Source organism: Lipotes vexillifer, unplaced genomic scaffold, assembly GCF_000442215.2.
Source record: "Lipotes vexillifer unplaced genomic scaffold, Lipotes_vexillifer_v1.1 scaffold560, whole genome shotgun sequence".
Classification (NCBI taxonomy): Eukaryota; Metazoa; Chordata; class Mammalia; order Artiodactyla; family Lipotidae; genus Lipotes; species Lipotes vexillifer.
In genome coordinates, this window is record NW_006792210.1 from 611538 (window position 1) to 683399 (window position 71862).

General features: G+C 46.4%; 1 protein-coding gene across 3 annotated transcripts; it reads right to left on the reverse strand.

Moving 5' to 3' along the window:
* Positions 1-21598: 21598 nt before the first annotated feature.
* On the reverse strand, positions 21599-54685 carry LONRF3 (LON peptidase N-terminal domain and ring finger 3). Of its 3 annotated transcripts, none has more exons than XM_007465453.1 (11): positions 53869-54685; positions 50876-50994; positions 47636-47758; positions 41357-41609; positions 40567-40657; positions 32508-32622; positions 30203-30324; positions 27892-28050; positions 27121-27283; positions 25954-26103; positions 21599-22599 (listed from the first exon to the last, which is right to left on the reverse strand). In XM_007465453.1, the coding sequence occupies exons 1-11, from the start codon at positions 54683-54685 to the stop codon at positions 22444-22446; spliced, it is 2268 nt and encodes a 755-aa protein (XP_007465515.1). In that variant the 3' UTR covers positions 21599-22443. The 3 variants fall into 3 exon arrangements, with proteins under 3 accessions (XP_007465515.1, XP_007465517.1, XP_007465516.1); XM_007465455.1 differs by lacking the exon at positions 53869-54685 and adding an exon at positions 43609-43764 and having other exon boundaries at positions 22444-22599; positions 50876-50887; XM_007465454.1 differs by lacking the exon at positions 47636-47758 and having other exon boundaries at positions 22444-22599.
* Positions 54686-71862: the final 17177 nt, after the last annotated feature.

The window sequence follows — 71862 nt, forward strand, 5'->3', positions numbered from 1 at the left end:
AAAGTCTAAAATAAGTCAGTAAAGAAAATCAATCTGTATAAGAGCAAGTTAATACATAAAAAAGTGCAAACTGTTTTAATTGTGGTGATGTCCAATTTATCTATTTTTTCTTTGGCTGCTTGTGCATTTGGTGTCATACCTAGGAAACCATTGTCTAACCAAGGTCACAAAGATTTACATCTATATTTTCTTCTAAGAGTTTTAGCTCTTACATTTAGGTCTTGGATCTCTTTGGAGCCAAGTTTTAGGTATAGTACATGGTAAGGATCTAACTTCGTTTTTCTGCATGTGGATATCTAGTTGTCCCAGCACCATTTATTGAAGAGAGTATTCTTTCTACATTGAATTGTCTTGGTACCTTTGTGGAAAATCAATTAACCATTGATGTATGGGCTCCTTTCTGGACTCTCAATTCTATTCCTTTGGCCTATATGTCTATCCTTATGCTAGAACCACATTGTCTAGATTACTGTAGCTTTGTAGTAAGCTTTGAAATTGGAAGTGAAAAGTCCTTCAACTTTGTTCTTTTAAAAGATTGCCTTGGCTATTCAGGGTCCCTTGCATTTCCATATGAATTTTAGAATCAGATTGTCCATTTTGTCTAAAAAAAATACAGCTGTGATTTTGAGAGGGATTGCCTCGAATCTGTAGATCAATTTGGGAAGTATGCCACTGAACAACAGTAAGTCTTCCAATCCATGAATATAGGATGTCTTTCCATTTATTTGAATCTACTTTAATTTCCTTCAACAGTGTTTTGCAGTTTTCAATGTACAAGTCTTAACTTCCTTGGTTAAATGTACTCCTAAGTATTTTATGATTTTTATGCTATTGTAATTAGAATTGTTTACTTAATTTCATTTTTGGAATGTTCATTGCTAGTATAGATAAATACAACTGATTTTTGTATATTAATTTTATTTCTGCTATGGAAAGCTTTTGCCCAGGGGAATGACTTCTTAATGCTTAATTCGGGAAGCATTATATCAGAGCTTAGTTTGGATAATCCCTGGGTTTTTCTAAACCCTGTGCTTTTAGGGCTAATGAGGTCTTGAAATAGGAACAGTTGAAATGGAGAGAAGGAAGTGGTTATGAGAGAACTTTGTTTTATTTTTAAGAGATTTTCCTTGTCTATCTCCTCCTCTTCTCCCTCAATACCACTACCTCAATCCAGGCCCTTATGGTCTTTCTCTTGAAATTTCAGTAACAGTGATTTTCTAACTGGAATCTCCCGGTTTCCAATCTTGCCACCATCTCCCATCCACTCAAATGCCTTCTCCATGCTGACACTAGAGTGATCTTTTACACCGTAAATCTGATCTATTGCCAAACCTAGCGGTCATTTCTTCTCCCCTCTTCCATTACCTTTTGGCAACACTTAACACATTTGCTCACGCTTTCCTTCATGAAACACTCTCCTTTCTTCACTTCTGGGAAAGTGCTCTTCTGATTTTCTTCATACCTCACCAACTCCTTATTTTATATTTCCTTTTTTGGATCCTACTGGTCTGCTAAATCTCTAAGTGTTGGGCCCTGTGCTGGGACTCTTGTTTCCCATACACTCTCTCTAGCAATCTCAGCCGGTCCCATGGTTTTAAATACTGTCAATACTGATGACTCTCAAAAGTTTACCTCCAGGACTGACTTTTTCCATGAACCCCAGACATGTGTGTCCAGCTTCCCACTTGCACGGCATCTCAGACTTAATATGTCCAAAACTGTACTCTTGATTTCCCCCCACCTCCAGTTACAGTGTTTCCCACTTTGGTACCAAGTTGCTCAAGCCCAACACCTAAAAGTCATCTTTGATTCCTTCCATTCTTTTACCTCTCACCTGAAATCTCTTATCAAGTCCTATTTCCTCTACCTTCAAAACATATTCCAAATCCATCCACTTATCTCCATCTCAACGACCACCACGTTAAGCTAAGCCACTATTATTTCGTTCCCAGATGACTACAATGGCCTCCAACCTGGTCCATCTGCTTTAATTCTTCACACACACACACACACACACACACACACACACACACACACACTCCGGTCTCCATACCAGAGTTATCATCTTTTAAAAACATAAATCAGATCATGGTCTCAGGGCAGCCAATAGTGTAATTGCAGTCTGAAGGCCAAAGGCCTGAGACCCAGGAAGAGCTAATGTTTCAATTGAATCTAAAAGCAGGAAAAAGCTGATGTCTATGCTTGCAGGCAGTCAGGCAAGAGAAATTCTCTCTTACTTAGGGAAGGGTCAGCCTTTTTGGTCTACTCAGGCCTTCAACTGATTGGATGAGGCCCACCCACACTGGGTGGAGCAATCTGCTTTCCTCAGTCTACCGATTCAAATGTTAATCTCATCCAGAAACACTTTCACGGACACACTCAGAATAATGTTTGTCCAAATATCTGGGCACCATATGGCCTGGTCAAGTTGACACATAAAAGTAACCGTCACAAGTGATAATTTGCATTTGCACAACCTGTAACTTTTCAAGAACATTCACATATTTCTTCTCGTTGTCTTAATAGCCACTCTGTATGTCGGAAAGGTAGGTATTAAATAGCCTAGGGGAAACTGAGCCTCTGAAAGGATAACTGAGACTAGAGTCCAACTCTCCAGATTACCAACTCCATCTACCAGCTCAAACTCTACTTCCAAGGAACAGTAAAATGTTTAGACAATGTCATGGAAATAATAGGGACCCAAGTGATTTGAACGGAAACTGAAGGAGGTATTCACTAAATAATCAGATAGGTCCTCATAACCTGTACATCCTAGCACGGTTTCTCTTGTGGGTTTTTTGCTCATATGAGGGATTAAATGAGTTGCTTCGAAGTGTTGCTTTATGGTTTATCTGGGTGCTGTAGAGGGTACCTAGTGCTCAGTTGCAGAGGAGAAGGAAGGTGGGAAGTGTGTATGAAGACATTTTGTGGGGGAGAAAACCAAATAGGTACAAACACAGAGGATAGATCCATTGCCTCAAGTGGCTTTTATTCAAGTGGCTTTATTCTACCAAAATTCAGTGGGAGGAGATTTATGAATAATTGGAAAAGACAAATAGAATAAACGGATTTATCCTTTCCAAACATCCCAGGATACCTATTCAATCAATATTTTAATTCTTCAATTTTTGCCTTCCCCCTCTTAATTCCAACCTGTGCACATTTGCAAGGGCTTATCACAGTGGTGAATGTCAATGAGAGCATTCAGAAGGGAAGAGAACCTCCTAGAAATAGCTTTGTAAGTGTTAATGCAGGAAATCGTCTTCCCAGGATACAAATTAACAAATGTACAAATCAATTCTGACATTCTGCCTTATAGAGTCTGGTCAACATAAATATCCCCTCTAGTCTGAGTACTCTTCTTGGATTCGATTAGTTAGTTTAGTAAATTAAATATTAAGAGAGTTGTATGGTGTGATGTGTAACCTTGGCTCAGTTACCTGACCTTTCTAAGCCTCCACCTCTTTGTCTATAAAAGTGGGGAAAATATAAGTCCCTACTTCTTAGAGTTGTTTTGTGGATTGAAAACGATAATGTGCTTAACACAATTCCTGGCACATAGAGAGTGGTCAAAAAATATTAGCTGTTATTATCTAAGGTAAAACAAATGCCAATACAGTGGAAAGTACATGTTGTCCCGGAAAGAGCACTGAACTGGATTCTAGCTCTGATTCTGCTACTAAATTACCATAATGGCCTTGGGTAAATGACAAAAATCTCTCTGGACTTCATTCACTTGTAAAAAATGAAGACCTTGGACTAGATGGTTTCTAAGGACCTGCCCAATTTTAAATATCATTCCACAATAATTCCATAAGTCCCCTATGACAGAAAAGTCCACTCTCTCTGCTCCCTACTAGCCCAAAGGTAAGAAAAACTAAAATGCGTAAATTACTGGATTTAAGAATATATCCATGAGATGATCAGAGGCAAAGTTGCACAGGCTCCTCAGCAGCACTGCAGAACTTTTCTGCCCATGGCTGTAGTCTGTCGTGAGGGGTGGATGACAGCGGGAGCCCTGCAGGAACCTGCAGGAGAAGGTTGGCCCAGTCCAGGGGTGCGTCATGAGCACACCAAACGAGGCTGAGGACCCCGCGCCTTATCATCGACATTTATGTGCCTCTACCCTTCGCATGTGGAACACATGGGGGTGCTTCAGGGGCACCCCCATAATAGTTCTTTGATGACTGTGTCTGGAACAATTAGAACATCGCACTGATCTAGCCTTTGGCTTTGTGTGTATGAACCATTACCGAAAATTTGTTCCTGAAAAAAGAAAGAGCTCTCTCCAGAGCCCGGAAGCCTGTCGATTTCTCATGACTACAATCCGGAATTGGAAGGCTGTGTGGAAAATTGGTCCTTATTGATTTGGGGGGAGGATATTAAAAGCACACCCAGTCCTGAAATTGTCTCTCTGCACCTGTTGTAGAAAAGACTAAGCGACATTTGACAGAAGCTCACTTGCAGACTCTTCCCTTTCTCTGGAGGAAAAAAATAAAGAAAAAAAAAGGTAAATGTACAAGTTTAGAGGGAAACATCTCGATTACTGTAATGTGCTGTTTCCAGAGAAAGAAACTAGCAAAATAGCCTTCAGTTTGAGGGTTGGTCAGTTCCATTGGTTGAGTGTGATGTCAGGGCACCCAAGGGATACCTATAAGGGATGTCAAGTGTGCAGGGAACCCAGGGGTTACCCAGGTGGCCAAAGGACAGGTTCTACTGACAGTGAGGAAAAGCATCATGTTTCTATGTGGCTTGGACAAACCATTCCATTAGCATAAACATGGAGAAACCTGGGATACCACTTGCCCTCGCAGAAGTGTAACAAGCGGGAGGTGGTTACTGCATAATCCACTCCTTATCGTGTACAAGAGAGGTACAGGGAGAAGCCCATGTGATGTTTCATGCACAACTTTGTGGGGTATGTGCCCTTTGCTGTGGTCAACACATGCTTAGGGTCAGCCCTTCGCTTGAGAAGTTAGATTGGATCACTGCCTCTTCCTCCAGGGTGATGAGGTTTTGAGGAAATGATTCTCAATAACCAAGCTCATAATAGAGAAACTTCCAAAAATATTTCCAAAATAATTTGGGGGAATGACTTAATAATGACTCACACTCATTCAGTACTTAAGTGTGACAGGGACTCTGAAAATTTCTTTATATGATTGATCTTGTTTAAACTTCACAATAATCCTCTGATATACACCATGAGGTACTATTTTCCCCCCATATTGTAGCCAAGGAAATTAAGCGTCAGACAGAGGAAGTCATCTATAGGCAGTAAATGACAGATCTCTGTGACTCCAAAGCCATCATGACTTCTGTCATAATAGTAATAGAAGACACAGCCCCTTCCTCAAAGAAGAACTAGGAAGAATATGGGGCGGGGATAAGGAAAAAGGCTTATAAGAAGCAAGCACACCCTCTCTCCTTGTGCCTATGACTCAGCTGCAGCTGTGACTCACAGAAGACTGAAGGTCACTCAGCAACTTGGAAATGACTTGGACTTCAGTATTACAGCCAACACATGAGTGCTGTGGCCCTGGTTGTTATCCCAAACTGACCTCCCTCACCACCACTCCCACGGAATTAAACATTCTTCCGTCTCCCACGCCTGCCTTCTCTCAGACAAATGTGATCAAAGACACAAATAAGGTGCCTGATTGTGCTGTTTCGGGGGTGGGGAGGGCAGAGGTGGGTTCTGAGACACGAGGGAGGTTGACACAGAAGCAATTTCCAGGGTCCAAGAATTGGGCAGCCCCCTAGACCGGTCTCTCAACATTCACGTAGCTGGTGAGAATGGGGACTTTGGCCCCTCTGGTGGGGCTGGTGTTGATCAGGTGACAGACTTTCCTCCCACAGGATGCTGAGAAAATAGAATGCATCTCCTTCTCTCTCTCCTTCTTCGTATTACCCAGACTGGGAACAAATTTCTCTAAGTCAAACACCATTCTCATCCACAGGTGCAAAATAAAGTAGCTGCCTTATATGAGGCTCTGCAATTCCCCACATTTAGCCAAAGTGGGTTGATTCATCTATTTACATCTGGTTTGCAGAGGTGTGGCTGAGATAAAAGAAACTAATGGCAGGTATCCATTTCCAGCAGTCTCTATACTTATCATCAATTTTCTACCTGAGCATAAATGGGAATTTCCGGTTGTTGTCATAGGTTTGGGATGGGGGAGACTGAGGGCTGCAGGGGACGTGTCTACTGGGCAGTTTAGCCCTTTTAGCCTTGGTAAATCCTCAGGTTCCCAGGCCTAGGTATTTTGTTGTTTTTTATTTGTTTTTTTGGTACCCGCCAGCATGCAATCCTGGTCTTCGTGTGTTTTCTTGCCCACACATCACTTTACTCTCAAGTACATCTGGCTTGTACTCATCTCCACCCACCCTTCCCCCCCAAAAAGGAGGCCTGCCCCTTCTTGCCAGGGAACCGGACCAGCAGGGATTACCTACCTAGTCTGAGTAGCACCAAGCTTTTCAGAATGAAGCCTTAGGCTTTCTGTTTTCTCAGGTTCTGTCCTCCCACTCTTTAGGGCACTCCCCACCCCCCCATTCCTGAAGACATGTACACAACATATATATTCCCAACCCCCAATCCCCACCCCAGGTTGAAGGCCTTCCTGACAATAGGGGCATATTACACAGCCTCAGGCTCCTCCTTGATAAGTGGGCTGGAACCGTCACTCATTCCAGTTATATAACCATTGGTCGGCCAATTCCCACAAGGCCCGTCTCAGACTTAGTTGCACCTCGTAATTTAATGATTTCATAGGTTACAAGAGGTGTGGCTGCCAGGTTGCTCTAGAAACTTTTGCTCCACTGACCTTTTCTTCCCCCCCCCCCCAATAAAATGTTAAAACAAAGTTAAATCAACTATCCAATAAGGGATTGGGTATATTTTAAGAATAGTGTGCTCTTCCATACCGGTGAACGCTTGAAAGCCTTTTACCTCAGACAAATTCGATTTGTCTCCTGGGTTTTTTGTTTTGTTTTGTGTTTTTACATTTTCAATCAAATAATCCTACTGAGTTCCCCAAAAGGAGACATAATAACCTGAAAATTACCCTTGATTGTGTATGCTCTTACCAAAGGACTGTCTTCAAGGTCATGCCTAGACTCCACAGGCTGGAATGAAGAAGGAAACACCAGGGCATTTATAAGATGTGGCAAAGAAGAGTTGGAGGCGTCGAAGTCTGGCAAGCCTGAGGTCGCGCCGCAAAACGATCAGCTAAAACTATGTTCTAGGCCCGAGGGATTAGGCCACAAAAGCCCTGAGTCCCGTGCCTGGGAGACCAATGAGCAGAGGTAGGGACCCAGGCAACAAGAAGTCAGGCCCCAGGCAGGTGGCTGAGGAACAGTGTAAGTCCCTAAGAGCAAAATTGAACTCGGGGCTGAATAACTGCCTTCTGATATAATGTTGGGGACCATAGATGCCTCCTGTCCAGGAGTGGTGGCACCAACTAGTAGCTTGGGAGAGCTATATAGACCCCCTCATGTCCGTCTCCCAAAGTTACCCTCAAATAAAAATATTAAAAGACTTCTTTGATGAGGACAACCTATATTTTAAAATATTGGGTAAAAGTTCCAAAGGACCATATTTGGAGACTTCTGGTTTTCATACTCCTCCACTATGTACCACCTAAATAGAAATAGTGTGCTAGTTACATAAACTCAGCTTCAGGACAGCCCCCGGCCACACGGAGTGCCCCTGCTTCTTGGCCCAACTCCCCACCTCCCACTAGTAACTATTTCTTGCCCTTCGTAGATATATAGATATTCTTTCTTTATAGATATTTTAGAGCTGCCGCTTGGTCTCAGGATGACCCTTGGTTTCCAAGTAATAGAGAATCAAAGGTTACACAAAAATAATGTCGCATTTTCCTTACTTACCAGTCTTCATGGCTGAGTCCAAGAAGGGCTGGGATAGGGCAGAGGGGGACACATTCTAAGGCAGCTTTCATTCCCAAGACGGCCCAGACTAAGCAGGGCTCACAGCTTCCTTCTCCCAAGGGCCCCACTTAGGGCTGAACAACGTCTGTGGGCTAGCCAAAGCATTAGCTAAGGATGAGGAATGAAAAGGAAGGAACAAAAGGAAGTGGGAAAGAGAAAAGAAAGGAGCACCTCAGGTCAGGTGTTCCTCTTGAGAGCACCTCCGACGGCTGGAGCACTGCTCAAAATTACCTCAATCCTGGGAACTCTGAGGCCATCACCCATCCAACTTCGAATGTGCCTGACACCTAGAAACTTCTCAGTTGAATTACTCTCAGGTTACAGATGCAGACCTGAATCATAGCGGTCAGTGGTCTTAATCATAAGCCACAGAAGCCATCTCTAACTGATATAGGGAGAAAATGTATTTATTTAAAGGTTCTTGGTAGCTCACAGAATCCCTGGGAGAGCTAGGGAGCAAGCTAGCTGTAGAGCTAGCCCGCCCAGGACATTCCTACAGTTGCCTTCAATGGGCACTAGACATGGCAGCCTGACCTATTAACGCTCTCAACGTTGAACTCCATCTTGATGCAACCATTGCTGCTGCTAGAGAGGCTCTGCCTCCCCCAGTATTCATCAGTGGGGACTTCCTCAAATATTGGAAGGGGGTTTAGAGTCTGGGAAGTTCAAAAGAAAGGGGGTGGAATTCATTCACTAAGGCTGCCATAACAAAATAACACAGATTGGTGGCTTAGACAACAGAAATTTATTCTCTCACAGTTCTGGAGGCTAGAAGTCCAAGATCAAGTGCCGACAGGTCTGGTTCTCCTGAGGCTTCTGTCCTTGGCTTGCAGATGGCCACCTTCTCACTGTATTCTCACGTGCCCCTTCCTTTACTTATAAGGACACTGGTCAGATGGGACTGGGACCCATCCTAATGGCCTAATTTTAACTTAATTAACTCTTTAAAGGCAGTATTTCCAAATACAGTCACATTCTGAGGTACTGGGCGTGGGTGGGGTGGGGTTAGGGCTTCAACATATGAATTTTGCAGGCGACACAGTTCAGCCCACAACAGGGACAAATGTTTATTTCCCCAAGTTTGCCATCCTGCACTATCAGTTTGGGAGGACTCACTACTCCATCCCCTTGACCCTTCTGGGGGCAAACCAGGTTGTCTTCCCCTCCCGCAATCTTACCTAATACCAGCTACTTTTCCTTCTCTACCGGTCCTCTATTGAGGTCCCAGCAAGTTTTGTGGCTGCACTTACCCAAATTAATACATCTGGAGTTCTTAAATCTCCTGATCTGATATTCTTCTAGATGAACCATTGAACTTCAAACTCCTTCCTCTAACAGCAGTTGGTTCCTGTATAAGGTATCAACTCACGTCCCAAGGACCAGATGGGTGGGGATATCCAGGAAGATATGACTATCATGTTCCTCAAGATAAGCTCTGAAGAAAATGATTTAGAATGTGGTCCCACTGCCCTTAGAGGGATCACAGTGTATGTGCACCACTGTTAACCTAAAAAAGGTTAGGTACAGGGGCAATGTTTTCATTATCAGAAATACACTGTCTTCTTTTTGCAATGCACTTCTAGGTCAACGAGGAGTGTTAACCCAAGAGTTTGTCTATCTAGTGCTCATTTTGAAAAATTCCATAATCCCATTTTGTAAATTGGTAGTCATTCATTTTCCCCAATGGGTGGCTATTATTAGAAGTGACCTAGCTAAAATTCTGTTTGAAAAGAGTAAAATGAGCTGGTTTTATTTGTGAGCCCCACATATACATCTCTGGACTCAATGTGATGACCACTTTTCTTTAGCCATATAGACAGAATGTTCTACCATTTAGCTCCACAGCTAAGGGATGGGAGAGGTGGGGAGAGGTGTAAGGCTACTCCTGGAAGAGGAGGGCTTTTGAATGGTGGAAGCCAGTAGAGGATAGAAGGAGAGTCAGAATGAGACTTTTAAAAAATATATAACATGGCTTCCTGAGGTGTGGGTTTTGTTTCTCTTTTGGCAAAGCCAAAATCTATGGGGACCATAATCAAAATGCAAATGTATATTGGGAAGCCATAAGGAAGCTCTTCAGGAGAATAAGGCAAAGCCTGTTTGTGGGAGATGCTGGGAACCATGAGCTGGGCCAGGCAGAGGATGACGAGGCACGCGGTGTTCAGAGGCTAACGGGGAAAAAGGGACGCTGAGACCAAAAGACCAGAATGGTGTAATGCGAGCCTCAGAAAATAAGGGCTAAAGCTGTAAAGGAGGGAAACCAGGTGGAAATATAACTATGGATCCAAGATGGGAGCGCTCAGGTGTGGTGGGGCAAGGACAGAGACTACCAGACGAATGAAACAGGGGGGAAACCAGGAGGTGAACGTCCAATTGGCTTTAGCTTAGACCCTAGAGTCAGAGAAAGACTATTTCAAGAAGGGCCCAGGTCAGAAGGCAGAGAGTAAATAGAGCTGCCTATGGTCCTCTAGGCAGGATGGTCCATAACTGCATGTCAGGGGGCTCTAAGAGCCCCCAGATATATATGTACCTATGTATATGGCTTTTAGCAGATTCTCAAAGGCAGAACGACTTATATACATTTTCTATTTACACAGAATGGCCCCAGAGAGATTCAGTGAGTATTTACATTTGCTTGTTTTCTGGGTCACTTCTAGGCTGTAGCCAAATAGTCAGCATGCTGGGGAGACCAAGTCAGAGGGAGGTGTGGGGGGCAGTCCTCAAACTGGTCAAGACTGGGAAAGTTGGGAGTTTGGGTCCTCATACTGGTCAGACTGGGAAAGTTGGGAGTTTGGGGTCAAGTTCAAATTTAGCATGTGGTCCTGATATGCTGAACCACCACCAAATCACTGGTATATTATGGGGCTCTTATGTTAACCTCGGTGACCTCAAACAATTATGGCTTAGAACTTCCTATTAAAGAGTGTGGACTTTACATTCACACTCATAGTGAAAGCCAGGCCTATCCCTAAATCTTCAGGGTCCAGAGCAAGCGTACCAACAGAAGTATGTGCATCATGTTTATACATATTGCAAAGTTGCAGATAAAGCTAACAAAACGTTAAATAAAATAATATTCTCCTACCTTGACAACTATTCCTTTATATTGATAAAATCAAAACATTATAACTATGGTTTTCACATGCGAAAAATTAGTAAAATGCCAAAAACTAAAAAAAAAAAAGAAAAAAGAGTGTGGACTTTAGTGTGTAGAAAGTTCTTAGACAGAGAGCACATGAATGGGCTTCATTGATTCCGAGGAGGTCTGTAAACTGTATATATGCAAAGTGTATTCAAAATAGTGTGTATGCCTTTTTCTAGAGAGCAGATACATAAAGTTCTGCATTCGTGTGTGACACAATAAAGGTGATAACTAGTGAGATACAGTAATATAAAGAATGATGAAACGACAAGGTCCTACTGTATAGCACAGGAAACTATATTCAACATCTTGTCGTAAACTACAATGGAAAAGTATCTGAAAAAGAAAAAGAAAATATATATAGCTGAATCACTTTGCTGTACACCAGAAACTAACACAATACTGTAAATCAACTATACGTCAATTTTTAAAAGTTACAACAAAAGAATGACAAAATAAGGTTAAACTATCTGCTTGAATGACCAAAAAAGTCGGGACAAGGTTGTTTCCGCCTGGAAGGGTTTTCAAGCTTGTGCAGTCCCTCTGGAAACTACAGTGCGGGCCAGAGCTGTGAAACCGAAGATGAAATTGACAGTACTTGTGAGAGGCCCTCTGCTGCCAGAAGCCTTATTTCAGGTCAGGGCAAAACATGGCCGGGGCAGCTAGGAAAGTCATTTGATCAAGGCCTTACATTCACGACCGACTTCAGGGTTTGAGGTTATCTCACAACGAGGCTATTTTTCATACATTCACAGAGTTTCACTGAGAGGTCTGGACAAAGACACCATTCATCATACAACTTAAAGCTTGTGTCCCATTTTCAGACGACACTGCATATAGTGCAACACAAATTAATTTTTACATAAATACTGGATTTATCTTGTGAATAGTAAAGTCATGCTGTATTAAACTGCTCTTGTAATTAAATATGTGAAAGTGTTACCACAAATTTTGTAACCTTATCTTTGGGGTTTCCTTGGTTTTTTTTTTTTTCTGTATACTCACTATAAAAATTTTTTTCAAATTGTGGTAAAAAGCACATAACATAAAATATACCATCTTAATCAACTTTTAGTGTAAAGTTCAGGTGTGCTCACTATATTCATATTGTCGTGCAACAGATTCTTAGAACTTTTTAATCTTGCAAAATAAACTCTATCCTCATTGAACAAACTCCCCACTTCGCTTGTGAATAGCAAAATTATATTGCATTAAGCTCTGTGTTAAATGTGTGAATGTGTTACCACAAATTTTGTAACCTTATCTTTGGCATTTCCTCATATTTTTGTTTGTTTTAATACATTGGAAGGATCATAAAATGGAAGTGGTCTGGGACTTTCTCAGCTTCTGTGATTTTCTCACGTAATGGTCAAGTTCAGCCATACATCTAAGCCCCTAGGTGTGCCAGCCTGTAATGGGCAGGGAGAGAGAATAAGCTGGTCAGAGACAGGAGGGGATGAGTCCCAGCCAAGCCAGGGGAAGAGCCATGAGGACACCTTTGATGGGAGAAAGCTCCCTGCCATGGTGAGAAAGCAGCACTCTGGAAGCAGACTGCCTGGATTCCCATCTCCCTCCACAGCTTGATTGCTCTGTGCCTTTGAGCAGGTTCCTTAACCTCTCTGAGCCTCAGTTTCCTCTTCTATAAAATGGGGATGGTAATGGTATTTGCATTCCAGAACTCTTGTGAGCACTAAAGTGCACTGCCTGGTACATAGTAAGCACTCAATATATATTACCTGCTTCTGCTATTATTATTATTATTATTATTATTATTTACCCTTGTGTAGTGGTGGTAAAAGTGAATCTCTCTAGCTGGGATCTCCTGGGCTGAGGACCTGTCAGTCCATTTTGTCATGACCTTAGTGGGATGAATGATGAGGATTCAGCTGCTTAATTCCACAGAAATCCTAGGCCGGGGGAATAGTTTCAGGCTTGTGGTTTGAAGGGGGTGAGTGTGGAGGGATGACCTCAAACAAAAGCATAGAGGGGATTGTTGTCTATTACGTCCATTTCAACAGCCGCTGAAAAGGTTGGTCTGAAAATGTCTTGTCAATCACACCATCTTGGCGTCCCCAGAAGACTCTGTTAAAGCACAAATAAATTATCTAAGAGCCCAAACCAGAAATCTGGACTCCAAGAACTTTGCATGTCCACATGAATTAGTTTTCAGGATTGCATTTTCCTGAAAACAGCTATTGGCATTGGGGGTAAGCTGAGAGCTGGAGAAAGGAAAAAGACTCAGAGCCAGTGCTGTGCTGGTAAAAATGTGGCAAACGGCTCCCTGGGAGAGGACCCCTAATTTCCAGTGTGCTGTACAGCACACACCATGGCTGGTTTTGGCTACCAACCTGACGTCACTGGTGAGAATGAAAAGTAGTACAACAATTAGGAAGTGATAAACTTTGAGTATCCATTACTTTGTTTTTAACGTAATGTATTTAATTGTAAGTTTATATAACTCGTTTTAAAATAATGGCCGTGTTTAACAACCGCCTTGTAAAATTTCTGAAATCTTAACAGTTGGCTTTTGTGAGCCAGGATGAGCCAGCTCCAGCGCCCCTCAGCCGGGGCCCTGGCTTATGTTTGGTTGATCAAGGTGAAGAGATTCATCTGGGCCCATTGTCCCAAAGCCTTCAGGTCTTATAAATCACAACCCTCCACTCCAGCCCTGCCAACTCCTTTCTTTCCCCACTCCACCCTGGCCTCCCCACTTCTGAAGGTTCCAATCACTCCGCAAAGCATGTCCAGCCCACAAACCCTCACTTCTCTTTCTCTCGTCCAAACCCTAATGGGGCTCCTGGGCTCAGCAGCAGGAGTCAGGCTGTGCCGAGAGGACTCCCGTGGCGGTTACCCCACGAGCCCTGACTTGGCTGGCAGGCTGGGCTCTCACACGCTAGCCCTGCAAGAGAGCAGCTGGTGGTTTCAATCAGGATAAAACAAAAGTGTGAGACACTGGGCCCTGCTTCCCTGTCAGGAACCACCGTGCCCTGAACCCTGTGCTCTGCCAGGCTGAACTGCTCACAATATTCCACACGATTGGCTGATGGACCACTAGATTTTTTCATGTGTTTCTTCTGCCTGGAATGTTCTTCAACCCCTCCACTCTTTCATCTGGAAAATTTCTCGTCCTTCAGGATTCAGCTTCTGCACCACCTCCTCCAGGAAGCCTTCCCTGAATACCTCCCCAAGCAAGATTAGGTGATTTTCCTTTGAGGAAAGTAATGCTCTGTATGATGCTCTGTGTTTTCTTCCCTAGGCTGTGAGCCTCTCAAGGAAACAGACATGTTGTGTTCTTCTCTGTAGCCCAGTGCCTAGCATATAATGTGTCCTGTAAATACTTGTTCCATTAATAAGTGAATGAGTCGGAGGTGCTACTGCCCTTGCAGGACCTGGACTAAGAATTACCACTGTCGCTGAGCCTCTATTTTGCTGCCAGTTCCTATAGGCAGAAAGGCCTCTGGTGAACACCCTCCCATCTGAACTTTGAAGTAAAGGTGAGCATCAGAAGACCCCCTTTTCCACTTATTTTCGAACACACGTCAAAGATTTTAGTTAATTCATAATTAATGAGGGAACCAGTAAGATGTCACAACCTGTTCTAGGGAGAATTCAAAGTACCTTATTCTACTTAAAAAAATCCCTTCATCTGTGGATTTATAGCCCTGTATTGCTGATGGCCAACAAACCCCCCCGCCCTGCTTCAGGCATCTGGCCCCCAGCGGGAAGGACTAGGTAGACAGCCTTCTTTTCTTTGTGAAGCTGTTTCGTTAATAATGAGGCTTTAAAAACATTCAGGAAAGATGGAAGTGGACCGGGCACTTGATGGGATTATTGGACCTATGAACCAACCTTGAAATCTCTTGCTTCTGGTCTTCCTGTTAAGGTAGATAAATGTCTGTTGGTGGGGGTGGGGAGGCAGTGGTGGGAATACAGCAAACCCAAGGCCCGAGAAGTGAGAGCGTCGGGCTTCATGAGAGGCAGTCTAACGACTGTGGACTGAGACAGCCTGGGTCCCAAGCCCAGCCTCCCTGCCTCCCAGCTGCGTGGCCTTCAACAAGTTGCTTTATTTTTCCGAACCGCAGCATCCTCCTTTGTAAATGATGGGTGATAACAGCACCTACCTCAGGACCAAACAAGATAATGTGAAGCACAGCACCCGGCACATTGTTCACATTCGGTAAACGGGAACTGCTCTTTTGCTGTCCCCCTTACTGCAGGTTCCCCAACCGAGTATCCACCAGCTGAGTTGTTCTGGGTCCGTAGCACCGCATGGTGGGCAGCTCATAATACTGGTTAAGGGTGTGGGCTCTGGAATCACATTGCCCAGGTTTTAGTCTGTATGACCCTAGGTAAGTCATGTAACCACCCTGTGCTGCAGTTTACTCCCCTATAACATGGGACTAGAGACCTACTTCCTAGAGCATAGGGAGGATCCCACAAGAAGCTAAATATTTAAAAACCTAGAAAAGAGCCTGGCATGCAGGGGACACTCAGTGCATGTTAGCAGGGTCTTTGAATGCCTAAGGGTTTAAGAACATGACACTCATTGCTTCCTGAAGACATGACTGCAGTCTTGGTTTGGACATAAGTGGCATCCCCAATCAGGATGGAAGATCAAATCCAGTCACCATGAGAAGAGGATGCCTGAAATTCTGTCTAGAAGGCGGTGAAAAGGAAGTCACTTCATTGGTCATGATTAACCATTTCCACACCCTTCTTTCCCTCCCTCCTTCCCTCCCACCAGTTGGAACTCATCCCTGTAGACTGCCGGAACTGAAGAGCTTAACTCCATTTGTGGACTTCATCCTTCCCTATCCCTCCTCCCTGGTCCTCTTACGAAAGTGCTCACTGGGGCTTGCAGGAGGAGTACGTGGTCCTGAGAATGCAGTTGCACGCCAGTTGTGGCAATGGGCATCCTGATGGGCCAAAGGGGGCAGTGATCTCCTCTGTTCCCGAGACTGTGCTGAGTATTTCCATAATGCACCTCTAAAATCCAAGAGAAGCAAGATTTTTATAGCGAAACTGGACTTCTGTTAAGTAAGCTATTTTGGGACTTAATTTCATTGCACTTGTGGTATCCAGAAATTGTTGATATTGACTTACGGGGAGGTAGGTGGTGTTCTGCAGGAGGGCTAGAGGGCAACACTTCAATAAGCAGAGGAAAGGGTTTTTCAGGGCTTTCTAATGCAACAATGACACTGGCTAATACATGTGTATAAGTGGACAGTAAACATGGGTGGCCAGTCAATGGGAGGATCAGTTGAAATGGGGAAATCGGCAGAAAACTAGAAAGGGTGGGAGAGGTGGGCTCCGAGATCCAGAAGCAGGGCTCCTTGGGGCCTCCACTCTTCTGCCTTGACCAAGGCATGGCTCTGCACTGGGCTGACCATGGACAAGTCTGGCTGGGAAGCTTCTGCATTGCCTGGAAGAAGCCAATATGGAAAGTATTGACACCAGCCCCTTCCCATCCCACCTCAGCCCCTCCTGGAGTTAAGAACTCATAAAACATAAGAGGGGAAGGAAATGTTTAAACATCTGAGAGCCTGTGGATTTAGGGCATTTGTCCTTCCCTTCTCTTGCTCCTATCTTTTTTTTGAGACTGGGAGTTCCTTCTAGGGAGGCATCTTCGGCCCTGGAGAACTCAAAGGGTGGATCCCAGAGGAGAGGGAGCAGAAAGTGTTGGCTTTGGCTTTGCTCAAACAAGACCTTCTTTTTCGATGATCCAATCCAGTTCTCCAGAAAGGATTAGGCAGGCATTCTGGGCAGAAGAACTGCCTCGGAGGGAAGATTGTGCCTTTGGCCAGCGTGTGCTCTATCTCATGAGAACCAGACAGTAGCAGACGAGGCACAGAAGGGTGAAGTCCAACAGAGCCAAGCATTCCCTCTGGGCCCTGGTTGGCAGGAGTTCTGATTTTTCTCAACTACCCGAAAGATCCTGTTACAAAGAACAAGGTCAGGCCCAAGTGGAGTGTTCTATCATTTTGGTATTTTTTTTAATTGTTCTACTCCTATGTCTTTTTTTCTTCAGTGGTAAAATAGAACCTGTGTAAAGTCCTCAATGGCACGAGACTAACACCTGTACTGTAAAGGAGGTGAGATGTTGCTGAAGCTCTCGTGCCAGAGTCAGCTCAGTCAACATTGCTCATTGCCCTAGTCAGTTTTACCAATTTTCCTGTCAAAGGGTTCATGCTGTGGGCCTTAGCTTTAGCCTATTGTTGAGAAACCATTTAATCGAAATAAAATATGTAATTTGCTTTCATGAACATTTTATCATGCCAAAGAAAACAGAGTAGGTAGCGCGCTCTGCTTTAAGCAAACTCATTTTATGAATGGACTGACAAATAAAGTAGGGGCAGATTATGAGCAAAAAGGTTCAATATAATTAGTAACAACAAGCTTTTCTGGTGCATTTTTAAACAATTAGTTTAATCAGTTCACACCTGCCTCACTGTCACATACATAAGAGCTTGCTTTCTGAGTGCAGGTCTATTTCCTTGGAAGATCTTCTGATCAAATGTATTACAACCAATAGGAACAAGAACAAAATAGATGTTCCGATCCCTTTCCTTTCTATTCAGCTTCCATCAAAAAGATACTGGGCTTCCCTGATGGCGCAGTGGTTGAGAGTCCGCCTGCCGATGCAGGGGACACGGGTTCGTGCCCCGGTCCGGGAGGATCCCACATGCCGCGGAGCAGCGGGTCGCGTGAGCCATGGCCGCTGAGCCTGCCCGCCCGGAGCCTGTGCTCCACAACGGGAGAGGCCACAGCAGTGAGAGGCCCGCGCAAAAAAAACAAAAATAAACAAAACTGAAGTTATTTGGGCAATTCTTGCCCTAAAGTATGGGTAGAGTTGTGTTAGATACAAAGTGAGACAATAGGAAACATTTTTTAATGAACAACAAGCTTTCACAGAGACTGTCTATACCACATTGTTATTACAACATAGATGAGCTGAAACTTCTTTTGTACAGATTTAGAGGAAAGAAGACCCTAAAGAGACATCAAGCATATAGAGGTAGTTGAATAGCAATATGGGAAGAAAAAAAAAGCATTATCTTATTTCCCCTTTCAGCTCATTACAGTGCAAGGGTAAAATGGCTGCTTAACAAACAACTGGAATTACAAACACAAAGACACATTTGCCACTGTTTAAATGGCTTGCTGGATATTTTAATCCGGGCATTACTGAGAACTGCATAAAATGATGAAACTAGTTTATCTAATAAGCTTACGATGCCACATTGAACTATTTTCTCTCCTTTGATTTTGTTGTTATTATTTTTGCTTTGACTATAGATAAATGTCAAGCAAGTTTTAAAATGATGCATAAGCTACAGCGTTGCTTTGTAAACTTTAAATGGCTACACAGTCACGAAGCAAAAGCTTTAAAATGACACCAGGAACAGAGATTACAGGCACTTCTCTCTCAAGGTTAATTTAGCTCATTTGAAAATACCCATTTGTAAAGGAAAATGTCTTCATTTCACCTCTGAAATGATGGGGATGTGCATAATCCAGATTATTAAATAGTCGAACAGTGGGAGCTATCATTCTAAGAGGAACCAAATGTGTACATTTTACTTGGCTCCTTTTCCTTCTTTCTGCACTCAGGAAAGGCCACAAATTGCAGCCCATGCAGCTGGCTGCTTCTCAGAACTGTCTTCTATCAAATCAAAACCTCATTCCTCAAGCCCAAGAATGGGCTGAAAATCTGTTCTTTTCCCTTATTTGGGCTGCCTTCTATTTGCATCTCGATTACACATCTCTGCTATGATTCTGCCTTAGGAAACAGAAATGGATGCAAAGTCAACATGTTGGGAACTCAAGGAATGAGTCCCTGAATAAAACTCCCATCTTGGAAATGGAGTTGGTGAGGGGAAACACAGCCCCCAGCGGGTTCCAGTCTATCAACAGTATGCGATCTATCGACAGTAAGAGACTTCTGAGCGCTGTGAACCAGCCTCAGAGCTCCACTGCTCCAACAGCCAGTCACAGGGGACTATCTGAGCCCAGTCCGGCTCCACAGGCAGAACTGGAAGTGCCACATGTGCAGTGATTCCATGAGTCCCAGCATGCTGCGGCAGCAAGGGGCTAGAAGCAGTCGGCCTTCAGAAAAGGCAAATTGTTGACACAGTCAGTTCTCTACCCCACTGAGTAAGGAGCAAGCACTCCTTTCTCCAAGTTGTCTACAGAAAATTAGTTTTATCATCTTTCATTTTCTACATTTTGCTGGTTATTAGCTAGCAGCAATAGTACAGTACAAAGCAGAAAGGCATAATGTCTGCTTGGTACCTAATATATATACACACATGTACATATATACACATACACACTCATATATATACACACACACACACACACACACACACACATCTATATACATCCACACACACACACACACACACACACACACACACACATACACACACACAGAAAATAACGTACTAGGAAAAGACTAGGTAAATCACAATAAACAGGAAAATTAGCTGAATAAATGGCACTAACTACCAAGGGGGAAGTCTTGCCCTTCTGGCCTAGATTTAACTTTATGTTTTTCCTGTATATACTCTTTATTCCCAAGTTTTGCAGCAAAATCAATTTACAAGCAGTGAAATAGTCATGTCCAATTGATTACCCCATTCAAGTACATATCAAAGAAAGCCAAGGCTTAGCCTTGCACTTTGCCTCCCACCACTACTGAAACAAAAGCTTGCTGTAAAACATGTAAAACAGTCCAAATGTGTATCCAGGCTACTGAGAGAAAAGTGCAATTCTGCCTAGCCAAGCTACATTTGCTGGAGTTAGGTCCTCTCTTATCAACGTGAAATATTCTATGATGTGGAATTTTATACATTTTGGAGAGCAGGAAGTGATGAGATGGTTATTCTAACGGAGCTAGAACTTAAGGCTTTCATTATATCAGAAATTCTAGACCTCCAAACAACACTAATTTTCAGCCCTCTTGAAAGAGGAAAAATTTGCTGGCATGGGATTCTCCCTTATCTCTGACCCTAATTTGTTTTCCAGTCTTTTCATTTTCCCAAACAGACTTGACCCCCAAAGGCATTACATGTAAATATTTCATCAAGTTATGGTCTGAAAATCAGAGGTGTGGATTCCCCCAACCAAGTTTAAAGGAATTGGAAATGGGTATTGTGTGTAAAGGCAGGGTTTTACGCCAATGTAGTCCCCTGATGATATTCTGTAACTACGAAGAATCTAATCATAGCTATTATTTGTTGAATGACTCCTATGTGCTAGGCACTATGCTAAGTGATGTATATATATTATCTCATGTAATGTTATAAGAACCCTACCTACAGTATTTATCCCCACCACTTGCTAGTTGACAAACTGGTGCTCAGAAAAAGTGAAATCACAAAAGTAACACATCTAGCAATCCAAGACACTTATGTCCCTTTTCTTTGTTGCATTTACACTAGACGGTAGGAAATTACTGTCCTAGGACAGTAATTATGACCACATGGTTGGGCACCAGGTGGGAGAGGGAGCCTTTCATTTCCTCCTACCTGAGCCTTGTGGAGTTTGCTTAGGCAGTAACCACGCCTATGCCTCCATTCTTTACCAGCCCAGTTGGGCTCCAAACATCAAACCTGGTAACATAATGCTCTGACAACACGGTGTTCATTAAGAAAGTGCAGAAAAGGTTATTTGGTTTCTGCTTACATGAATCTCTTTTTTGTTGCCTGGATCATCTCATTCTCCCCTGTCTGTTTCTGGCCACAGGTGGTGATGAAAGAAGTCAGACTGATTACATGAGGCATTAACCTCTAGCGGGAACAGAGTGGATGGGCTGTGTGTGAGTCTCGCACTGCAGCTGTCCAGAGTCACATGGGGGGGGGGGAGGATAATTGGCGTGAAGGTAGGAACAACACGATTTACTTCTTCGCTGTCCTAATCTTTTCACTCTGTCATCATAACACTCCTGTTTTCAGGCTGTCCTGGCACTAAAGAAATCAAACTGGCACTAAGCAAGCTAAACAAGACCTCACTCTTACCCCCTTACCACTATTCTTCCCCTGTATTGAAATCTTTGGCCCATCTCAGTGAGGAGGAAAGACCGTGTTTAGGTAAAATCATGGATTAATTGCTTCTTTTGAAAAGATTTTAAAACCAAAAAGATAGTTTGAGGGTTTCTTAAAGGGTTCTACCCTCTTTCCTGGCTTCTTTACACTTTTAATAATGAACCGTCCTTCATCAAGTGTTTGCACACATGCTAGCCAGGCCCTGATCCCCAGAACCCTGAGAAGAGGTGAGGTATGGAGGCTAGCTGGGCATGGCTGTGACACGCCAGACTGAAAACCATTACCTCTGAAGGGTTAAATATTATCCTGCCTGAAAGTCCCATTACTAACTGCCCTGGGGAGAAATTAAGATATAATTAGATTGCTGAAACAAATGCCTATAAGAGATTGCAACAGAAGACACTCCTCTAATTCATCTCTTGATTCCAGGAAAATAATTCCTTCATCCTGGCTCTGTATGACACATAGAAAATGGATTACTTTTATTGTACCCTGGCTTATTCCACAACCTATGCCAAATCCCTTAAGTATTTTATATTGTTGGATTCAAACTGAAAGCAAAATAGAATCTGTAAGGATAGATGATCTTGGCATGATTCTGAACTTCCTCTAAGCATCCAATTGCATAGATACAAAAATGGTTCAAGAACTGGGATCAAATGTAGCAAAAACTGTTAAAGCAAAAATTGCACATTTCTAGTATTGTTACTTCCCCCTAGGTACATGGTAAACCACATCAATAAATAAAGCAGTATTTTTCAGTAATGCACACTTAACTAGTTACAAACATACATGTAGAAAAAAAGGATATGGTAGTGCAGAAAATAAATTATTAAAACAGAAGGAAATATGAACATTATTTTACACAATGCTATATAAAATATGAACCATTTGGAATGACACCTCAAAAGTCAGTGAAATAATGCAGCAACGTGATTAGTAACTGGGCATCACATTTCAACCACACAGTCATTCGTCTATGAAAGACAGAAAATTAAAGCAAAATCACTTTAAACTTTGAGAAAATTTTATGTCAAAATCAAAAAAATTTTTTTTTCTTCTGGGCTCTTAAACAACCTCTGCTGTGCATGTAGTTGTGCAGCATGTCAAGAAGCATCTTAAGAAAGAAAGTTTCAAACAGATCACATTCTTTTGGTCTTTCTACTTAATTTCTTTCTGATCAATAGCAGGATAAAGCCTCTGTTTGATATTTCCTTCTAAGATGTTATTGCAATTAGGTATATTTACAAGACGACTCCCCCACGGTGGTGAGGGGAGCATGGGAGCTCCTTTTCAGCAATCCACTCACTAGTTTTGGTTTCGGGATATAAAGGCCAGGACTCGCCGAATACCGTTCAGTCTATCCTTTAGGGACCTCATGGCTAGGAACGGGAGCTGAGCTCGGCTTTCCAATGGAAGAACTGCTAATGTCCACCAGCACCAGGCCGGGCCATTGGGGTTGATCTGCAAGAGAAATGCAATGGGTTTGTCTTATTCCTGCGGAAGTGATCCGAGCCTGTAGGTCCCCAAAGTTGCCAGGAAACATCCCAGGTGGAACTGCTTCTGTGTGTGGCAGGGACTGCTAATTACCCCCCATCTCTATTTCCCTTTATCTTAGCTGGGCATACAGCCACCCAGGGGGTGGGGGTGGGAAGGCTACGTTTCTCAGCCTCCCTTGCAGCTAGGTGAGGCCATAAGACAAAGTCCTGGCTAAGGAGATGTAAAGGGCAGTGATAAGTGTAACTTCTGCGTCATGCTCTGGGAAAGGGGCATGCGCCCTCACTTTCCTCTTTCTCTCCCCTTCCCCTAGCTAGAACACAGACATGCTGATGATCAGACTTCTTCAATCAGGAGGATGAGGGCAACACTCAAAGGGCTTTGTCAGGGGCTTCCCTGGTGGCGCGGTGCTTGAGGGTCCGCCTGCCGATGCAGGAGACGCGGGTTCGTGCCCCGTTTCGGGAGGATCCCACATGCCGCGGAGCGGCTGGGCCCGTGAGCCATGGCCGCTGAGCCTGCGCGTCCGGAGCCTGTGCTCCGCAAATGGGAGAGGCCACAACAGTGAGAGGCCCGCATAACGCAAGAAAAAAAAAAAAAAAAAAAAAAAAAAAAAAAGGGCTTTGTCAGGAAGGAGCCCGGGTCTGAATGAGCTCACGGAACAGGGATGCCCTAGCCCTCCATCTCTATGACTTACACTCTCTATCTAGTTTAAGCTACAGTTATTTTTGGTAGTGGTTAAAGCAAACACATCAATTTCCTAACAAATACACCATACCTTCTAGCCAGGGTGCTTTTACAAGCTGAACTATCTACTACAGTCAGCCCTCCATATCCATGGATTCAACCAACTGTGGATCAGAATCGGTTGGTTGAATCTGTAGATGCGAAACCTGTAGATGCAGAGGGCTGATTGTACTCGTTGCACTACATAATTTTATAGAAGGGATTTTGGTATCCATGGGGCCTCCTAGAACCAAACCTCCATGGATACCGAGAGACAGCTACTCAGCCTCTTCCACCTCTTAGATTCTGTTTAGGCCCTTTGGCCTGATGCATAGAGCATATGGGTCTTCAGTTCTTATGACCCCTTAGGCTTTGCATGTCTCTTACCTCCATTTCCCTGTTTCTGGCTGAAGGCAACAGAGTCCACATATGCCAGCTCACTAAACGGGGCCACGGCTAGCCTCTCCCCTAAAACCAGAGCCTATGATTCACAGCCCCAAAGCACAGCAATCCCACTTTGCAAAAATTCCAATTGGAAAACACAGTCACATAGAAATATATCCCATCCCAGGTTTCCTCTAATAAAGAGCTTTCCTATCCTACAGTGATCCTGCACCCAAATTCTGTTTGTCAGCAACGCCCCAGGTACACATTGCAGACATTGGTGACTTAATTTCCTACTAAGCCCCAAATGAGCTTTCTGCCCACACCCTTCAGAAGGTTGGCTTTAGGACTGCAGAGAACCACATTCTACACGCGGGATTGTTTGCTTCCAAACTGGTCACCTGATTCTCCCACAACCTTCACTGCCTCTTTGCTTCTCTGTGCCTCTAGCTCCATTTGGATTCTTTTCGTCCCTCACTGCAGTCTGTAACGTGTTATCCCTCCTATGATGAGTTCTGAATGTTAGATTGCCATATCCTGGACCGTATTTCCCAGGATCATTAACAAAGATGTTTAAGCTGATGTGAATACATGTGGTGGTTCCTAAGAAACCTCCTGCGGAGGCTTAGAACATTCTTATTAATGGGACCACTGGGGCTACAGCATTGACTGGATCAAACTGGATGGGTTTTATTTTTTCTGCTGCTGCTGCTGCCAAAGCCAACAGTCCTAATAAGAAGTGAAATGAAACCCAAGATTTCGGCTTTCTGTGTCACTGAGCCCTTATGAATCACACAGTGGCACCTGTGTTTTGTCTTGTGGAAGATGCTGTTACCACTGCTGATCGCTATCTTCCGCCTGGCTAGGGGAGAATGCTTTCCAGAAGGTGAAGGGGAACATTCAACTTGATCATGAGCTTTCTCAGAGCTCTGCCGTAGTCCTGAGTCACGGTGGCCCAGAGCCAGGAGCTGGATCATCTGGAAGCAATGGCCTTTCTCCCTCCAACATTCACGATGCCTTTGAATGGGGGCGGGAAAAGGAGCCACCTTTGTGGCCGGGAGAAAACAAGACACTGCAGCGCATTAGGGAACAAGACTGGTGTTTTACAGCCTCAGAACGCAAGAGGAAGAAGGGACTTTAGAGACCTCCTCGTCTACCTCCCTCATATCAGAGATGGGCGAAAAAGTCAGAAAGGGGAAAGGACTTAGCCGAGGTCACACGGCTCGAGAGCTAAGTAGGGCCAGTTTTTTGGCACGGAAGTCAGAATATACATATTCTATTTTACTATTGTGATAAAGTCAGGAATGAGTACAGGGAAAGAATCAAGGGAGTTATGGAGGCGATTATGTAGGAACCAGGTCAGAATGTGGAAAGGTGATGGTGGGAAACTATTTGACTAGGGTATCTCCAGCCTTGTCCTAGACAGAGTATTCCCTGATGTACACCAGGCAAACAAAGCTTGGCGAAACTTAACTATCTCCACTTTCCTGGAGAGCTTCAGATCTGCAGCTTGATCTCTCAAATGGACCTGTCCCTCCAGGAAATAGACTGATCCAGTAGAATCTAATGAACTCTTTTCTAGTATAACTCAGCCAAGGGTAAATTTAAGGATTGGGTCAGTTGTCCCAGGAAAACTTGTGCATCCCTGATGAGGACAATGGCAGGGGTCTGGACCTGCAGGGCTAAGCGTGGAGGGACCTAGGGGTGAAAGGTTTCTGTGATCCTGCAGTTGGAACCCTGTAAGGCGGCTGGCCTTAGCTCCTCACTCCTTGCTCCTGAAGCAATCAGGGAGAGAGTTATGAAGCCTCCAGGAAGTGGCAGCCTTTGGTCTCAGCTCCCTAGGTACCCTTCTCTTAAGCCTGGCCTTTTGTGAATCTTGTCACCCTAACACATCATCATGGTGGGAATCTGGACTCACATTAAAGGTTCTCCTGTTGATGGTGCCTGTGTTCCCGTCCTCTCACTTAACTAATCTCTTAAAACCTATCTTGGATCCAAGTTCCTACTGCTTTACTTTAGTTCCTCCAATTCTGATTTGGGGTCCTTCTGTTCTTACCCATGATGCCTACTGCCCAGCCAAACAAGACCGATTTGGATCCATCTTCCCCTCCACACTAAATTTGCTGGGTGGAAACCACACACGCATCTAATCACAAACCCTAGGCTCTCTCATCTGGTGGGGGTGACTGATTACAAAGAGACATTTTTATATACCTGGGGATCAGCATCTTTCTCTGGCATTGGACCAAAATGACTGAGTATCCGATTCTTCAGAGATGATTTGAGTGAATGAAACCATGATGACGCTTGCTCGTAGACACAGTTATGTAATCCCATGAGCTCAGCACAATCCTCTCCTTGAACCTGAAAGTATCAAAGTGGAAGTGAAGCATTCTGTACCTTCTCCCTCATGCCTAGAGCCCCTTTTGACACCTGCCTACTTGAGCATCCATCCTGTCATCCTACGGGAAGACTCGCCCTTCTGGCTTTCTCCTGTGTAGCGTGTGAAAGGCTCCTCAGCCAGAGGATGGACTGTGTGTAAACACTGCTGAGGGTGGAGGACAGAGAAAGGTTCAGCTGGGTAAATGAGCTGAAACAGCCAGACATATAGAAAACCAGTGACGCCAACTGGCCTGAGTGGAGGCGTGCTGTTAAACTAGGTTGTGCTTGTTCACGCCTCTCTCCTTTTCATTTTTTAAATATCTGCTTTCCCGCTGCTCCCTGGGAAGAGAGGGAGCAGTGTCTGTGTCTCCGTATGCAACTTTATCTTCCAAGTCAAATACATTTATTAGTTGAGCAAATGTTTATTAGTCTTGTACTATGTAGTGAATGGAAATATAAACGCTGATGGGATTATTTACCTCTTCTTCTACCCGTTAGTTCAGAAAACCAAGGGTTAACTGGCCATGTCACCTTTCTGCCTTATGGGATATGATGGATTATTGGGAAGGGCTCTTGGCCAGGTTGCACATTTAAAAATAGACATGTGCATGTGAATCTACAATTATTTCAAAAGAAACAGGTTTAAAATATAAATAAAGCAAAAAATAAAATACATATGTATAGATCCAGCTCCAGATCTTGGTATCCCTGGCAGAGACATAACTCCTATGCTGAATGGGCCCCAGGGTTGGCCTGGCTTGGCATCTCTTATGCATGAATATAAATCAGCAACTAAGCAGGGAAAGCCCAGACAAGGGGCGCAATCACTGCCATTCCACAATCGAACAGCAAACCTGGCAGCATTCAGTGTGGCAGCAGCAAATCGGTGAGAAATCCCAAGGCCCCCATCCATGCCCAGAAATCCTTTTGCGATCATCTTGGTCTGCCAAGCTACAGGGCTAGCTTGGCTTCAGGATTCGTGGCACTGGCCGCCCTCACCTTTTGGTCTTCAATGTATTCGATGTCAGCTGTGTTGTAACCATCCCGCTGGCCCTGATGGAGGACCTTGAAGCGCCTCTTGCCTATGCTGTCGACCACTGAGCGGCCATCAGCAAAGAACTGAACATTTCTGATCTCTAGGATGCAGCCATATTCCGCAAACCTGTTTATGGGGAATGGACTCAAGAAAGTAAATTCTTGATGAGCTGTTTCCCTGGCCTGCGCACCTCCCCCCATCTTTATAACCCCATGTTGGGCCTTGAGGGACTTCTGCCTTCTTGCCTGTCCCAGGGTCTAAAGCTGCAATAACACCACAGGCAGTGCCTGTGTGAGAAAAAATTTTAATGTGTAACTGCTACCATTTATTGTACTGTGCTCAGTACTTTATGTGCATTATTAACTCACCAATCCTCCCAACAAACCCAACGAGGTAGGCACTATTATTGTACCCACTTTACAGATAAGGAAACTGAGTCACCGAAGGTTCAGTAACTTGCCCGAAGTCAAACTTGCTCCAAGGATGGAGCCAGAATACGAACCCAGGCAGTTTGACTCCAGGGACCACACTCTTATAAAACACGTTTTAGACTATACACCACCTGTTTAACAAAAGGTTGATCCTGGGGTTCCTTTAAACAGGTAGCCTCTCACACGGTAAACTAGGGGCCAGAGGGACCCTGATCCTTACAAATGCTCCTGGGAGGGCCCCCAAGTAAAACAAAAAAACCCTTTCCACCCAACCTCCCTTTACTTGCATAGCTCCTCACTTACCTTTTGACAGGATCTCCAAGGCACATGCCAAACTGTCGTGTGCCTGTCTCAATGCATCTACGAATCATCAGACGGTAACAAGGCTCAAAGATGTGCAGGGGACAAGGAACCGTGGGATATGCCATGGTACACACGAAAATAGGCACGTTCTTATTTAAGCTGTCAGGAAGAGCAAAGGACATGCATCTCACAGCATTGAAGCAGAACACAGAAAGGCTGGTCAAATTTCACCATGTGGTTCCCCCGCAGGAAGGCAAGGAGACATCAAGTTGAGGCTGATAAAAAATACTAAAATGCATCTGGTGCTGTGGGCTGAATCCCATTATCTGGTGCACAGGTTAGCCTAAGGGCTACGATTAAAATTGACATTCTACACATGCTAATTTGGGTAATGAAGTTCTCTAGTACCTTAACATTGTCGGTGATAGTTATACCTCATATTTTTCTCTCTTTCTTTCATGCTCTCCACTCCAAACAATCTCTCCAGGTGTCTTGCTGGCAGTATGGGGAAGGGTGGTAAAAGTGGACCCAGCTCTCCAGAGGAATGGTGGGAAAATCTCTGCAAGACCCCCGTGAACATCTCACATATTTGCAAGGCCCCCAGAGGATCTGCGTGGCAGGCCCAGCTGGGAGGAGGAGGGAGCAGTGGAGAGGCAAGAGTAATCTAGCCCAGTGATGTTCAAACGCTCCTGTGCATCAGAATCACCGGAGGCCCTTAAACGCAGACAACAGGCCACTGCACTACCCCCCCCCCCCGGGGACACTGGTGCAGTAGCTCTGAAATCGACACCTACGAGTCTGCCTCTCAACATGTGCCCACGAAGACTCAGACACACGACCTGTTGGGGAACCACCAACCGGGCCAGCTCCTCCTGGATCACTGTTCTCTTATTTGTCTAGTAAATCCAATACAGGGACATCTGAACATAAACTTACCGATAGATATATAAGATCATTTGCCCAAATCTCAAAAGGATTAAATTTAGGATTCCTTTTAAGAGAAATCCACCTAGTATGTTCCAGTGTTTGTCAATCAGACGTTAAATGGTATTTGAGAAGAGGGCCCAGAGAGACTCAAAGTGAACTTAAGAATCAGAAATAAAGATAAAGATGCCTTGAGTAGATCTAATATGTTAATGAGCAAAGAACGATTTCATTTCTGGCTCCCCAGCACAGCGTGTTATTCAAAGTGAGAGGTACAAACAAACTGGTGGCAGTTTAGAAATGTTCTCTACAGGGTGAGCATAAAACCAGAACAGCTTTTGCCATCGGGAACTTTGCCCCCAGAATGCTGTGAGAATTCCAGCAGGGATGGGGAGATGGGGGGTCAGCAGTATGAGAGACAGAAATTAGTGATTTCCTTCCTGCTTTTTCTGCTAGGTGAGTTGTTCTTCCGGCCAGGCAGAGAGCTTGGAGCCTTACTTCTTTCTCCACCCCTACTCTCTACCTCTCACAATACCTGTGATGGAAGAGGAAGCATAATAACAAGCAGCATTCTTACTATTGCTTTTATTAAGTGCTTACTATGCACTAGCTCATTTGATCTTTGTAACAAGTCCAAGTCTATTATTAACCCCAAGCTACAGATGAGGAGACTGAGGCCCAGAGACGTTAAGTGACTTGCCTAGGGTCATGAAGTATACTCCTTTTGTGGCAAAACTGCATCATAAGCCCAGGTCCGGCTGATATCAAAGTTCTTAACCTCATAGAACCTCCTTATGTACCTGAAAACCGTCTTCTGGATACAGCTGACCCTTGAACAACACGGGGGTTAGGGGTGCCAACCCTCTGCCCAGTTGAAAATCAGCATATAATTTAAGAGTCGCCCTCGGTATCCAAAGTTCCTCTGTATCCGCGGTTCTGCATTCGTGGATTCAACCAACCACGGATCGGATAGTGTAGGACTATAATATTTACTACAGAAAAAAATCCACGTATAAGTGGAACCGCGCAGTTCAAATCCATGTTGTTTAAGGGTCAACTGCACTTCATTAAGCCCCCCTGATTAAATTATTCCAATAATTTGGTATCCGTGATACCCAGTTACTAGTGCCAATATGTGACCTGGTCAGTGGTTCGGCTTAGGTTTCTTCAGTGGGTGCTGGTAAACGAACACCTGGCTTTCTGGGGATGGAGCGGGTAAGCCCTTGTTACAGCATTTGCCAATTTCTGTGGTGTAAATACTCTCACTGTGGCCAATTTCAAGCTACCAACATGGTATCACTAAATGAGGAGTTAGGAGGGAATGTACACTTTCAGTTCTATGACGTGGTATGAGTGAAACTGAAAACAGCAATGTGCATATGCATACTTAGAAAGTTCTTCCATTTCCTCTTCATAAAGCCTTCTTCGTTCCTTGAGTTCTTCTGGAAGGAATTTAGCTATTAGCTCTTCCATTATGACATTTTTACTGTATTTTCTTGATGCCAAGCACTATACGGGGAACAAGGCAATTAGATATTATGCAGTCATCAGGAAAACACAAAGCACTTCTGATGTAATCAGTAGAACAGTTAAATGTCCCACATACTGGCGTAATTCAGACCCACACATTGGCAGCTGATACCATCATAATGTATATATTCTCTGGAGGTTAGAGTTTAGCTTAAAAAAAACCCACATGCAATGAATTACTTTTATAATTAGAAAAATTATTTTAAAAAGGGGAAAAGACCAGCAATGGAGTTTTAAAAATGTCATAGCTTTCCTAAAACGCTGAAATTGATTGAGACCATGTTCTTGTCAAAAAAGGGAGAAAATCCTTTCCTTTCCTTTTTCTGATTATTGTGTTTATAAGCTCCCAGAAATGGTCTCCATCTCGGATATGCTGAAAGTCCGTGGTCAAAAGGTTCAGGGAACTAAAAAGCAATTTTCAATTATTGATCCTTTCCTGCTGTGCCCCACTCCCAACCCCACCCCAATGCTTGGGCTCCGGGATATTTCAAGTCTATATATTATACATAGTTTTTTCTCCTCTAACTTTAGTTTTAAAACGAAAAGCTATACTGGTGATTTCATTTGCTTATTTTTTTTTATTATACCGTCTAGGTATTACTGGATTTATGTTATAAACCCTGATTTCATAACCTAACTCGGGCTCAGTTGTCAATTGTCACTACTATTCTCCCCCCAAACACCCCTAGTCCGTGCATATCCAGGGATCTGTAAGGAGTGGGTGTTTGTGTGAACCAGACAATGGGAACGAAAACATCTGCAGAGAACTGCTGGCTATGGAAACTACCCACACAGGCCCAGCAGGGGGAGCTCCTGAGCATAAAACGGCAGGCTTCAGACATTTTTTCCTTTCCCAGTACGGGCTACGTCTGCCTATTCCGCAGTGAACATGATCGGAATAAGATATTTCTCTCTCTGGAAAATGGTGCAAGTGTGACCCTGTGCGAAGACACAGAGATAGATGGGAATATCTTCTAGCCCCTAAGTCCAGGGCCTCACAGCCTCTGCCTCCACGATGCCTTCTCAGCCACTGCCATGGCCTGGCTGCAGGAAAACCGGCTGCTTTGACCAGTCCCAGTCTTTGGGGAAAAGCAATGACTCAGGAGGTAGCCTCTCCAAGAAGGAGGTGACTCCTCCGCTGATGCTGAAACAAAAACCCAGTAAAGGTACATACTAAAATTTTAACGGTAGATTTTCCTTCTTTCTGTTAATCTGAATGTTGTAGTGTTACCACACCACCAATGTATTATTGAAGTATAAGGACCATGGGCTTCTCACCTACAATCAGGACAGCAAATACCACCTCTTCACCTAGGCCAGATATGACATTGGCCCTGCCCCGCAGCCCAATACACAGCCTCAGGGCTATCCTGGATGATTATTTCACTCCCTTCCCTTAATTTAAATGTTGAGGTGTTGGGAAAGCTTGACACATGACTCCTCTGGATCTACATTCACCTAGAGACAGTCTTGCATCATCTCCAACCTCTCCTCAGGGATGACAGGGGTCAAGGAACATTTATACTGATTGTAAAATATGGCACACAAGTCCCTGGGGTGGGGGGACAAGATGGATTCCCAGATAGAAAATTACAGCAAGTCCATTTGAAAGACAAAGGTGGCAGTTTGTGTGATTCATTTTAGAGAATCTGGAAGCCCCAGAGATTTTCCAGCAGACAAATGTCTGCTAATAAGTACAGTGGCAGCTGAGGCGTGGGGCAAGGACCACAATGAAGGTCTGTGAGGTTTTCCTGGGGACCTGGGAGTGATCTCTTCAAACCACAGAATAAACATTGATGATAAGGGGACATCGGAGCTCATCTAGTCCAAGCCCAGGGAGGACAAAAGATTCACCCAACGTGACAGTGAATCAGATGCCATGATGGGATTAGAACAAGAATCCATGTTTATCATCATTCTGATACTTTTGTTTCCAACACAAATTAATTTCACTACTGACAGTTCATAAAAAGCTAGATGTTGCCTCATTTCCCTGGAGGACTTTGTGGAGAGGGGAGGGGTGGCTCTAAGACAGGAGAAATAAATGGTCTGAGGGGGTGTTTTGCTCTAGCACAGTGCAGTGGCTTGGGATCCAATAGGATGCTGTCTTTGTACCCAATTCCCAATAAGCTAGCCCAATCAAGAAAGAAAGAACGTTTTACCTGTGAAAGACCATCTTTGCACAGCGGACACTTCGCATTGTGATCTAGGCATCTTTCAAGGCATTTTAAGCAAAAGGTGTGTCCACAAGGTGTTGTGACTGGCTCATAGAATAATCTGAAATTTAGGAATCAGAATGCAAGAAAACTGCAATCAGACCAAACATGAAAGACAGAGCTATTCAATGTTCAGGTGTTATAGTATTATTTGGGAAATTCTATGTGCAGGGGTGGGAGGGGGTTCTTTTTCCTTTTTTTAAAAAAAAAAAAAAACCCTGCTGTTGTTGCAGTTCAGAAAAGCATTTGCTTTTTATTTCTGAGCTGGATTTAAATGTATTAAATTATGCATTTATTAAAATTTAGGACATAGCTAGATCATTTTGTAACATTAGTTCTAGTCAGTCTCTTCCAGGGCATCCACATTTTTTTCCCTGTCAAGTCCTAGAGAAATGAAGATGAATGCCCAGTGTCTTGAATGGATTCCATTCTAAAATACTTAGCCAACCTGTTCACTTGAATATATGTTAACACATAGATAAACAAACACACACTCCCATATTTAAGTACTTTATATCATATTACACTGGAAAAAGACTAGGCTTATTTGCTAACCTTGATTCCATTTTTCACCTAAGCAATGTTTACAGCCTGAAAGATCTCAAAATTGCACCTGTAACAAACATAACTGCCTTTTACATGGATGGATCATTTTCCTAGGGACCACAGAGTAATATTATTAATGTGCTTACTGATGGATAGACAGACACATACATACATACATGTGTATGTATACACATACTTTAATTAGATCCTATTTTAATTGTTTTGCAGGAGCTGTCTATTTTTTCAAAGCAATCTGAGGATCTCTTAAAAAGCTGTTCTGTACATTCAGAGATTCATGGATTTATTTTGCTTAAAGAAAGGCTCACCTGCAGCAGGACCACTGGATGGGGGCAGCTGAAGATGATGCTTCAGAAGCGGAGCTCGCACTCACCAAGAGGACAGAAAGAAGGGAAAGACGCCTGACCAGCCTATTCTGACCTCACAAGAGTGTTCAGTTGAGAGGAAGAGGCTGCAGGCTGCACAGCCCCCTCGTGTGGCCAGGAGGTGCACCAGCAGCCTGGCCCGCACAGCCAGGCTGAACAGAGGAATCAGAGCGTCAGAGCTGAAAAGCACTTGAGAAAAAAATCGAACCCACCAATCAGAATGAAACTGAGATCCAGAGGGGATGAAGTGGTTGTTCTAAGAGTACACAGCCAACTGTTGGCAGATGACATGGAAAAAGGCACACTTCCAGTAGTGTGCCTTTTCTGTTAGAACAGTGATTCTCAACCACTGCTGTGTGTGAGAACCACGTGTGTTGCTTTTTCTTTAAATAGCTTTATAGATGTATTATTGACATAGATGTATAGACTGCACATACTTTAAGCGTACAACTTGAGAAGTTCTGACACACGTACACACCTACGGGGCCACCTCCACAACCAAGATAATGAACATGCTTGTCACCCCCAAGTGTCTCCTTGTGCCCCTGAGTAAACCCTCCCTCTTGCTCCTCCCCAGGCCACCGCCCTCCCACCATCACCTGGGGAACTTTAAAAAACTACAGAGGCCCAGAATCTCACCTACAGAGATGCAGATCAGTTGGTCCAGGGTAAGGGCCAGGCATCAGGATTTGTCAAGGAGCTCCTGGGGTGGTTTTAATGTGTAGCCAGGGTTGGGAATCTCTGTATTATACAATCCTACTAACATCTGTGTAGGCGAATCTACTCTATTGGTCTCCAAAGCTAATTATCAGAGTCCCAGGTGGAACTTTAAAAACGCAGACGTGGCAAAGTCTCACTGGATAAAGTTTACAATTCAGGAGGTCAAGGGGAGGAGCAGAGATTTGATATTTTTAACAAGCCAATGAAGGTCTGGGCTAGGAGAGAGATTTTTCATATATTTACTGTTTTCTACTTTTTAAATGTTATCAACCTGTTTAAAAAGCAGTTAATTTGTTTAACCGAGTTAATAAATTTTAGTTACTAAATTGGTCAAAAAGTAAAATTAATTTTCAGAAAACCTCTTTGATGAAGGTCCTAACCAGTGTACTAAGGCAAGGAGAAAAAAAGTTTGAGGACTTAAAAGGGGAAAAAACAAATCTGTTGTTATTCACAAATGGTATGATGATGAGCTTAGAAAATCTAAAAGAATCTATAGAATGATTATTAGAATTAATAAGAATTGATAGAATTAGCAAAGAAGCTAGAAAATACACACACACACACACACACACACACACACCATTCAACTGTAGCTCTATATACCAGCAACAAGCATGAGAGAATACATTTTTGAAAAGATGACATTTACAATTGCTTTTGAAAATTGAGTGCCCAGGAATAAATCTAACAAAAGTTTATGAGACCTCTATTGAAAGAAACTGTAAACATTTCATTGAAAGAAAGTAAAGAAGACCTGAGTCCCAATAAAAACCCCAATGGGTTATTTTACTTGTTTGTTTGTTTTTGTGGAACTTGGCAAGTTGATTTCTAAACTTTATAAGGCAAGGCAAAGGGCCAAGGCGAGCTGAGACACTTTTGAATAGCAGCAATGTAGAAGGACATGCTACCAGACATCAGAACTTACTATAAAGCAGTAGTGATTAAAACAGAGTAAGACTAGCACAAGGACAAATAGATCCGTGGAATAGAAAAGGAAACCCAGAAATAGACTGAGACCCAGATTCTTGATTTATGACAAGTGTGGCACTTCAAAGCAGAGGGAGGATTTTCAATACATAAATAGCATTCTCAATAATGCTATCTGGGATAGTTGGCTATCCATAGGGGGCAAAGAAGTTGGACTGCCTCTCACACCATACACAAAAAGCAATTCCATGTGGGCTGTAAAAATAAATGTGAAAGGCAAACAGTACAGCTTTTAGAAGACAAGACAGAACATCTTTCTGACCTCGGGGCGGCGGGGGGGGGGGAAGCTTTCTTAAACAGGACACACACACGAGAAAGCTAACTGTAAATGAAAACACTGATCATTGTTACTGCATCAAACTTAAGAACTTGTTAGCGCGTTGAAAGGTGCCATTAAGAGAGCAAAAAGGCAAGCCAGAGCGGGAGAAGATATTTGCAGCACACGTGACTAACAAAGGACTTCTATGTAGAACATACATAGAGCTCCTACAAGTCAGTAAGAAAAAGAGAGATAACCCAATCAGAACTGGGCAAAGAGTTATATACGCACCAGCAGACATAAAAACTGTTCATAGTAACGTTGTCCTTAATAGCCCTAAACTAGAAACAAGCCAAATATCCATCCAGAATATAACTGATTTTGGTTGATTCATACAATGGGACACTATACACTAATGAAAATGAACAAACTTCACCTACATGGAATAACATGGATACATCTTCATCCTGAGGAAAAGAAGCCACAAAAAAAGAATCCGTTCTGGATAATTCAACTTATATGAAGTTTTTTTAAAAATAGGAAAAACGAAATTACACAGTTTAGAGATACATACAAAGGCGTCAAGATAGTGGTTTCGGTGTTGGGGGTGGGGGTGTCATGATTTGGAAGGGGCACACGGGCAGGTTCTGGAGTCCTGGCAATGTTTTATTTCTTGGGCTGAGAGGGGTTCCATGAGTATCCTCTTTACAATATTTTGTTAAGAGAATATATTCATATTTTTACATACTTTCCCACTGTGTCTATTTCACAATTTAAAGTGTTTTTCAAAATTGAGATTTGCAGGCTGATTTTGGGAACTACTGCTGTGATCTAACTCCTAGAAGCAGCCAAAGCAGATGATCTCATTTCCTCAGTAATTTGAGACCTATGAATCTGAATGCTTTTTATACATTACTTGACGACGCTAATGATGAAGACTGACTGATGAATCTGTATCTGCAAAACTATTTTTCTTGAGAATTTCAAGCCTTTTGTTCATTGAAGAATGTAATCCACATACAAATAATAATGATATAGCTGGCCAATTAATTGCAATAAATACTGACAATTAATGGGCAGATGAATGAAACAGACACAGAAGGATACAGCAACTCTTAGCAAGAGCTATGATTAAAATGCTCCTGATCTCAGTGGTCACAAACAAGAATGCTGCCACAGATGCTGCATAATTATTGCTTTGAAATAATTCAAGGTTCAGATGCTTAGAATATATCATCTTTCAATACTCAACCCACTTCTATATTCAGGCTGACTGAGTAAAGTGACTGGGGACAGATGGAATATATTTCTCTCGCTATCCTGGATGTGTACAATACTGTTTTTCATATAAATTAACTTTATACGGTCATAGGCAATAACTGGACTAGCTCCATTTTACTATTGAGGAAATTAAGACTAAGACAAGTTAAAGAACTTGCGCAAGGTCACATAGCTATAGCTACTAAGTAGCAGGCTTGGGATGTGAAGTCACCTGTGAGTCACAAGCCCATCTTCCTTCTCCACTACATGACACAGCCACGACTGTGTGTTCGTCTACATCTAGAACACACACCATCCACGTACATGTAGGTGCACACACTCACAAACACACCCTTTCCTCTCTCCCTCTCTGTCTCTCTCCCTTCCTTCTCCCCACGGCCAGAGACAGAGAGGAACTCTCTCTATGTAGATAGAACTAGAAATAGATATATACTCAAATCCCTCCCCCTTTTATTTACCAGTTTAGGTAACGATTTTGGAAAACACTTCAGGGGGGCATTTATAAATCAGAGTAGGGCCAGATTTTCTCACAAGAAAGCATTTTACATTGTCACAGTGATGGAGTAAACAACAGTAATAATAAATGCTTTCAGTTAGATGTCAGCCCGGATAAGATGTTTGGCTTGTCTGGAAATAGCTATCTTTTCCCACCAGTTACATCCTTGTATTGTGCTCTTTTGCTGCTATCAAATGAGAGCAAAGACGGAATGAGGAGGAGGGAGGGGGCAGGGGGAGGGGGGGGAGAGAGAGAGAGATTGAGAGAGAGAGAGAGGAGAGAGAGAGAGAGAGAGAAAGTGAACTGAGCAGCTAAAACTAGGTTAAATATAAAGCTTTTCATTTCAATTGACAAAGAGGTCACTGGGCCATTAGGTAACTGGTTCAAATATCAAACATTCTTGCTCCACATCTCAAAATATCCTTGTCACCCCAAAAGTCCTGCTCCACAGCAGCCCCAGAGGTGGCCCCCAGGGCTAGGATATCTGGAGCAGGTAAATCCCAAGGGAGGATCTGCACTCACTAAAGACTGAGGGGCAGAGAGTGACTTCCCTCAGCACAGCTCTCCCCGTCCAGCAAGGGAAACTCGGAATGGAGACTGGAAAGTTTCTCATTAGCTCACCCTCCAACTGCTGTTCCATTCACTCTCTCCACCATTCTCCCTGAGGAATTTATAAGCCCCTCCGGACTTTCCCTCTAGAATCAGAACAAATAAATTCACACTCTTAACTTGTCTTCTACCAATGCAGCACCACGGCCACTGGATTTCATTCTAGAAACCTGCACAGGAGGTACAAATGTCTATGGTTTCATGACCCGGCAGGTTGTTTGAAAATATCTACCCTTAAACCCTCTCCACCAAAGACACATGAGGGTCATAACGGAACGTAATAATAATCCTAATAACAATTTAAAAAAGAAAAACACTGAAGAGAGGTAGAAACAGGAGCTTTTCCAAGACTGCAATAATTCAAGCTAAAGCATATATTTGAAATGGCCTCTTGTCAATATGTGATTTCTGAGTTGGAGACAAGCCCTGTTGGAAGGGGAACTACATGCTTTTGAACTAGGGCTACAGTTTTAAGAGCCTTGCGATCAGAAATGTTCTCTAGACTTGGCAGGCTTCTTTTCACCGTAAAGCGGCTAGAGTCCCACCCACCCCACCCCACCCCAGCCCGGTAACTTACCAGCCCATACAATAGCTTCTCCAGGCAAAGATGGGTTTTTGCTTTGAAGTCTCATTTAGAACAGAGGGGCAGGATAAGGGAAATAATGGCTTTTAAACTCAGAGCGAGCCAACTAGAAGGGGGTCTTATCCTCTTGGTGTTTATTTCTTGGACCAAATTTCTAACCCTTCTCTGAAGCTCCCTGTTGAGATCAGGGACAAACAAGATGAAAGGGAGAAAGCAGAGGAAAGGGAACAAAAGAACTTCAACCTCAGGATTCTTAGCCCTCAGGGAAAACACAAACAGGATGAGTCTGCGTGTTTGATTCTGCGTCCCCGGGATGCCGGGAGGCGTGTTAAGGAGGATTAAGTACACCAAAGACCCAGGCTTTCTGAGTGAGCTGAATCAAGTCTATCAAAGTCTGACATCTGAAGGACCACAGCTCACATCACGGGCTGAGAGCCACAAAGGCGTTATTACCTGTGGAGGCCCATTTGTCTGCTTGGAAGCAGAGTTTGTCTATCATCTCACAACTTGGCTCTGGCACGACCCACCTGCTATGTTGTTGTGAGGGGGAGGGGGAACTGGTTATACAGCCCATCCTACCCTCGACCACTCTACCTAAACTCAGACAGTATATGGAAGGCTTGCCGCTACATTCTTTATCGAGTCTGTCTGAGCTTATGAGCAAATCTGACAACTCTAATTGTTTTAAGAGAGAGAAAAAGTATGTGTTCGGGTAATGGCTACCTTACTCATTTTTATTCAGAGGACAAGACAAGTCATTCCGAGTATGCCTGGGATTGACATGGAAGGCATATGTGCTTGTAAAGGGCAAGAAAACCTCTGAGGAGCCTCCGTTGGCTGGATCCATCTGTGTGGTGGACCGAAAGATTTTTCTTGACCTCTCTTCTCTTGGTTCAACCATCTTAACAACTTTTGTGCAAATATCTCAGCCTCCTTTTAAAGCTCTTTTGGGGGGAAAAAGGCACGTTTGAGAACCTACTGAAAGCTGTGGACCTTGTCCTGGAAAACTCACACACACGCACACAGACACACACACACACTTTTACATATAACTGCAGGGAATTCTTAGATCTATTAGAATCCATAGATAGAACCCCCTCAGGGGTCCATGGACCTAAAGTTAAAGAACCTCTGGTCTAGGGAAAAAAGTTAACATTTATTGAGTACTTACTATATGTCAAGCACTATTCTAAGTGTCTTAAATAGATTTTCTCAATCATAACAAGCCCATAGAGCAGGTACTACTGTTCTCTATTTTACTCATGAGAAAACAGTGGCAGAGAAAGTCACTTGCTCCAGGTCAAACAGCCAGTAAGTGGCAGAGCCTCGGTTGAAACCCAGGCACCCTGGCTTTGGAGCAGCTCCTCTTAGCCACAAAGCCACAGCTGTGAAATGAAACAAGTGAAAGTAATTTCTTTGCACAGACCACTACTGTAGCAGTTTCCTTTTTGTGTATGTTGGAGGGTGGGCAGGCATGTGGATAATTTGTGTGTCCAGAGGTCTGAGAAAGTAGAGATGATGTGGCAGTGGGTGGAGGAGAGACGCTTGGCCAAGTGGTACATGCCCACTACTGACTACTGTGCAGGGCACAGGACAAAAACTAGTCAGGCCCTCTCTTGGCTTCCAAAGAATAGGCCTGTGGTGCTGACACTGGCCCTTGAGCTTTGAGATCTTGATCAAGTAGCCAGTTGAGATTAGTTCCAGGGTCACAAACTTAAACGCCTACAAGGCGCCCGGAAAGCAAAGCAAATGTGAGAGGAAGGCTGGTGTAAGGCAGTGGCCATGGGAGGGGGGCCGTGACCAACTGGAGTGCGTGTCCTGTCTCAAAACGTTCACCTTTCACAAGCCCCCAAACCCCGTGAAGGCCGAACAAAAGACATCCAGCCTGTGGGCCATCAGTTTGTGACCTCTGAGTAGACCGTTTCCTTCCCACTCTCTAGGTATTTCCAAGTCAGGAGTGCGGGGAATGCAGTCTGTAAGCAAGGGACACAAGCTAGCCCGTGTGACAGTTAACGGCGTGATTTCCATTTTGTTAGAACCACGCTTTTCCGTGCTAAGCAACCAAGCAGTAGTTCACTAGCAGACAAGCCCCGACACCAGAGGGGAAGGACACTCAGGCAGTGACAGTACACATCACATACCTCATGCAGAGGGAGCATTCAAGGTCAGAGGCGTCAAAAGATGCGAGTGGAACACTGAGAGCAGGTTTGGCCCCCGGAGCAGCAGGAGGATCTGTGGTTTAGAGAGTAGAAGTCAGAGCCGAACCAACCTTGGTTTCACAAACAGCACGTCTGAGGCAAAAGAACCCAATTATTTTTTCAGTCTGCCACTCTCACCACCTCCCAGAGAATTGATTTAGTGGCCACGTGAGCCACTGAGAATGGGGTACCCTGAAACAGGCGCTCACAGGCTTCCAACAGTCCCATAAAGAGACGCACAAGTCAGGGACCCTCCGGAGCCCTGGGGGCTTCCTTCAAATGCAACAGGCGCCTCACTCAACAAGCGGCGGCGGCAGCAACTCCGCGGACTGAGCCAGGCCTTCAGAGCTGACACTGAATCTTGGCACTGCCAGCCGCTCTGGGAAAGGTATCAAGCTGCGGCTGCCGCTTCTCAGATGCCTGCCTACGGGAACACGACTGGGAATGAGCGGAGTGAGGCCTGATCGCGCTGCCCTCGTCCTACGTTCCCGGAATGGGGAATGGGGGTAGCCAGAGGCTGGCCTGGAAGGAGGTGACACCATCGAAGGCATGAGATGTCACTACTGGACGCTGTGCTCTCACAGAAGCCCCACAGGCACTCCGGAGGAGGCAGAGCTGAGAGCTGGGCCCCATGCAGAGCCGCGGAGCCCTCCCGTGGAGGGTAAGGGACCTCCACATACTGGTGAGCCGGGCCCTCCTCCGAGCCGCTTGCCCCCCGGGGTAGAGTCCGCACCTGACTTAGACGCTTTCCTAGGCACCTCGGGGTCTTGGGGTTCGATTTGGCAGCGCTTCCTTTTCTTCCCCTGGCATTTGCCGGTCTTGCTGGAGGCAGCTTGGGGAGAGGCAGCGGCCCCCTCCTCCTCCGCTCCGTCCTGGTCTTCCGGGCCGTCTTGCTGCCTGTCCCCTTTCACCGGCACAGAGCTGCCTCTGTGCCCCCCGGCTGCTGCCGCCTCCTGACCAGAACAATGTGGATGCTCCAGCGTCTCCTGGAAAGGAAGAGCCAAACATCAGGATCTACTCACGACCAACGTCGTCCTCTGATGCTTCTCCCCAGGGGCACAACGAGAAGATACCGCACAGTGTTGATCATCTAGAGGACGTGTGGCTTAACTGATGGGCGGTCACAGGGCACAGGCAGGCCCAGCTGGGGCGGAGCGGAGGAACCTCTGTCCGAGGCAAGGACAGAAAGGCGTGTGGGGAGAGAGTCCTTGGGCCGCGCTGAAGGGGAGAACGGCAAGTGCAGTGCCAGGCCCCGCTCCCCTCCAAATCAGTCCCCAGTCACTACCTGAGGGAAACCAAGGCGTGCAGTACAGCGAGGGTACATCCAGCCACTCGGTACTTCCTCTCACCCTCACTGCCATTCCGGGCCATCCTCGATCCCCACACCCAGCTCCCAAAGAACTTTCGGGAAGGCTCTGGCACAGGTGTGTTCACAGGCCTGCCGAGTGCCCTCACGCTCCAGAGCTATGTGTTATACTGGTCAAACAAACTAGGGACAAATTAGTCTTTTCACTAGATTTCGGGTGAAAAGTCTGAAAAGGAGACAAGATCATTTGGCAAAACGATCCATCATGTCTCTAGCCTTTTAAAGAATTTTTGTCCAGGAGAAGGATCTAGAAAAAGCAAATCCAATGACAAGGTGTTTATGCAGGTTTACCTAGAGAACCCCTCTCTCTACTGCACATCCACAGCACAAGGGTCAAAACGCTCATGCTGTTTTCTCCCCTCCAACTCCAACCAAAAACATTGGTAGATAGATGAAAAATGGGCAGTGCACAGCTTGGAGAAAATGATGAGGTAAGGAGAAAAAGGATGTGGGTTTTCTGAGCCCCTAACCTGGGGAGTTCAGGGTTTTTTTCAGCACTGTGGCACTGCCGCATCCTTTCCACGAGCCCCAGGCATAGTCTACACGGTACACTGCTTTGCAAGGCAAAGTTTGGGTGGAAACCCAATCCCTGCTCCCCAGCTGGCTCACATGGGAAAGCCAGGGGTGCTAGTTTTCTTCATTTCAGATTGAGCTGCCATTAGAAGTCACTCCAGAGACTTTGGTTCAGTGTTAGGGCTCTCAATCCTGTAATAATGATCTCAAACAAGTACTGAAATGCACTAGAGGTGCTTTGATTTCAGGAGATACTCTAAGTTCTGCGCCCCCACCCTTTTTTGAGTCAGGTACACCTGCATTTTATTCATTCTCCAGAGCGGGGAAAGAAGTCAGGGAGATGTAAGATTCTCACCTGTCAGAGAATCCAAGAAGCCATAGAGACCCCAGGGCTCACATACAGGGGAGGAACACGGATCACAGATGGTGGGCAGGCAGATGTCCCGAGGTGCCTAGACCTTCAGAGCTCAACTCTGCCTTCACGTCTGCCCTCCTGAGCCCCAGCCTCTGCCCACTTGCCCTCTGCTGGGAAAGCTAGGGCCTGGAGACCATCATTTTCAAAGACTCAAATACCTGCGACTTCCTAAGTCGCTTCCCTCTCCCCCGCTCCAAATATGTATTGGAAGTCTACTTACGTGTTAAGACATGGTGCAGGAATATGAAATTACCTCCCCTTGGGGATCAAATGGAGTTGTCTTTGCACAAGGAACTTAGCTGGGAGCAGCTTGCACAAACAAAAAGCAGGAAAGGAGGGGCTGTCAGGCCCTCTTCCCAGGCTCCGCCCCTAAGCTGATAAAGCCACCCCGACTGAAGGGCTCCAGGGGAAGTGGGCCAGATCCTTTCTAGTTCTGTCAACTCTCTCTTTCAGCTGGATCCGACCAAGAACTGAAAACTGAACGTAATAAATCATCAACCCCGGGCCCCCGCCTCAAATCCAATTTCATCTTTAGGAAATAGCCTTCTAGCACAGAAGGCAGCCATGAGCGACTCCATTTCTTCTTTCTCAGGAACCGAATGAGGTAGGAGAGTGAGGGCTCACGCCCCATGTTTGCCCACAAAACAGCCAAACGAAGCGTCACGAGCGAGCTGGGTGAGTGGAGTTTTACCTGTGACAACTTTGGTAGATTATGGCTGGTGCCTTCAGTAGCCAATGACTCTACGTGTTCCTTTAATCTAGGGTGAGGTGCCAACAGCTTCAGGATATCGGGAGAATGTTCCTGAGAAGCCCCCGGGAATGATGGTGAAAAGAAACTAAGGAGAAGCTGTGACATAAAACAGAAGACTTCACTACTTAAGTTTCTACAGGTGCTTGGGTGAAGGGTGGGGGGAGGAAGGGGCAAAGGGCACAGCTTGCGGGGCCAAACTCCAGGGAGGAAGCCTTGGACCAGAAACCCCGACACAGTGGGGTAGGGGTCCTCACTTCAGCGCATCGGAATTGCCTGGGGGAGCTTAGGGAAAGTCCAGGTTCTAAGTTCCCATGCCCGGCTCCATCCAGGTCTGAAGTGTGGCCCGAGAATCTGGATTTTGAAAAGGCACTACAGATGCCTTTGTCACCCTAGCCAGAGGTACAAACCACCACTCCGCTGCTGCCATTCCACAGAAATATCTGCAGGGGATTTCAAAACCTACCTAGGAGGAAAGAGGCAGAGGTGAAGACGGGAGAGAAACAAGCTGGGGGACCTGGAGTCGTGTTGGCGACACCCCCATGCGTGGAAGGTGACAAATGTCATCGAAGTTCCTCGCTATTTCTTCCCACCCTGCCCATTTTGCTCCCTCCTCCATCAGCCCCGGATCATGGATCCCTTCAGCAGTGAAATGTCCGGAAAAGCAGAACCCAACCTTCCTTCCCCTTCTCCTAGTCTCTCCTCCCCATCTCTGGCCTTCACTTTCCAGAGAGTGTCAGGTATCTTCAAGGACTGGGGGCAGGCCGGTTCCAGTCTATGGCTGGCTTCCTTTGCAACTGATAAGCTGGGGGCAGTGGTGTGGGGGCAGGTAGAAGACCCAGAAGGGACTGCGAGTCAAAGAGGTGCAGTTGCGCGGACGCTGCGCCATCAGCTGCCCACATCCTTGTTTCAGTTCTCCCCTGTGAAAGCGCCAATTATCAGCATACATATGTATCTATCATGTGTAACACAACATAGGAAGGCAGGTCACTCACTTCTAAAACATATTCACGAGTTTGCCACTGAGACCCACTAAAGGGAGTTCCACCCTTTGTTCTGGGTAATAGGGTATTAACTCATCAGGAGAACCTGACCGAAACTCTGACCAAACTCTCTCTGGTTTGATTTGCTCTTTTGCTGGCCCCCAGCAGTTCCTTCATGATGTTCCTTCTGATGCCAGCACTTTCCACATAGCCAAGGCCTGCTCATCCCTCAAGGCTCAGCTCCAGCACTACCTTCCCCTACTCCCCCAGCCTCCCTGATCTCTCCTGTCCTTCCGTGTTCTCGACTGCACCATAAGTTAGCACCTTACACTACACAGTCTTGTGTTAGCCTCAAATTGCGTTGCAGATGTAAGTCTTTCTCTCTAACCAGATGGTCACCTTCTGGAGGGCACGTGACAGATTTCCAATAAATACTCATCACACTGGATGGAACTGAATTAAGACACTAGCAATCCCAGGGCCCAGGGAGAGGCCTAGGGTTCAGACCCAAAGTCTTCAGACAGATGCCTCTATCTCCTCCCAGGTATGAGTTGGTAAAGGAGTGAGGTGGGGAGGTACTCACAGTGACCAGGGCCATAAATGCCACCTTTCAGAGGCTCCTCCCGAGTGGCCCACCAGGACCAACCCACTTCTGAAGCAATCTCCCTGGAATTCTCCCAAAAAGAACAGTATCAGCCATAGGGCATCCCAAGGTACAGGGATAAAAGGGTAGAGTGCGGTGAGAGGGAAGGAGAGGCAGAGAGGGAACTCGAGGGAAGCAAAGCAGAGCTCACAGCAGCTCTGACCTTCTACCTTTAATACCTAAGATCTCAGACTAGGCCTCCTCGGTGGCTTTGGAAAACAAAATTTGGGGTCAACTCTCAGTGGGAATGAGCATTCCACATACGAATGGAAGTCAATTCCACTTCAGTGTCAGCCTTTGAAAGGCCCAAATGGCTCAAGAGGGCAAAAAAGGATCTGAGGTAAATACAAACATTAAAAAGAAACCCAGGCCTGTGAGTGGCTAAGGCAGCTAATTAATCCCAAGTGAGCCTGGACCATCTCTGTCATATCTTTATCCCTGGAATGGGAACAATCCAGTAAATAAGCGCAGCAGAGGTCCTCAGTGTTCTTAAGTAACTGCCATGCCCTCGCCACACTCAGTGGAAATTCGCCTCTAAATACTCACCCCAGCTTCAGAACTCTGGAACACTCGTCACAGGCAAATGCTCGCTTGTATTGTCTGAAATTTATATTACACTATATAACAAGTGCAAGATTGTAAGGTAGGTCCTTGAGGACTGACACTGTGGCTTATGCCTCCTTGGGTCTCAGAGCTTAGCACAACATGTTCCCCTGCCCCGTTAAGGCAGCTGTGGAAATGACACTAGGTGGTCTGTAAAATCGGGCTGTAAAGAGAGATCAACCCAACTGATGATACCAGAGCCTCTCAGGCCAACTGGGAAATGGACAAATGAGAATAAAGAAACCACTCACGCCTGAGCCCAACACCTGCCTCTTTTGGCCTTTGCACACTCTGTCCCCAAAAGTCAAGGCTCTTCTAATCGCCTTTGTCCATCCATCCCAGACCTGGATAATTCCATTGCTGCCCTCCCCCCAGCCCCAGCAGTGGGTGCTGAGGCTCCTGACAAGGCCTCCTGGGACAGCAGGATGGTGGAGCAGCTCACAAGGCAGACTCTGGAAGCAGGTGGAGTTGGGTTTGATTTTGCTCTTTCACCAATCACTAGGTGTGTGACCTCAGGAAAGTCACCAAGCCTCAGCTTCCTCATCTGTCTCATCTGTAACATGGGGATAAATAATAGTACCTACCCTCATAGGGACACTGTGGAAATTAAATTATATCTTCCGCATAAAGCCCATAGCACAGTGTGGGGTGCACAGGACATGATCAATAAATGTTAGCTATTATTATTATTATTACTCACACTATGGAGGGCAGTTAAGATTTGGGAAAGGGTCCACAGCTTGGAGCAATTCTCTGCCACCAGTGCTATGACTAACCAGGCCAAAGCAACGTCCCGGAAAAGAAACCTTCTGTGAGAGGCATAACCTCCAGAGCTCAGCTTCCCCTAGTTCATTGATTTTGCTAAAGATTCCTTTCTGGAGCCTTCAGAAACCACTCCTGTCTCTTGCGCCCTTTCCTCATCCACTGCTCTGCCAAACTGTACTGGGACAGAGGCACTTGGGGAGTGGCGGTGAATAGGGAGTGGGAGAGCAGAGGCCACCACTGATTGGTAGCATCCAACTTCCAGGCCAATTAGCCAGACACCGTGAGAATACATTGCAGAACAGTAAGCAACGAAGTCCATGAATTGAGGATGCTTGAGCCTTCACTAATGCGCCCAGTATTTTAAAAATAACATCCACCTGCTCCCAGGAATCAAGAGTTGGAATGACTGTTTGGATTATATTCTAATAGTCCTTGACTTATATTCTGTATGTGTTTTATTTCTAGCAAAGGAGCTGAAGGTTGGAGTTCTGCATATGGCAGGGCAGATGGGACCCAACATCCCTTCTGAGGAGCTGGCTGCCCTGTGTGACTGGTGAAGCTGTGACTTAGCCAAAGAAAATTTCTACAACTGCAGGCAGCCTCACACCCAGGACCTCTTGCCAACAGCCAGAATCTCCTCAGTGGGCCTCCAACCCCATGTTAACTTATGTGGTTTTATTTTGTTTTGTTTGTTTCCCACTGACAACCAAAACCCCGAGTCAAAGAAGCAAGAACATCCCCCACCAGCTCCTACAGAAATGCAGGAACTGCTCAATCTGATTGTACACGCCAAAAGGATGGTGCTTCCGGGCCATCAATTGGCACTTGTGTCTCGCTCCTGTCCCCTCAACCCAGGGAGCCACCCACTCAGGACCCCCAATCCCAGGAAGGGCAGTTCCCTCACTCCCCCCACCCCGGGGAAGACAGAGGGGTGGGGGCCCACTGGGCAGCTGGACCTGATGTCATCTCAACTCACCCTTTGGGCTTCAGCTCTTGCTCTTTTGTTCTTTCCATCGAGGGACACACAATATAGAAACTCCCTTAGTGCTTCCTCCACCTTGCCTAGGGTGGCTAAGGCTTGCGCTTTTCTGAAGTGTGCCTGGAAGAAAACATGAGCATTCAATCCCATGCTTATCCACCTCTTGATGCTGCTATCATTCATAACACCAGCTAACTGCTTTGTGGGTTTACGCTGTCGTGTGAAGGGTTTTAAAAGGACTATCTCATCTATAGCCCTGCTAGGTAGGCAACTGTTCAAGGAGATAAAACTCAGATCCAGAGAAATGACTCGCCCCAAATCATAAGAAATTGTGGAATCAAGTTTTGAGCCTGGGACTGACTGATACCGAAGCCCAAATTCTCAACCACTGTGCCTCCGCCTCCCTCTCTCCCGGCCCCACCACTGTATTGGAGGAGGTACCAAATGTAGCAAGAACCCCCATCTGAGCACATACGAACCAGGTTTCAGGACCTGCCTGGATGGGCCTTCCTGGTAACTGGTCTGTCAAGCAGAGACCTAGTCCATCTTACCGGCTGAGTGACCACCTACACTCACTGACCATTTATCAGAAGACGCCCAAGTGAGCCAAGGCATGTGATCTCTCCAAGACCTCGAAGGTAGCTAGTAGCAAAGCTGGAACTAGAACTGTGCCCCTCCCCGCAAGGCAGACCGCCCTTTGGAGGGCTAACCAGGGCCTGCACAAACGCTTTGGCTCCTGTGGGCTCAGCTCCCTCGCCACGTCTTGAAATAGCATAAGAAGTTTTAGGGCTCCTCAGGGTCCAAGCCCAACTGCCCTGGGAGAGAAACCCTAAGGGGTAGGAGAGGTGCATCCTGGGGAAGAGGGAGGAAAAATAAAAGAGGTGGGAGGAGGGCTGCCTCCTCTCCGTGCCTTAGGACAGGTGCTCCTGGCAGCTTGGCTTGGAGGCTGCCCCTCAGGGGCCTGCTCCCCACTCCCTCAGCTCCACGGCTGACCCCGAGTGTAACTTAGTGAAGGAAACAATCCAGGGTGCATCTGCTGGGCACTCTAATATGCGGGGCCTCCCCTTCCGACACGCCTCTGCAGGCTGCAGTGCCCTCCGGCTCGGGCCTGGCTACAGGGGCCAGCTGGGATCTGCCTTCCTGAACAGTGGCGCCTGCTCCAAGCCTCTTGGGGGCCTCCCCAAGAACTCCCCCTCCTTCTGGAGCCGGATGCATGGCTTGTTGCATCTTCCCAGCAGTGCTCCGGGGGCCCTCAGGAGAAAGGCTTGTGTGACATTTCAGGGCGGCTAGAGGGGATAAGTGCTGGCAGCCTCTAGAGGCTTTGGGATCTGACCAATCATACCAAGCAGCCACCCGTATATACTCCAGCTGCTCAGGGCCGCCAGCTCACCCTCCTGGAGCTGCACCTCCTGCAGGACAATTTGAGAAGCACGAGCCCTGGCTGGGTGGCTGGAATAGGGCTGCACGCAGTGAACTCCTCCCACAAGGGCGTTTCATATAGAAATGGTGGGAAATATGCACATCGGGGTGTAAGGCGGCTCTGAATCAGAAGCACCGTTCAAGTCTTCTCTCGACCCCCACGTCAGCAGAGTTCTCTCGTCACTGCCTCTCTGCTTACCCCAGCACTTTGGGGAAATGAACTCCTGCTTAATATTTCCACCAACTCTTCCTTCACTGGGGAAGTCACTTTTCGTGTTTCATCCAATATGGTCCACTGCTTACTCAGCCTTGTTTCCCACTGCACTGTCAAGGCCCCAACCCTTAGGGGGCCTAAGCAGAAAGAGTTGCAAGAGAAGTCCTCTTATGCCCAGGCAGCTCACTGGCCTGCACCACTACAAGGCCTGAAATGCTCCCACTGAAGGTCCTGTGGGTTAAGACTTTGGTGACTTTGAATAAACTGTAACTGTGCTCCTTGGGAAAGAGAATATACTAATCCATCATCATTCATGAAAACCTTCTCATGAAAGAACATACGAGATTCACTCTGACATTAATGGCCCAGTATGCAGCTCCACAATGTTTTATCTGAAGTTCCCAGATCCAGAAAACAGTCTGATAATCCAATATTTTCATAAGCTTGACATCAGAATCATTAGGTGGCAAAACCTGACCTAAAACGATGTGTGTTACAGTCTTTGTCCCACTTTGTGTGTATTTTCATGTAATATCCTGCAGAAATAGCGTGTGTGACTATGGGGCACTGTCCAGAGCGCAAACCTGGGCTTTGTGAGATTGGAAACATTCTGGATTCTGAACATATCTGGCCCCACGGGATTCAGATAAGGGATCACAGCCTTGGATGAGTTGGGGTTGTGTAGAGAGAGCACCACACCAAGAGCCAGCGTTACAGCTCACAGAATGGTCTCTTGGCCATGCTCACCTGTAACCCTCACTGCATCACTGTGAGGCGATCAGGGCGGACAGCAAGATCTTCGTTTTGCAAACTAGGACACTTAGGGTTCAGAGAGTGAAGCGACTTCCGCATGGTCACTTAGCTTGCAGGTAGTAGAGCCCAGGCTCAAATCTAATCTTCTAAACAAAATATTGAAATGTGGCTGAGGGCCAGTCCTGAGGCCTGACAGAGATGCAGAAAGTGACACTTTGCGCCCTGGCATCTTGAGAGATGCTGAACCCGTCTTTCTCCCCACCCCTCCACGTGACCTACATGTTTAGGGGAACCGGCAGGCTGACTGACTACATTAAGGACTTGAGATGGCAGAACGAGCCAGCAATACCTCTCTCTCCCTCCTGTTTCTACTGTCCTGGGAAAAGAATGGTGCTGATGACGGCAGACACATACAACGCTATGTGCCAGGCATTGTTCTAAGTATCTGCATGCGTTAGCTCATGTAATCCTCACAACAAACCCTATGAAGTAGATGCTTTAAATATCCTCATTTTACAGATGAGGAGATGAGGTACAGGGAGGTTAGGTAATTTGCCAAGGCCGCACAGCTAGTAAAAGTAGCAGAGCTGGGACATAAACTCAGGCAGTCTGGCTCCCAAGTCCATGCTCTAGAGAGTCACAAGGCCCAGGCTGCTCTGCGGGTCATCAGTGGAAGATCAGGTTGGGGAGGAATCCAGCTCCCTTGCAGATCACCCTAAGTCACCCTTTGTCAAGGGACCCCCCAGCTCCTCTGAAGAGCCTTCTCCCTGCTCTGAGTGAGGGAGGCAGTCCTGCCTGCCAGTTCCTGTCTACAGTACAATTCCTTCCCATCCCTCCCATCCCACACTCACCTTAAACCCCATGGGGCGGAGCTTACATGCTATTTCTGCATCATGCAGTGCATCCTCATGAGACTCCAAGGTGAAATAAATTTGAGACCGGTTGCTGTAAAGCAAGTGGTCATTTGGAGCTGCCAAAATGAGAAAAAACAAACAAACAACAACAACAACAAAAAAAAACCTTGAGCAAAATGGCAAGTTATCTAGGACTTTTCTACTAGGGACCCAAAGGGGTAAGCTCGATCTCCAGCCTTAATATTGCCCTGCCTACCACACCCCCCAGCCACTCTGGGTCTGAGCTTCCCCAGCTGTAAAGAAGTCATTTTCCCCCTTCTCTCAAGCAGTTCCTTAGAGGGCCTGTGGTGTCAGTGGTGCATTAACAACTTTGACTCTCACACCCTAGAACTCTCTCACCCTGCTTCATGGCCATGGCTAGCAACTGGCAGCCTGGCTTCTGGGTGAGGTATTGCCTCACCAGGCCAGGGAGGAAGGAGAAGGGGATGGCCAGATGTGACCCCCATCCTTGCCACCAGGAAGACAAGTCCAAGTTAGTCTCCCGGTGATATCAGCGACATCTCTGTCTACAAACCCCAGCACACATGAAGTTCTTCTGAAGAAAACAGAAATGCATCTGCAAGCCTCCATCCTCTCATTACAGATAGGCAGATGTGAATGGACAAGGCTTCTGGGAATAAAGTGAGGTTGGCTCTCACCAATACTCTGAACCACTAGATGCCAGGGCTGGAAAGGCCTTTAGAGATCATCTGGCTCAATCAACCCATTCTTCAAGGAAAATCAAGCCCAGAGAGGGGAAGGCATCTGCTCAAGTCTAGCTAGCTGGCCAGACGCATTACTAACTTGCCAGACTTTGAATCTGGGGTGGGAGACAGGTTCCTTTTTTTCCTAAGGGGAGTGTAGTATACTTCGAATAGTAAGGAAAAGAGACTGGCCATCTTCCGGCACCAAGATACTCTTTGTTGGGGAGGTCCCTTTCCTCTTAGAAGGGTGAAGAGCTCTTGACATTTTTCACCTTGACTCCTCTGGTGGTGCAAGGAAGAACCCCCAGGGAAAAGTGGTGACAGCAACAAAGGGGGGGAGGAGGAGGGCAGGAAGGGGCTTTCATAGCCCTTGGGGGTCGGCTGAAAGGAATGGAACCTCCCTTGGAGACCTGGGCTTAAGCGGCTGCCACCTGTCTACGTCGTACTGCCCTGCTCTTCCCCAGGGAATGGGCTCCAGCTTCTGTTGCGGGAACAGGCTTTGTTGGGGTTTTTCCCCCAGGGGTGTGCAGAGGGTTCGCCTGGGTGCCCATTACTTGCTCTTAAGACATCAGTCAAGAGTTTGCAGTCTCCTCTGTCCGTTTCCTTGCAGCACACACTGTGCTTTGCTTGGGCACACGGGGTCTCGTTCCTCCCCCTCCCCCACTACCTGTTGCAAGCTCGGGTGGAGATGCAACACGTGGAGACGCCAGCCCACCCCCTCCTCCACCCATCCGAGTGGGGCTCAGGGCACCCTGGGATCCCAGAGCCCTGTCTGCCCAGCTCTGTCGCCTCCTCGCCGGCACGCTTCGCCAGACACCGCGCCCCGCCGCCGAGCTCCTGGCAGCCGGCCTGAGCTGGGCAATACCCGAGGCTCGGCGGCCACTTCCTGGGTCCAGACGCGGGGGGTCGTGGGGGGGGAGTCGTTCCCTGAGAGAACTCGGGCGCCCTAGTGCGGCCCGAGGCGCGGGACTGTCCACATCGCCCTTGAGGCCGCAAAGACCACCCATCCCTCCTCAGGCGGCACGGGAAAGCGGGACAGAGGCGGCCCCCTTGGCAGCCAGCCCACGGTCCCCGAGGATCCCCGAGCCGTCGCCTGGCCGGTCGCCCTCTGGCCTGTCGGGCTGGTGTTCGAGGCGCTCCTACCTCTTCAGTCATTGCATCTCTCTGACTCTTCCGCCTTGAACAAGCAACTGAGGGAAGGAACCTGATTATGGTCCAAGAAGAGCATTCATTGTTCTTCCACTTTTAAGGGCACTTAATTAGATTACATTGGGCCCACCCAGATAATCCAGAGTAATCTTCCTATCTTGAGGTCCTTAACCAAAATTCCACTTGCAAAGTCCCTTTTGCCATATGCTGTAATATACAGGTGCCTAGCAGCGGCGGGGGGGGGGGGGGGGGGGGCATCTATTTCAGCCGAGGATCGTGTGATAGGAAGCGGTGACAATGAGTCACAGGGCGACGGGGCGCGAGCGCTCCCCCCACCCCGCCCGCACACGCTCCCGGGATGGTTTCCGAGGCGAGCGTGGCCCACTTCAGCTACCTCAGCCGTTACACAATCCTGCCCGCCCGCGCGGAGGAGGGGCCGCCCGGCCCCGGCCGCTCGCGGCCCTTATGCAACCAGTGCTCTCCTGACCTAATTCCACGCCGGACCCACCCCACCGGGAGCCGCGGCCCCGGAAGGGACAACTCCCGGCAGCCACGGCGGCCCCAGGCCGGGAGGGAGCGGCAGACGCAGGCGCCGACCGAACATCCCAGGCTGGCGGGAGTCCAGAGGCCCCGGCGCGCGAGTGGGAAGGGGGCGAAGTTCCCCTGCTGGCCCGAAAGCTACGGGCAGGTGTTAAGAGGGGCCCGAGCGCGCAGCGACAGAAGGAGAAGGCGAGCCCGAGAAACAGACGGTGACACCGAGCAAGAGCCAGAGTGACAAAGACACGGAAAGAAAGAAAAAGACGGAGAAACAGAGCGACACAAACAGAAGCAGGGACTGAGACACGCAGAAACACACAAGCTAACAGGAGACACAGAAGAAGACAAAGAGCAAGGAGGTAGGCAGAGACCCAGAGAAAGGGCCATGAACCAGTAGAGACAGAGAAAAAGTCGGAGACGGAACTCCAGAGCCCCCCTCCCCCACTCCGGTCGCGGTCCATCCCAAGGTCCGCGCGCCCTCCTCCGCCCGGGTCCACCCCGCAGCTCCCCGCCGGGCTCGTGCCCCCACCCGCCCCAGCCCCGGCGGCACGGTGGCCTCACCCAGCCTAACTGCCTCGTTGTACTTGAGCAGCGCCGCCTCCACCTGGCGCTCGCGGTACAGCCGGTTGCCCTCGTGCCGGAGTTGCGACGCCCTTGCCGGGCCCGGGAACAACTTCCCGAGGAGGCCGCTGAGCACCACGTTGACCCGCAGCGGCGGCGGCGCCTGCTGCCCAGCTCGCCGGGCCCCGCGCGCCCGCCCGGTGGCCACCATCAAAGCGGAGAGTTTGACCCCGCACAGCGCACAGCGCCGGTCGGCTGCCCGCCCGCGTTCCAGGCACAGTTTACAAAAGGTGTGTCCGCAGGACAAGGACACGGGGTCTGAGAGAAATCCATGGCACTTCCGGCACTTGAAGCCGTCCCACACCTCGGTGGCCTCGGCGGCCGTCGCCGCCCCTGCCTCTTCCGCCGCCAGCGCGCAGCTCGCCCCGCGGCTCCCGTCCGGGGGCTCCGGCGCCGGCTCCTCGCCTTGAGGGACTTTCTCGGCCAGGCAGCGCACCAGCTGCTCCAGCTGCTCGGCCACCAGCTGCTGCCGCTCCGAGAGCTGTCGGTACACCTCGAGGGCTTCCCGGAGGCGCCCCCCAGACGCCAGGGCGTCGGCCTGCGTGAGCAGGACTTTGCACTCCGGCGTCGAGGCCCTCGGAGGCCGCTCCTGCGGCGGCGGCCGAGTCGGTAGAGGTGCGGGGCCTTCTGTAGCCGCCTCTGGGTGGGGGCCCGTGTCTCCGCGGGCCGGTGATGCCGCCGGCTCCGCCAGCTCTAAGTTGTTGCTGCAGAGCTCGGCGGGCAAGCTCAGCATCTGTTCAGTCTGAAATGAATCCATAGGGAGAGGGACATGCGTGGGGAAGAGGCGTCTAGGGGCCGGGGACGCGGAGCAGGGAGCGGCGGCTGGAGGGAATCGGGGCTGCCACGGCCGCCGCTCTGCCGCTCGCCGGTCCCTGCAATGCCTCCGCGAGCTCCATGCCGGCCGCCCCGCGCCGCCTAATAACTGTCTTGTCTCAGCAAAGTGTTATATAAAACGGCACCACGTGACGCGCCGCCACGCCGCTCATTGGCCGGCGGCGGGGCGATTGTTACAAAACCAGACAGTTTTGTAACAGTGTTGTGCTTGCTTCTGTGGGCTTAGCTTTTCTTGGCTTCTTTTTGCGGTTGTTTGTGTTTACACTCTGTCTTAGTTCCCCTCGCAATGTGGTTCCTTTTCGGAAGACGGGGAGGGAAAGAAAAAACCCAGCGTCTTCTCCTGGGCTTCTCCGTCTCCAAACCCTACCCCATCCCTCCTCCAAACCCGTCAGCAAACAGGTCTCCTCTGCCAGCCGCCCGCTAGCGGTCCCCTCTCTCCTCAAGAGGCCGGTACCTCGAGGCACGCAGTCCGCCAGGTCTTTGGGGACGCCGGAGGCTTGCCCTCCCAGGGGCGACGGCGGCTGTCTGCGAAGGGAAGCGGGTTGGGAGGGTCCCCGGGCAGCCCCCACTCGGGTACCGGCCCCGGCTCCTCACACCCGGGGTCCCTGGCCACCTTCCCCAAGGAGCCCCCCGAAGGTAGTGAGTGCGGTTATCTGAGGGCGCTTGATCTCCTGTGCCGGGAAAGACTCGGAGCAGCGGGCCCGGCGGGCTCAGCAGTTTGGCGGCGCTCGCTGAGCGGAGAGGGACGTGCGGAGAAGATGCGCTCGCCGGCGAGCGCCCGGAGGAGGCCCCGCGCGCGCCCCGCTTCCTCACCTCTCTCTCCTCCAACGCTGGAACCTGCGCTGGGGCGGGGGGCCGGCGCCCCGGCCCTGGGGGCCACCGGCAGGATGGGCGCGGCCGCGAGCACAAGGCCTGCTGGGGTCAGTGGGCACTCCGCGGGCGTGGGAGAGCGGCGGGCGGAAGGCGGGAAACCAGAGCGCTGCTCGGGAGAAAGTCCGCGAGTCCCGGCGCACTCCAGCGGCCGGCCCCGCTGCATGCCGGTCCGCCGCTCCAGAGCGGAGACTTCCGACGCAGGCGTGTCACAGTGGGGAGCTGCACCCAAGCCGCGATGCTTGGCTCACAACGGCTAGGGGTCTCAAGGGTGCCCCGCTTCCTTCCAGAAGGCCAGAGTGAACCGCCCACCCCACGTCTCCCTCCCACCCCCACACTTCGGACGGGAGCCACTCGCTCAAATAAGGGTCCTGCTGCTCCAAGCAGGGAGGTGGGGTCTGGACTTGTCTCCGGCTCAGTGGGCCTGCGGAGTCGGCAGGCTCTCGGTACTGCCTGGAGCCACGACCGAGGTAGAATGCCGCCGCAGAGGCCTGAGGACCTACAATGGGCTCCTGCTCTGGCCACTTCTTAGCTGAGTGACCTTGGGCAAGTGATCTAAAACTCTGGGAGCCATCGTTTTGGCTTCTGAACCAGTGTCAAGGATGACTAGTTATGCTTCAGAGCTGGGAACCACAGGCTCCAACCGGGCTGTGTCTCTTTAGGTCATTAATCCCCCTTGAGTCAACACCGAGGTCCCAGAGAACAGGTACTGTGCAGCTATCCTTAGAGCGTCCCTCTGAGACAGGACGGGGGGGAGAGGGTCAGAAGGGAGAAGGGACACGGGCACATAGGGGAAAGGGACCAAGAAAAGAAACCAGAGGAACTCAGGATGTGGGGAAGAAGGCACACGTCGGAAAACCTGGCTTGCAGCCCTGGCTTTGTCATAACTTGCTGTGAGACTTTGGGCGAGTCCTCCCACAAGGTCTCAGTTTGACAAGGTCTTGTCCTAATGTCCAAGTTTCCCTCCAGCTTGAACCTTGACAGCCTTCTATCCTAAGACTAGATGTCATGATACCCAACTCAACTACTTAAGTACAAAAGACTAGTCCAGATGCTGTGGGAGATGGTGGCTTGGACAAGGGGGTGAGGTCAGCAGTAGTAGTGGAAGGGCAGGGGTGGCTAGATGGCTGTCCTCTTCTTCAAGGTCAGGCCTGAGCTAGAGTTTGAAGCTGGGGGAGTCAGGAGGCCAAGAGGTGGAGGGGAAGACTATGCTGGGCAGTTGGGGAGAAGCTGGAGCTCCTGCTGACTTGCTGTCTAAAGGAGGCTCCTTTCACCTTCAGTTTCCCCTGTTATTGAATGGGGTCTATCAGTCCGTTCAGGCTGCTGTAACAAAACATCATAGACTGGGTGGCTTATAAACAACAAACATTTATTTCTTACAGAGAAATTTATTTCTGGAGACTGGGAAGTCCAAGATCAAAGTGCTGGCAGATCCAGTGTCTGGTAAGAACCCTCTTCCTGGCTCAAGACAGCTGTCTTTTTTCTGTAGCCTCACATGGTGGAAAGGGGCAAGGGATCTCTATGAGGTCTTTTATAAAGGCATGAATCCCATTCATGAGGGAACCCTCATGACTTAATCACCTCCCAAAGGCCCCACCTCCAAATACCATCACATTGGGGATTAGGTTTCAACATATGAATTTTGGCGGGGGGACGCAGTCTGTAGCAGGGTGCCAGGCATTAATTATCTGCCTGTCCCTTCTGGTGCCTGTGAGGAGGGATAACCTGTGGGGCAGGTAAAGAGATTTATATGAAAGGGCCATGAGATGGAAGATGATGACCTCTTAATTCAAAAATTTTATCCCTTTGACAAGTTTTAAAAATAGATAGATATTGGTTATCCAAAATTGTCTTCCAGATGCAGATTTGGGACCACCTTGACAAGTAAGCATTCCCTGGGTTGGCTTCCCTCCCTTACCCGCCATGGCAAGGAGGCAAGGAGAAGGCCAAGTCAGGCAGCGGGTTTCATTCAGTCCTGCAGACTTCGAGTAGGGTTGCTCTCATCAGGCAGCCCCTCTGGACAGCTGTGTGTGCCATGGCTAACCAGGAACTTAGGAAGGTTAAAAGCTGCCAGCGTGTTGCAGGGTGCAATGGTGCAAAAGGCAGCACCATCCACTCACTGACCAGGCCACGTGAGAGTTTTACATTGCATTTTCAAATCAGGACTACCTGTAGGATAACACCCAGTGGGTTTCTATTGAATACTGGAGAACATTACCACAATGCTTGTCTCTTTAAGCAAACATTCCATTGATATTCATTTGTGGACCAACTCACAAATCTCCTACTCAAAACTTCTCCTCTGCCCTTAATAATTGAAGTTCCCTAGAACTTGGCGAGGAGGGGAGAGGAGAAACTGAGAACGCTTTTTCAGATGCAAATATTCCCTTTAGAGGGCTGGGTCCTTCAAACCTCCATCTATTTTGCCAGCATCCCCTCCTGGCTAAGGTTAACCAAGAAAAAGAGCAAGAGTTGACCCGCTCCTCCTTTTCAACTGACTTACTGCAAGTTTTCCAGCTGGGCTCTGAGGATTCTCTCTGGGGCCCAGAGGAGACAGCAGGCAGGGTTCGACTCTAGCTCCCCTCAACCAGGGCAACCTTGCATCCACCTGTTTCATGTAGTGAGCTTTGGGGATGATGTCATTGAAGAAAGACTTTCCCTTCCTTAAAATTAAAAAGTTTGAAAACTGTGGCAGTTTTCACCTCTTTTAACATATTTGCTGAGCATCTTCTATGTACCAGGCACTGTTCTAGGTATTGGAGATATATCAAAGCAGCACTTCGCTCCCAGGTCCTCCCTTATATATGGTGGCAGCTTTTCCCCACACATTCTTGTCCCGGCCTCCCAGGCCAACTAGAGGGCAAGGACTAGTGTCTTATGTCTTTCATTTCCTCCTCAGGGGACAGTATTTGAACAGACCGTACTGAACACTGCAGTGGACATTCTGACCCTACATGGGAGTGTGCAGAGGGACAAGAGGAAACCCAGCTAGAATATGTCATACCTTTGCCCTGGGTTTTTCACAGAGAGAGTGGGCATGCAGATAATTAAGGGTTAACAGTCCTACACTTGGGAAGGACTGGTAACAGCTCTGGGATGGAAGAATCCAGTCAAAGCCAGGGAGCTGCAGTGAGGAATGAGTGACACCGCCACACACACACTCTCTCTCTCTCTCTCTCTCTCTCTCTCTCTCTCTCTCTCTCACACACACACACACACACACACACACACACACACACACACACTCTCACGCTATGCATGGAAGCTTGGCCAAAGCATTTACTTGTTCTTTACTTGAGTTTCTCATTTTATAAACTGGAGGTTATCCATCGATTATGTAGTCCTCAGAGGAAAAAAAATTAGGCATGGTGGGCATTAAAGACATTGACATGAAAAAGGCTGCCCTTGCTATCTAGAGTAGCCAAAAAATCCAGAGCTAAAAGAAACTTTACAAATCAGCCCTGGTTTCACAAGTGAGGGAACCCAGGGCTAGAGAAGGCAAGCGACTTGCTGCAGGTCACAATGGGAGTCTGTGACAGAGCCAAGATTGGAAGCTAGGGCTCTTGCCTCTTTATTTAAAGTTCTTTCCATGTGACCAGAAAGCTTCCAAAGGACACAGAGCGTCTCCCAAATAAATAAGAAATTATTTCAGATTTCCGAATTACAAGATTTGCCATTCAACAAATATTTACTGAAGAGATACGAGGTGCTAATGGAGCTGGCATTTGCCGGGCAATAAGAGAAGGGTAGGTCATGGCTTTTACCCTCCAGTAGCTAACTGAGGAAACAAGAGGCAAAGATTTGAAACAGTTAAGTAAAAATAACAAGCAGTATGTGAGAAGTGCCAAAATTGGGGGAACAGTGAGTCCAAGCGAGAGCTCAAAGGAGACAGAACGCAATGCTTCCCATCTCGTAGCAAAGGTTCCTTTAAACTGAGTTGGAGAGGATTTACATAGAAAAGTTAAAGACCACCCCGCTGCTCAAATCAAGGGGGTTCCCTTCACCCTGGGGGCCACTTGGCCAGGAGAAAGGAGAAGAAATCCAAGTAAGCCAGGCTGGGCAAGGCCCAGGAATTTGTATTTTTAAAGGCCACCATGTGATTATCATGCTCAGCCAGGTTTGAAGTTCACCCGTGTAAAGGGTAATGCAGAATAGATTGGATAAGGGCACCCCACTCCTCTCCCTAGCTCATCCAGCTTCTCTGGGGGTAGGCACCAATAAATCTTGTCTACATTTTACTGAAGGGAAAACTGAGGGTCCAGGAACTTTCGATGATGTGTTCCAGGTCATTCAGTAAGTAGTGGGGACTCGGTTTCTTGCCAACCAGTAGAAAGAGAAAGATCATAATACACCATCCCAAAGAAGATTTTGCTTCATTTCTCTGTAAGACAAGTCAGACCCGCTTGGTTAGCTAGAGATTTCGTTGCCCAGAGTACAAAAAGGAGCAAGTCTCTGGAGCTGCCAGGTGTGTGGGACAGAGCCCAGGGCCACGTTAGTTGCTGGGAGATCAGAGTTCTAACTTTGCTGTGTGACTCAGCCCAAGCCACTTCCCCTCTCTCTTTGTCCTTCACCTATTAATAACGATGCCCCACGTCACCGTTGGGATAGCTACCAGTGATGGAAAATGCACAGCGCGGTTAGTTCCGATGTGATTCCTGGGAACAGAAGGGATCCACAGCCATCTGCCGACTGTTGTGAGTAAAATATGTGCTGGCTGCCTTCGGAGCAGAGGCATTTTCTTCCCAGGAAGAGGGTGGGCTAGAGGCCTGAGGCTGGACTCTGCCCTCTTCAGGGGCATTGACCAATGTGAGGCTCTAGAGATCCTGGCAGAGAGCAGTCTGGTCTCAGGAGGAAAAAGAAAGAAAAGGCAGGTTATCTGGAGGGAAAGCAGCAAACATTCATCAGAAGGAAATTATCTGAAGACTTTGGCAGGACTGGGAAATGGGTAAAATCAAGGCTTGGATCTTCTTTTATAAATTGTGGTAAAATATACGAAATGTAAAATTGACCATTTTAGCTATTTTTAGGCGTACAGTTTACTCTTAAGGTCATTCACATTATTATGCAACCATTACCACCACCCATCTCCAGAACTTCTTTTCATTTTGCAAAACTGAAACTCTGAACCCGTTAAATAACAACTCCCCATTCCTCACCCCCTCCAGCCCTGGCCAACCACCCTTCTATTTTCTGTCTCTGTGAATCTGACAACTCTTGGTATCTCAAATAAGTGGAATCATATGGTATTTGTCCTTTTGTGACTGGCTTATTTCACTTAGTATAATGACCTCAAATGTTCATTCATGTTGTAGCATGTGCCAAAATTTTTTCCTTTTGAAGGCAGGATGATATTCTCTTGTAGGCATATCCATTTATCCATCAGTGGACACTTGGATTGCTTCCACGTTTTGGCTATTGTAAATAATACTGCTATAAACATGAGTATACAAATATCTCTTCTAGACCCTGCTTTTACTTCCTTTGGATATATATCCAGAAGTGGAATTGCTAGATATATGGTAATTCTATTGAATTAATTAATTAATTAATTAGGTTGCACTGAGTCTTAGTTGCGGTAGGCGGGCTACTTAGTTGTGGCTCATGGGCTCCTTAGTTGCGGCATGCATGTGGGATCTAGTTCTCTGACCAGGGATCGGAACCCGGGCCCTGGGCATTGGGAGCATGGAGTCTTAACCACTGCACCACCAGGGAAGTCCTGGTAATTCTATTTTTAATGTTGAGGAACCACCATACTGTTTTCCACAGTGGCTGCACCAATTTACATTCCTACCAGCAATGCATAAGGGTTCCAATTGCTCCATAGCCTTGCCAACACTTGTTATTTTCTGTTGTTTCTTTTTATAATAGCCATCCTAATGGGTGTGAGGTGGGCATACCATTGTGGTTTTGATTTGCATTTACCTAGTGACTAGTGATTTGAGCATCTTTTCATGTGTTTGTTGGCCATTTGTACATCTTCTTTTCTTTTTTTTTTTTTTTTTTTTGGTGGTACGGGGCCCCTCACTGCTGTGGCCTCTCCCGCTGCGGAGCACAGGCTCCAGACGCACAGGCTCAGCGGCCATGGCTCACGGGGCCAGCCGCTCTGCGGCATGTGCGATCTTCCCGGACGGGGGCACGAACCCGTGTCTCCTGCATCGGCAGGCGGACTCTCAACCACTGCGCCACCAGGGAAGCCCTGTACATCTTCTTAGGAGAAAGTCTTTTGCCCATTTTAAAAAAGGATTGTTTGTGGCTGAATGAAATTTTTCCATCTGCAACAACATGGATGGACTTGGAGGATATTATGCTAAGTGAAATAAGTCAGACAGAGAAAGACAAGTACTGTATGATCTCACTTCTATGTGGAATCTAAAAAAATACAACAAACTAGTGAATTTAACAAAGAAAAAGCAGACTCACAGATATAGAGAACAAACTAGTGGTTACCAGTGGGGAGAGGGAAGGGGGGAGGGGCAACATAAGGGTAGGGGACTAAGAGGCACAAACTATTAGGCATAAAATAAGCTACAAGAACATATATAGTACAACACGGGGAATATAGCCAATATTTTATAATAACTATAAATGGAGAATAACCTTTAAAAATTGTGAATCACTATATTGTACATCTGTAACGTATAATATTGTACATCAGTTATATTTCAATAAACAAATAAAAATTTTAAAAATCAGGTTGTTTGTTGTTTTTTTGTTGAGTTTTAAGAGTTTTCTATATATTCTGGATATTAATACCCTATCAAATATGTGATTTGCAAATATTTTCTCCCATTCTGTGTGTTGCTTTTCACTCTGTTGATAGTGACCTTATCTGAAGACTTTGGCAGAAGTGGGAGATGATTAGAATCAGGGTTTGGATCATAAACTCGGTTTCTGGATTCAAAATCTGGCTATTTGCTATTGGGAAAGCTAATTAACCTCTTTGAGCTTGCCTTACTTTTTTCATCTGAAAAATGGGGATAATGCTTATAATAATACCTAGCTTGCTATAATGAGGAATAAATGAAATCACACATGTAAAATCTCACCGCAGAATCTAGCTCAGCTTAAATGCTCAATAAGTGGTAGCCTTTATTAGTATTGGGCATAATAAGGAACCAGAATGATGTAATTGAAATGTGATATTAGTTACGATCAAATGGGTGAGTAGGCCAACAATATTAGATAACCAACCTGAGCACAGTAATATTACATAATACTTATTAACGCTGGTGTAACAAGTTGCAGTTTACAAAGCATTTTTTTTTCCTTTTGCTTTTTTAAAAAAATAGATCTTTATTGGAGTATAATTGCTTTACAATACTGTGTTAGTTTCTGTTGTACAACAGAGTGAATCAGCCATACCCATACATATGTCCCCATATCCACTCCCTCTTGAGCCTCCCTCCCACCCTCCCTATCCCAACCCTCTAGGTGGTCACAAAGCACCCAGCTGATCTCCCAGTGCTATGCTGCTGCTTCCCACTAGCTAACTATTTTACATTCGGTAGGGTATATATGTCGCTGATACTCTCACTTTGCCCCAGCTCCCCACTCCCACCTGGTGTCCTCAAGTCCATTCTCTATGTCTACATCTTTATTCCTGCCCTGCAACTAGGTTCATCAGTACCATTGTTTTTTTTAGATTCCATATATATGCGTTAGCATACGGTATTTGTTTTTGTGTTTCTGACTTACTTCACTCTGTATGACAGACTCTAGGTCCATCCACCTCACTACAAATAACTCAATTTCGTTTCTTTTTATGGCTGAGTAATATTCCATTGTATATATGTGCCACATCTTCTTTATCCATTCATCTGTCGATGGACACTTAGGTTGCTTCCATGTCCTGGCTATTGTAAATAGAGCTGCAATGAACATTGTGGTACATGACTCTTTTTGAATTATGGTTTTCTCAGGGTATATGCCCAGTAGTGGGATTGCTGGGTCATATGGTAGTTCTATTTGTAGTTTGTTAAGGTAACTCCATACTGTTTTCAATAGTGGCTGTATCAATTTACATTCCCACCAACGGTGCAGGAGGGTTCCCTTTTCTCCACACCCTCTCCAGCATTTATTGTTTCTAGATTTTTTGATAATGGCCATTCTGACCAGTGTGAGGTGATACCACATTGTAGTTTTGATTTGCATTTCTCTAATACTTAGTGATGTTGAGCGTCTTTTCATGTGCCTCTTGGCCATCTGTATGTCTTCTTTGGTGAAATGTCTATTTAGTTCTTCCACCCATTTTTTAACTGGATTGTTTGTTTTTTTGATATTGAGCTCCATGAGCTGTCTGTATATTTTGGAGATTAATCCTTTGCCTGAGGGTTGTCTTTTTGCCTTGTTTATGGTTTCCTTTGCTGTGCAAAAGCTTTTAAGTTTAATTAAGTCCCCTCTGTTTATTTTTGTTTTTATTTCCATTACTCTAGGACGTGGGTCAAAAAAGATCTTGCTGTGGTTCATGTCAAAGAGTGTTTTTCCTGTGTCTTCCTCTAAGAGTTTATTTTTGTGTATGGTGTTAGGTAGTGTTCTAATTTCATTCTTTTACATGTAGCTGTCCAGTTTTCCCAGCACCACTTATTGAAGAGGCTGTTTTTTCTCCACTGTACATTCCTGCCTCCTTCATCAAAGATAAGGTGACCATATGTGCGTGGGTTTATCTCTGAGCTTTCTATCCTGTTCCATTGATCTATATTTCTGTTTTTGTGCCAGTACCATACTGTCTTGATTACTGTAGCTTTGTGGTATAGTTTGAAGTCAGGGAGCCTGATTCCTCCAACTCCGTTTTTCTTTCTCAAGATTGCTTTGGCTATTCGGGGTCTTTTGTGTTTCCATACGAATTGTAAAATTTTTTGTTCTAATTCTGTGAAGATTGCCATTGGTAGTTTGATAGGGATTGCATTGGATCTGTAGATTGCTTTGGGTAGTATAGTCATGTTCACAATATTGATTCTTCCAATCCAAGAACATGGTATATTTCTCCATCTGTTTATGTCATCTTTGATTTCTTTCATTAGTGTTTTATAGTTTTGTGAATACAAGTCTTTCTCCTCCTTAGGCAGGTTTATTCCTAGGTATTTTATTCTTTTTGTTGCAATGGTAAATTGGAGTGCTTCCTTAATTTCTCTTTCTGATTTTTCGTTGTTGGTGTATAGGAATGCCAGAGATTTCTGTGCATTAATTTTGTATCCTGCTACTTTACCAAATTCATTGATTAGCTCTAGTAGTTTTCTGGTAGCATCTTTAGGATTCTCTATGTATAGTATCATGTCATCTGCAAACAGTTTTATTTTTATTTTTATTTATTTTTTATTTTTATTTCTTTTAACATCTTTATTGGAGTATAATTGCTTTACAATGGTATGCTAGTTTCAGCTTCACAACAAAATGAATCAGTTATATATATACATATGTTTCCATATCTCTTCCCGCTTGCCTCTCCCTCCCTCCCACCACCCCTATCCCACCCCTCCAGGTGGTCACAAAGCACCAAGCTGATCTCCCTGTGCTATGTGGCTGCTTCCCATGTGCATTAATTTTGTATCCTGCAAACTTACCAGATTCTTTGATTAGTTCTAATAGTTTTCTGGTGGCATCTTTAGGATTTTCTATGCATAGCATCATGTCATCTGCAAAGAGTGACAGTTTTACGTCTTCTTTTCCAATTTGGATTCCTTTTATTTCTTTTTCTTCTCTGATTGCTGTGGCTAGGACGTCCAAAACTATGTTGAATAAGAGTGGTGAGAGTAGACATCCTTGTCTTGTTCCTGATCTTAGTGGAAATGCTTTCAGTTTTTCACCATTGAGTATGATGCTTGCTGTGGGTTTGTCATATATGGCCTTTATTATGTTGAGGTAGGTTCCCTCTATGCCCATTTTCTGGAGAGTTTTTATCATAAATGGGTGTTGAATTTTGTCAAAAGCTTTTTCTGCATCTATTGAGATGATCATGTGGTTTTTATAATTCAATTTGTTAATATGATGTATCACATTGATTGATTTGCGTATATTGAAGAATCCTTGCATCCCTGGGATAAATCCCACTTGATCATAGTGTATGATCCTTTAAATGTGCTGTTGGATTCTGTTTGCCAGTATTTTGTTCAGGATTTTTGCATGTATGTTCATCAGTCATATTGGTCTACAATTTTCTTTTTTTTGTGTGATATCTTTTTCTGGTTTTGGTATCAGGGTGATGGTGGCTTCGTAGAATGAATTTGGGAGTGTCTCTCCCTCTGCAATTTTTTGGAAGAGTTTGAGAAGGATCGGTGTTAGCTCTACTCTAAATGTTTGATAGAATTCGCCTGTGAAGCCATCTGGACATTATTTGGCTCCCTTAGAAAAGCACAGGTCCTTTAGGGGGACGGTCTGTTTATATTTTCTAAACAGATAGGTCTATTTATATTTTCTATATTTTCTAATTCTTCCTGGTTTAGTCTTGGGAAATTGTACCTTTCCAAGAATTTGTCCATTTCTTCGTGCTTGTCCATTTTATTGGCATATAGTTGTTTGTAGTGGTCTCTTTGTATTTCTTTGTATTTCTGCAGTGTCAGTTGTGATTTCTCCTTTTTCATTTCTAACTTTAATGATTTGCATCCTCTCCCTTTTTTTCTTGATGATTTAAACATTCACCATTCATTCAACAGGCTCCGCTGGAAACATAATGATGAGTAAGACAGTCCTGCAGAACTGAGTGGGAGAAACCAACAAGGCCATTTCAATCAGGGTGATGAGTGCTAAGATGTCAGAAGCATGCGATGCTGGGGCGCACTGAGGAGGAGGAGGTCAGACTCCGGGAGCACTTCCCCTACAGGATTACAGGGTTAGGGGGAGGATGGGGTGTGGGGAGGGGCTGAGTGTTCTAGCTAGAGGACAAAGCTACTGCAAAGGCTGGAGGTGAGAGAGGCTGGCTCATTGGGGAACAGCTACTAGTTTATTATGGCTGGAACTTGAGAGAGGAGCAGAGTGAGATAATCCTGGAGAGGCAAATAGGTGCCAGACCATGAAGGGCCTTGTACACCAGGGCAAGGGTTTGGATCTTATCCTGAGAGTAATGAGAAGCTATTGAAGGGTTTTAAGCAGATTGGCCATGTAACTGGCTTTGCCTTCTAGAAAGATCTCTCTGGATCAGTGTGTAGAGTGGAATGAAAAGGACACAGCCTGGGGCAGACGAGGTAGAAAGACGAACTAAAGAAGGAACCATGAGGACAGAGAGAAGTGGAGGGTTCAAGAGACATTTAAGATAAAATGGAGCAGATATGGGGACTGATCGGATGACCTCAGCTGACTATTTGGGAATAACTCAGGTATTAGCATCATTCCTTCATTTGAGATGAGCCACAGAGGCTGAAGAAGGTTAAATGATTTGTACAAGATCCCAGAGCTGGAAAGAATCTGATCAGCACTCTGTCTTTCCACCCTGACATCTCCTGTTCACTCCTCCCAAATATGCTGTTAGCCGAGTTCCTTGATCTTTATGTGTAAATCCCCTTTCAGGAATTCAAATCCTGTTTCTCCACTGACTGCTTTGCAGCATGTAAAGGTGTGAAGCCTTAGTTTATCTGAGTTTTTAATTGGTTGTCAATGTCCAAAGGCTTTACACCTTTGAGCTTCAAGATATTCTTTTCCTTCCATTCCACTTAGTGTTTTTTTTTTCCTGCACAAATCCTTTATTTTATTTTATTTATTTTTTAAACATCTTTATTGGAGTATAATTGCTTTACAATGGTGTGTCAGTTTCTGCTGTATAACAAAGTGAATCAGTTATACATATACATATATCCCCATACCTCCTCCCTCTTGCGTCTCCCTCCCACCCTCCCTATCCCACCCCTCCAGGTGATCACAAAGCACCGAGCTGATCTCCCTGTGCTATGCGGCTGCTTCCCACTGGCTATCTGTTTTACATTTGGTAGTGTATATATGTCCATGCCACTCTCTCACTTCGTCCCAGTTTACCCTTCCCCCTCCACTTAGTGTTTAAACAGCAACCTGGAAGCAAACCTTTCCATCCCAGGGAGGCTCAAATGAAGAGTCCGGGGCTCAGAAAGAGTGAGCCCAAGTCCTAGGCTTGGCCACTAATTAGCTGTGCAATAGAATGAGTCACTTTCTACAAACTCGTATCTGAAAACTCAGGGGAAGAGAACAAACAAATGCATAGTCACTTGGATTCAACAACTTTAGAATCTCTTATAGTAAGTATACCTTCAAATTGTGAAAAGCCACTCTCTCGTGAATCTGTTTGGTAAAGTGAGTTTCTGACCCCATATGATGCTCATAGATATTAGGGATTTTCCCTGAAACTCAACTGTTTGCTCACCAGGGAGTATGCCCCTGCTGCGTAGTTGCTGAGCACGGTGTTATCAGACTTAAACTGCCGACCAAAATGCACGGATATGTTTGGTTTTCTCTCAGACACTTGTACTGCTAAGCCTATTATTTTTGGTGGGGGGAGGTGCGATTCTCTGTTATAAAACCAGCAGAGTCTGTGAGTGGCAGGGCCCTGCACCCCAACCGTGAGATGACAAAATTATTCTTGCTTCAAACCCCACAAGCTAGGGGAGCCTGTGAGTGAAAAGGGGCCTTTGTCGGTGCCAACTCAGCCGGGACCAGGATCCGGCAGGGCTGCAGCTCCTGCTCAACAGGAGGGATGGAGCCCTGATACTCCACGCCACTCCCAGGGGCTGGGCTCCGGGTCACAGGCCTGTGCAGTGACCCCCTTGGGATGTGCAAGCAAGGTCAAGTCCTGAGACCCCGGCACTCCTGCCGGTCCCCTGCCCCTCCCGTGGCTTCCACGGACAGCAGGAGGTGCTGGGCCTGAGGACCCTGTGCTCTTCACCCCAGGGCTTTGGCTCCTGTAGGCAGATGGCACCCCTGTGTGGGTGCTTCTCTTCGGTGAGCACCCACAGCCCGGTCTGGCTGTGACACGGCGGTCTAGGAGGCCAGGGACAGGACGAGTCACTCCCTGTGTGTGTGTGGGGGGGGCGCGCAGTCCCTCCTTGTATCCGCCATCACAGCACCACAAGCATCACACGCGGCCGTGGGAGCGGAAACCTCCCGGGAGGCGCTGCAGAGGAGCCAAAGAGACAGGAAGAGGATGGGAAGGCCCTCTGTAGACAGGCCCTGGGCAGGTAGAAGAGAAGCGCCACTGATGGTGAGAAGAGAGATTCCAAAGCCCTCGTGATTCAGTCAACAAACACCTACCTGTGCAGACACCATGGGGGTCACAAACTTGAATCAAGATCTGGACCGTCCCCCTGAAGGGCCTGTGCTTTTCTAGGGGAGCCAAACAATGTCCACACATCTCAGTGCAACCAGGAGAGCCTGTGGGGGGAGCAGGGGCGGCAGATGCAGAAGAGAAGGCTTCCCGGAGGCGGTGAGCTGGGGGGCCGGGCTGTAAAGGAGAGCTCTGGACTGGTCTTCAGGGAGTGTGCCCTGCCATGCCCGGCAGGAAGTGAAAACCTCTTCCAGCTGTTGTGGCCTTGGGTCCCTCCCCCGTCCCCCCTGACCCTGATGATGGATCTGCAAAGGGAAAAGACGTGGTCACTTCTGTTGACTGACAAGGGGTAGCTTGGGAAAGAGAGCACCTTTCCTTAAGGAAATCTGTTATCATTGTACAAGTGTCTTCACCTCTAGACCATGAGCTAGGGCAAGCCACGAGTCTTGGGCACCTGTCAATCCCCAGCCCCTAACACAACTCCCAGTATATAGTAGGTGCTCAGTACATGCTCAGTGAATGATTGAATAGCTAGGGTCTGGAATATTTGTCCTGTAATTTCAAGTGGACAACCCAGCTTTTTCATGACCTGAGAAGACACTTGTTTTCCTATTAAAAAAAAAAAAAAACTGTCTGGGGCTTCCCTGGTGGCGCAGTGGTTGAGAATCTGCCTGCCAATGCAGGGGACATGGGTTCGAGCCCTGGTCTAGGAGGATCCCACACGCCGTGGAGCAGCTGGGCCCGTGAGCCACAATTACTGAGCCTGCGCCTCTGGAGCGTGTGCTCCGCAACAAGAGAGGCCGCGATAGTGAGAGGCCCACGCACCGCGATGAAGAGTGGCCCCCGCTTGCCACAACTAGAGAAAGCCCTCGCACAGAAACGAAGACCCAACACAGCCATAAAAAAAAAAACAAAAAAAACAAAAACCAAAAAACTCGAAGTGACTATGCTGGTAGGAAGCCCTTACTCTGTAAAAAGGTACCATTTCTAGTGTCCTCCATAATTCAAGGTGTTTAAAAAAAAAAAAAAAAACCTGTCTGCCTGGGAGCATTTGATTTTGCTGTAGGCAAAGGAGCTGACCTGTTAGTCACCCTTTTCACCACAGGACTTCCATCAAATCCCCCAGGTCTCCCCTCAGGCTAGGACAACTTCCTCTTTCTTCCCCCGCCCCAAGACAGGCTTTTCTTATAGCCAAGGACCCTCTGAGGCCTCAGGTGCACTTTAACACATACCCTGTGAAGACAACATCCTGCCTTTACTGCCCTCACTCAGTCAGGGGATGCTGCCATCTTTTGAAACTCAAGTTGGAAGCCTTTCATGAGAAAAGCCTGCACACTGTGACCCCTCCTGCCTCTCTTGGCTGCACAGTTGAGTGAGTCATTCATTATATTATAGGTAAACATGCTTGAGTCATAGAGATGTTTCATGTGCAGCCTTTTCTCCCAAATAGATGGTGAGCTTCTTGTTGTCAGAGATGTAGCACCTGCTTTTCTGTCACCAGGAATGTCTCCCAAAAGGTAATGCACACAGGTGTGCAGTAGACACTTGCGGATTGAGGAGAAGGCAGAGAACTGATCTGGACCTTTCAGGGATCCTCAAGCCCCAGACATTCACTTTGTCTATGACTGGTTAACTAACCTTCAGCTCTCAAGTTGCCCCAGAACCTGGATAGGCAAGAAGCAATCCTGTTTCAACTTCGGACTACAGATCAGGAAATCCTGGTTATAGACCTGACTCTGCCACTAACCAGCGTGAACTTTGGTAAGCCAGTTAGCCGCTTTTGGCCTCAGTTTGCGCAATTAAAAAAATAGGGAGACTGCTACTTCTGGCTAAGATGATGTGGTAGAAATTGTATGCACCCTCCTGCATGAAACAACCAAAAAAACAAAAAGCCAGACAATATGAAGCAACACTTTTCAAGACACTATATATTGGGCAACAAAGGACAGTGATCCCAGAGAGATGGAAAGCAAACAAGATGAGCCCTATGAATGACCAGCTTATTTGTAAAACAACTTTATTGAGATATAATTCATATACCATACACATTATAATAATTATAATTCACATTCATCCATTTCAAGTGCACAATTCAATGGTTTTTAGTATATTCACAGACATGTGTGACCATCACCAATTTCAGAACGCTTTCATCACCTCAGAAAGAAATCCTATACCCTTTAGTTTTCTATTCCCTATTCCCTCCACCCCTAAGCCACTATTAATCTACTTTCTGTCTATAGATTTCTTTATTCTGGACATTTCAAATAAATGGAATCTTATACTATGCGGTCTTTTGTAACTGGCTTCTTTGACTCAGTATAATGTTTTCCAAGATGAATCCATGTTGTATCATGTATCAGTAAGCACTTTGCTCCTTTTACGGCCAAATAATATTCCATTGTATGGATATAGCACATTGTATTTATACATTCATCCGTTGATGGACATTTGGGTTGTTTTCACCTTTTGGTTATTATGAATAATGCTGCTATAACAATTTTTTGTTTGCTTTTGTTTTGTTTTGTTTTGTTTTGTTTGCAGTACGCGGGCCTCTCACTGTTGTGGCCTCTCCCGTTGCAGAGCACAGGCTCCGGACGCGCAGGCTCAGTGGCCATGGCTCACGGGCCCAGCCGCTCCGCGGCATGTGGGATCTTCCCAGACCGGGGCACGAACCCGTGTCGCCTGCATCGGCAGGCGGACTCTCAACCACTGAGCCACCAGGGAAGCCCACAGGTTGGTTTTTTTGTGTGTGTGGACATATATTTTCCTTTCTCTTGGAAGGAAGATATTCTTCAATTCTTAGAAGAGAATTGTTGGATTATATAGTAACTCTATGTTTAAACTTTTCAGGAACTACCAGACTGTTTTCCAAAGTGGCATTTTACATACCCACCAACAATGTACAAGAGTTCTGATCTTTCCACATCCTCGTCAATACTTGCTAGTATCTGGCTTTTTTATTATAGCCATCCGAGTGGGTATGAAACGGTATGAAGTTCATTGTGGTT

Coding starts and splice junctions, on each gene's coding strand:
- LONRF3 (XM_007465453.1), bottom strand. CDS start 54,685: ATGGATTCATTTCAGACTGAACAGATGCTGAGCTTGCCCGCCGAGCTC. Junction 32,623..40,566: donor GAATGCTCCCTCTGCATGAG/GTATGTGATGTG, acceptor CCTAAATTTCAG/ATTATTCTATGAGCCAGTCA. Junction 30,325..32,507: donor GCAAAGATGGTCTTTCACAG/GTAAAACGTTCT, acceptor TTCCCCGTATAG/TGCTTGGCATCAAGAAAATA.